Genomic DNA, 68,336 nt, shown 5'->3' with positions numbered 1-68,336 from the left:
TTGTCTTTGACATAACTGCAAAGCAACAGGGATTTTATGTTGCAGACTATAGCCAGAATAAATAAATACATTTGGAAAAACCTATAATATGTTATCCTTATATTATAATAACCCTTTGTCACAACCGGGGGCTGGATAGAGACAGACCCGTAGGCAGGATAGCTTCGAATGAAAGGGGGTTTAATAAATAATGAAGACAGGTACAAAAACATGACGAGAACTGAAATAAAACAGATGACGACACTTAACATAGACTAAACATGACACCGGGTATAACGCAACTAATGATTCCGCGCTGCCTTTAGCAACGCGGCTTACTTAAATACTATACAGATAATGACAACATTAGGAACAGGTGATGAAACGGAGGAGCAGACGAAGGCAGGGCAGACACGTGACAACAATAGCACATGGCCAAAAGTTCGGGCTGAGTCATGACACCTTATAGCTCAGACCAAACCTTTTGGCATAAAGATATTCAATCAGGTTAGTTTTCCACAAGCTTCTCCAAATATTTAGCAAAAAATTTTTGCCCGTTCTTCCTGAAAGAATCTATACAAGAAACCATAAAAGATTTGTGTACAGATGTTGAGTTGAAAGTGAATAGCTTTAGCCTAGGTTATGTTAGCCATATCAATGTGTATGGAAAATTTTGACTCACTTAAAGTCTGATATAGTAAATAAAAGCTGAATGAAATCTGTCTTCTTGCTTTTATTGTTAAATGAGCTCATAAGTAAAATAAAGTAAATGGACTAACTGAGTTAACACAGGAAACGGTAACATGAAATGTTTAGACTTTAGAGTAAAAACAAAAAGGATTTACAAAGCACATGCATGTTTAACATAGAAGCATATATATTTTTAAATATTAAGCTCCGCAGTTTACTCTGTACCTATTAGACTAATATACCTTTAGAACAACGTATTTGGGTTTCAAAACATTTTGAAAAAGACATTATTAAAAAAAAATATATTACAAAATATAAGGGAACATCTTTAAACTGATAAGTAGATGAAGGAAAAGTGTAAACATGCAAACAAAAACAAAAGACCACAAAATAAACAATAAAATCAATAAAAGGTATCAATGAAAGTTTTGATTTTCACTTTTTGTTCAATGTTTTTTTTTTCTTTAATTGATTGCGCCACATTTTTCTGGTACATCGCAGTTTTCTATTCTTTTAGTTTTACTGTGCCTTTTACTTTTTTACTTTTTACTTCAAATGCTGAGATGTGTTTCATCTACAGTGTAATGTTCTCACCTGGTTAGTGCTACTTCGTGATAATTAACCAAGGTTTATAGCATCATTTACATATGCAACTTACGTGTTTGATTTCCAACCTATACTGTACAGCTATACCGCAGGCCAGTCAGAATCACCTGGATAATGAAAGCCAGCAATTTTATAAAAATCAGACGCCACCTGTGTAAGTGAAGTGGTTTAGTCATCCACAGCTATAATTATTCTCAGTTGATCCAACCTCATGTTGTTGAATCATGTGGCCTGCTTTGGACCTCTGTCCTGAGTTCACTGTGAGGCAGAGAGCCATAATGTATGAGATGAAAATGCCCTTAACTGAATAGCTTTTTGAGGACACATACTGTAGGGGCCAGATGTCCAAATATGATCATTAGAGTCTGCATGCATACAGCACAGAAATACCTGGGGCAGATGAGTGGGCCTGAAGGGTAGATTGTAAAATGGAATTCCTGCCATTGTTGGCGAACCTTAAAAAGAGTCTGTGATCTGGGGTCCAGCAAAATGAACCAGTTCTCTGGTGGCTTGGACTCCAACCTCAGCATACAAAAAAGAATCGGCAAGCTGTAAGTAACCATGCCAGAGGGAGCCTTTGTGGTCTTTGATGAGTTCAATGTATTTGGGACAAAGCACATCTAAAATGTCAGCTTGCAACTTTGCAGCCTCCGGTGAGTGATGATGGTCTCCAAGTGGGATTTGATGCATTTCAACAACTCTTCTTTGTATGTTGGTAAATCTGCCTTGTCCATTTGTAGCATACCCACAACCTTTTAATCTACCTCAGTTTATAGGGAAGTCCCTATGGAAATAACATGAGACCTGGGATAGTGTGATGTGGATACCCTTTGTGGCATTTCACATCTCCTAATTGCCATCCAATCAACACCTGTTTGACAACCCTTTGCCTCAGCAGCAGGTGCTGTAGACTCTGTATCCCCATGGGCTATGGTGATGTCTTGTTCTGTGGAGGATAGTTTGGGCAATGATTATTTAGACAGTTATTTTATCCCTGAGCCTGCAAACACACATGTGGTCCTCTATCAGTTGGACCTATTGAACAAAATGATATTGGTTGATGACACCATGTCCAGATCACTTTGCTGTCCTGAAGTTCAGTGATGAATTGTTCCTGTGCTAACCCTTCTCTGGCTCATTGGGGTCAGGATACTGTTAAGGTGCCTCTGGTCAAATGCAAAGGTCCAATGCCCCTTTTTTCAGTTTCAGCTCACCCCACTGATTTCTGTCTAGTCTCAAGCCAAATTGTTCCACAACTTTTCTGTTAAATGCTGGGTAGTCCACACTTTGGGCTGCCAGTAGGGATTCCCCAGTCAGCAACATCCAAATGTGGAGAAGCTACAGTACTACTCTTTTAGCTATCCACACTCTATTGCTGCTCTTTCAAATAATCTAGTTTGTTCTGATCAGGTTGAGTGGGCTCATCAGTGAAGACAGAGAGAAAGAAGGAAGACGGGGAAGATATAGAAAAATAAGGACTGGGATTGTTCAACAAATCTAGATCCTAGTGTACATTTCTTGCTGCTGATGCTGCATTCCAAGGAGAGCCTGGTGTTGCTGTTCCTTTAGCTCTGTAAGCCTGGAGGTCTGCCATAGTACTTTGATATTTAAGTACTTTTGGGTTTTAACACCAGTCTCAATATTTGAGTGCAGACTTTTGCATGCTAAAGTCTGCTTAGACATGCTTCCATGCAGCTCTCTGTCAGACAGAGGGATAGAGGAAACTACAATACCCAAGTTATAGGTATGCTGTATTATTACCTGAACTTACACCCTTTTAATGTAGACCCTAACCAGCTGACCCCACCACCTGCTCTGCCACAGGAGGTAGACTTTTCAAATCTATAAAACATTAGCAATTTTCTTTCCTTAAAAACCTGTTGTATACAATCTGAGTCTTGTCTTTTGTCCCGTGTTGCATTTACCCATGCTCTGCAGTCAATAGCAGGCTTTAGGCTGTCTTTTTAAATATGGCTGCCTTTATGGACTGGGACTCACTTGCTAGTTTTTTGCAGGGACATCTTTGCCCATTTTGAAAAAGGTATGGTAAAAATAGCATATATGTTGATACTGATTTTTTAATAAGAATATATACTTTATTGAAGCAACTAGTAATAAATGTATATTTTATACAGAATGTTATAGTAAAACAGTGTTGAATATACACTCACCGGCCACTTTATTAGGTACACCTTACTAGTACACCTTACTTACTTTTGCCTTCAGAACTGCCTTAATCCTTCGTGGACTAAATCCTTCTTGTATTAATCCTTCATGGACTAAATCCTTCAAAGATTCAACAAGGTACTGGAAACATTCCTCAGAGATTTTGGTCCATATTGACAAGATAGCATCACGCAGTTGCTGCAGATTTGTCGGCTGCACATCCAGGATGCGAATCTCCCGTTCCACCACATCCCAAAGGTGCTCTATTGGACTGAGATCTGGTGACTGTGGAGGCCATTTGAGTACAGTGAACTCATTGATTCGCGCTTTATGACATGGTGCGTTATCCTGCTGGAAGTAGCCATCAGAAGATGGGTACACTGTGGTCATAAAGGAATGGACATGGTCAGCAACAATACTCAGGTAGGTTGTGGCGTTGACACGAAGCTCAATTGGTACTAATGGGCCCAAAGTGTGCCTAGAAAATATCCCCCACACCATTACACCACCACCACCAGCCTGAACCGTTGATACAAGGCAGGTTGGATCCATGCTTTCATGTTGTTGACGCCAAATTCTGACCCTACCATCCAAATGTCGGAGCAGAAATCGAGACTCATCAGACCAGGCAACATTTTTCCAATCTTCTATTGTCCAATTTTGGCGAGCATGTGCGAACTGTAGCCTCAATTTCCTGTTCTTAGCTGTCAGGAGTGGCACCCGGTGTGGTCTTCTGCTGCTGTAGCCCATCCGCCTCAAGGTTTGACGTGTTGTGCTTTCAGAGATGCTCTTCTGCATACCTCGGTTGTAACGAGTGATTATTTGAGTTACTGTTGCCTTTCTATCAGCTCGAACCAGTCTGGCCATTCTCCTCTGACCTCTGGCATCAACAAGGCATTTGTGCCCACAGAACTGCCGCTTACTGGATATTTTCTCTTTTTTACATTCTCTATAAGCCCTAGAGATGGTTGTGTGTTAAAATCCCAGTAGATCAGCAGTTTCTGAAATACTCAGACCAGCCCGTCTGGCACCAACAACCATGCCACGTTCAAAGTCACTTAAATCACCTTTCTACCCCATTCTGGTGCTCGGTTTGAACTGCAGCAGATCGTCTTGACCATGTCTATATTCCTAAATGCATTGAGTTGCTGCCATGTGATTGGCTGATTAGAAATTTATGTTAATGAGCAGTTGGACAGGTGTACCTAATAAAGTGGCCTGTGAGTGTATGTGTATCAAATATGATACAACAGGTATATAAGTTCATTTTCCTTATATCATACTTAGTCATTACTGTATTGCATTTCATAATGCAGTCTTTAATAAACGAATTAAAACTTTAAATGTCATCGTAATACAATTTTAAACTGACTTTAGTGTTGCTTGAAAGTTTGTGAACCCTTTAGAAATTTATATTTTTCTGAATAAATATGACCAAAAACATCATCAGATTTTCACACAAGCCCTAAAAAAATAAGCAAAGTAAACACAATTAAACAAATGAGGCAAGAATATTATACTTCTTCATTTAATTGTTGTAAAAAAAATGATAAAGCATTACATATCTGTGACTTGCAAAGTATGTGAACCTTTTCTTTCAATATCTGTTGAGAACAGCTTAGAAGAACTTTATTCTATTCCTCAGTACAGAAAAGCTGCCACTGGGATTTTACAGTAATTACAGAAAAGCTGCCACTGGGATTTTGAGAGGTTTCATATCACAGATATATTGTAATTACATATACATATAACATTTACCTGAATAAAATGAGCAAGTATAATATATTTGTCTGATTTGTGCATAATTTGTTAAACATCATTATGGTCAGTAAATTGCCATAAATGCCTGATGTATCAAAAGTGATATTAAAAAATGTTTAAACACTTGAGTTTCCAAAAAATAGAATTTTCTGTCAATTATTTCACATTTCAGGCTTTACAGGGTTAGAGTATCGCTAAATGCCATGGCAGCAGAATATCTATGATGCACAATCTAATCTGTAGAATCTTATTAACTCACTATCCTTATTAAATATTGATGTATACAATACATTTTATTCTCCCTCTTCGCCTTCCCAATGCTAAAAGAAACTCTTAAACCTATTAAAAGTCTTCCTCACTACTCCTAACACATTTTGACCTTATGAGCTCTTTTAAGGGTTAAGATGCTTTATGAATAACTTTTATCTTTACAAGGATCTTCTCTTTAGTTTGAAGGTGAAACACCCACATTTCTAAGAATTTAATTAGAATTTCGTCACTAGGAGCAACTCTTACACCCTACACGATATAGCCTCAAATATCTTAACAGAGACAAAGTAAAGACTTATAACAGTATTTTTTTTTATCATTATTATACAGCCAATCACAGTTTTCAAACGAATGTGTCATACCAAGCAACATCCTCATCTCTAAGATAAAAGTGTTTGTAGTTTCCTTGAATCACTGAATCACTGGTCCTGAATGACTCTAAAGATAAGATTCCTAGTTAGAAATTTGTAAGATAAATTAGGAGCTCTCTTAGATCATTCTTAGAATCTTTATGAAAACAGGCCCTGGGGACTAGTGAGGTCCAAAACAGACCCATTTTTAGATCACGAACATGTCTTTTCTGTTAACTATTCTGTCTTTGTCAGCTTGGAAGAATTTTCCTCAGTGTTGCTGTAGACATGTCTTTCTCTGAGGCAGACTGAAGAGGATAAAAAAGGGAATATATCAGATTTAAGAGAACATATTACATATAGATTATATACATTTTTTCATCAAACACCAAACGTGATTTAATTTCTTCTACTAAATGTAATTCAAACAAGTTTTTAGTGACTTGTAATGATGTAGAATGTATTATGTATAATTCATACAGTTATAATGTCTTGTGAGTACCTAATTTGTCCTGTGGTGATGCTGCTGTCCCCCAGTGTCTGGGGTTTGAGCCTCAGGTTGGATGAGAGCAAATTAAAAAGAAATTATTCAGGGCTTTGAAAATACATACATGATCCAGTCATATTGGATGTTGACACCAACTTCTGTTAATTTAAGGTTTGGAATGTAATGTGTTGTTTTGTTGCTTTTTCAGTGAAAAATGGGTCACAAGCTTGTACAGTTTACTGAAACAATGATTTAGTCCATGTTTGTTCGAAGATGTTAATTAATCTAGAATGCAGCTCATAATGTTATAGAATTTTTTACATAATTTTTTTCTTTTGCTTCTTATAAGCTTTTGAAATCGTATTGAGAATATTTTTACATTCATGACTAAGTCTCCTTGTTATGTCTTATAATTCCTCTTTGGACATTTCTCTCAACCTTTCATTCCTTTAAAGGAATACCTCAAGAACGACAGTGTATCATATCAGACCACGTTATATCCTTTTATTTTTTTGCTTTCCTACAGTCATACAGTCATATAAGGTCTAGCTGAGAGTAGTTTTTAACAGACTCATGATCTTCAGTGTTGTGAGCTGATGTGTCAAGCAGGCAGAAGAAATACATTTCTATAAATAAATAAATAAATAAATAAATAAATAAATAAATACTACTACTACTAATAATAATAATTAAATATAAAAATAAATCAAAAGAAAAATGATTTAACTCACAAAATTACACGTTTAAGTGTCTCTGAGTCATTATGTTATCATAAGTTGTTACACAGCTTCTGTTGGTTAATAATAATCCTAATAATAATTTTAAAGATGAAAAAAATGTTTATTAAAATACTTTCTGTGTGAATAGGCAATTTGTCAAATGAATTAATAATGCAGACATTAGAAACTTTTTTTAATATTCATGCAATTAAATATTCATAGGGTTTATATGAACACTTGAGTCTAACCATAACAATATATACATAAATAGATACTAAAATAATATACTGTTTATTCCTGTCTATGTGGTGAAGTTAGTTGATAAATGTGATATCCAGACCCATGGGGACATGCTAAAGACCATGCTAGTGACCTCCACAAACCATACCACAATACACTAAACTACATTTTGGCTTCTTTTTAGTGAAGTTTATTTCATTAAAACTCTAAGAGGTCTATTTAGGTGTCTAAGATAAGTTTGAAATCATCATTGTATCATCAGCTTTTTTTTTTAAAGAACAACCCATAGTAAAGCATATTATAAATGTTGTGACAACCAATTACCAAGAGTGGTAATAATAATAATAATAATAATAATAATAATAATAATAATAATAATAATAATTTATTTATTTATTCATTTAGTACATTTTCTGGTGTCCACATGTATAAATACTGATTAATGGTTAATCCCAAAGTCCACCACTGTGGGGCGCTATCAGATAAGATTTAGCAGAAAACGACGAGTTTCTTTTGTCTTTTTTTTTCTTCCCCATAAAATAAAAACTACGTACACTTTTAAACATACCGGATAAAAAAAACACAGGTTTCTTTCTAAATACTCTTAAAACAACTAACCGTTAAAATGATTGTATTGAAATAAAAGTGTCACGGAGGCGTGTTTATTAGCGCCTCCCAGACTGACAAGCCCCGCCCCTCTTCTTCACCCAGTCACGCAGTGCATTCTGGGGAACCGAGTTCTACGCCTTAAATACTAAAAACACCATCCATCGTCAGCAAGATGCCGTCCGTACACAAATTACTGCTAGAGGAAGCTCTGCAGGACAGTCCGCAGGTAGGAGAAACGTGTATCTGCGTTTAGATTCAGCGCAGTAAATGTGTGTAGTTGTGTGTAGACTTGTGTTAATGTGCAGTCATGGTGAACGTGCAGCAGCTCCTCGGTGACAGCGTCCTTTGGGCGACTAGTGTTTTATCCCCAACATTAAACACTAACTAGAAGTGTTTATGCAGCTCATATGTAGTGATACACGACGGATTAGTTACACAGCACTGGGGGATTGTTAGCTGTTTCCTGTCTACAGACAACAACAGGCACAATGTGGCCACATCTCAGGCTGTTTACGAATTGACAGCTCTTTCTTTTAGGCCATGTTAGTGTGTGTGTGTCTGTGTGTGTGTCTGTGTGTGTGTCTGTGTGTGTGTGTCTGTGTGTGTGTGTGTGTGTGTGTGTGTATGTATGTATGTGTGTGTGTGTGAGAGAGAGAGAGGTAGAGAGAGAGACAGATAGAGACATAGAGACAGAGAGACAGATAGATAGATAGAGACAGAGAGAGAGAGACAGATAGATAGATAGAGACAGATAGATAGATAGAGACAGACAGATAGAGAGAGACAGACAGATAGAGAGAGACAGACAGATAGAGAGAGAGACAGACAGATAGAGAGAGAGACAGACAGATAGAGAGAGAGACAGACAGACAGATAGAGAGAGAGAGACAGATAGAGAGAGAGACAGACAGATAGAGAGAGAGACAGACAGATAGAGAGAGAGACAGACAGATAGACAGAGAGAGAGAGAGACAGACAGATAGAGAGAGAGACAGACAGACAGATAGAGAGAGAGACAGACAGATAGAGAGAGACAGACAGATAGAGAGAGAGACAGACCGACAGATAGAGAGAGAGACAGACAGACAGACAGATAGAGAGACAGATAGAGAGAGAGACAGACAGAGAGACAGACAGACAGATAGAGAGAGAGACAGACAGATAGAGAGAGAGACAGACAGAGAGACAGACAGATAGAGAGAGAGAGACAGATAGAGAGAGAGAGAGACAGACAGACAGATAGAGAGACAGACAGACAGACAGATAGAGAGAGAGACAGACAGATAGAGAGAGAGACAGACAGATAGAGAGAGACAGACAGAGAGACAGACAGATAGACAGACAGATAGAGAGAGAGACAGACAGATAGAGAGAGACAGACAGATAGAGAGAGAGACAGACCGACAGATAGAGAGAGAGACAGACAGAGAGAGAGACAGACAGACAGATAGAGAGAGAGACAGACAGATAGAGAGAGAGACAGACAGATAGAGAGAGAGAGAGAGAGAGAGAGACAGACAGATAGAGAGAGAGAGAGAGAGAGACAGATAGAGAGAGAGAGAGACAGATAGAGAGAGAGAGACAGACAGACAGATAGAGAGAGAGACAGACCGACAGACAGACAGATAGAGAGAGAGACAGACAGACAGATAGAGAGAGAGACAGACAGATAGAGAGAGAGACAGACAGATAGACAGAGAGAGAGAGAGACAGACAGAGAGAGAGAGAGACAGACAGACAGAGAGAGAGAGAGACAGACAGAGAGAGAGAGAGACAGACAGATAGATAGAGACAGATAGATAGATAGAGAGAGAGACAGACAGATAGAGAGAGAGACAGATAGATAAAGAGAGAGACAGACAGATAGATAGAGAGAGACAGACAGATAGATAGAGAGAGACAGACAGATAGGTAGAGAGAGAGACAGATAGATAAAGAGAGAGACAGACAGACAGACAGACAGATAGAGAGACAGACAGATAGAGAGAGAGACAGACAGATAGACAGAGAGAGAGAGAGACAGATAGAGAGAGAGAGAGAGAGACAGAGACAGACAGATAGAGAGAGAGACAGACAGATAGATAGAGACAGATAGATAGATAGAGAGACAGACAGACAGATAGAGAGAGAGAGACAGATAGATAAAGAGAGTGATAGAGAAAGAAAGAGAGAGAATCTTGTACATAAATAACACTAGGATGAACCTGAGAGAGGGTCACACCCTGTGATTCACCAACATACAAATTCTCTCTATCTATCAGCATGCACTCTTATCATCAGCCAATCATGTGGCAGCAGCACAACAGCAGCATAACATCATACAGTACATATCAAGAGCTTCAGTTAATGTTCACATCAAACATCAGAGGGAGGAAAACTTCTGATCTCTGTTACTTTAACCGTGGCTTGCTGGTTGGTACAGGATGTGCTGATTCATCGAGTAGTTCAGAAACCGCTGGAGTAAAAAAACAAAAAAGTGTGTGTGAGAGAGAGCGAATTAAATCGAGTTGTGTGTGTGGAATCGCTTTGTTGATGATGTAAATGGTCAGACTGGGATGAAGGATACAGTGATGTAACGTGTATATAATCACTCTTTAGCATCTAGTAGCATCTCAGCATGTAGAAAACATCAACGCTTGAGGTGGATGAGCTGGTTACTGAGTCTCACATGTTCTCCCACATCCCAAGTCATGCTGGTAGGCAGAGAGACTAGAATCATTCAGCCCAATGTGTCAGCTAGTGTGTGTCCGATCTCGGGTGTGTTCCAGCTTTCCGCACATCATTCCTGGGACTGGATTCATGTCCACTTTGATTGTAACCAGGATTCAATAACCAGTAGAAAACGAGTAAGGAATGAGAAATATTACACATGAAATCACATCTAAAGTGTTGGCTTTAGTTATAAAGGTTCAACGCTCACTGTTTTAGTAAAATATCTCATGTCTACGTGGGTTCTCATGTTTACGTGGGTTCTCTGCCAGCCGTGTTTTGTCATGAGAACTAGTTCAAGGTTTTTGTGTCACACGTGTCATAAAAAATCGAGAGCATCATAACACTGTGGTGTTAACCGCAAGAGTCGTCCCTAAATCACTCCAGAATCAGACCTTTGACCTTCTGTTTACATGGTGAACGTTTGCATGAGGCAGGTGTGATGTAATAGTGAACATGTACTTCTAATCTCAATACAATTGCGTTTAAATGAATCACCTCAGAGTTTTCTTTAGAAGAGAAAAGAAGGTGATTCTTAGAGCTGACCTGAAGCTACTGATTCTCTTCCCATACTGAGAAATATTGTTTACTTTAAAAACGACTATTCTTTACGATTTTTTTAAATTATTATTAAATTATTAATATTATATAAATTAGAATTGCTTTAAAAAAAAAAAAACAGTCGAGTCTGTTTATATGTAAATCATTCCAGTTATTTTCCAAATCCAATATTTATTATCGCCATTTATTTATTTTTTTGCTAATATCTACCCAAAACTGAGCCGGTTATCAGATTGGTGCAATCTCTAGTGACTATTAGAGGGATTTTTTTATATTTTGGAAAATTATTTAAACTATCAAAAAGTATCAAAATCCTCAACAATTTAATCCGATCCACATCGTCTTCCTCAGTTATGTCTACATGCTAAAAATGATGATGAATGTTTCATTAATTAATTCATTCATTCGTTCATTCGGCTGGAGCTCAGGGTGTGAGTTTAGTGGGTTTTAAACTGCAGTTTATTTTAAATAGTCTGATTCGAGTGAAAAATCAGTTATGTGAAGGCTGTTATGTGGATCGGGATGAACACTGCGGTACCGAACCCGACATCCTGTAGGAGGTACTGAGAAGAACTGTCACGATTCGTGCGATCGTAGCTCGTAACCTGTGTGTGTCTTTTTATGACATCATTATTTTCCACAACACATATGTACCAGCACCATAATAATAATAATTTATGGTGTGTTGATATGGTTGTGTTCTCCATGCTTGTTTGAGATGAACACAAACACACTGAGGTTTAATAGAATATAGAACAATCTCACTGGGATTCACAACTCCGTGTGCAGTGTGTATGTTATGTTTGTGGGAGGAAACACACACACAAAGAGCATGTGAAGGTGAACAAATGTTAAATATATGTACAGTCTAAATAGCTACAGCACTTCACCATAGTGTAGATCATGAAGCTAAAATCATGGTGTAAAATCATGAAGCTGCTTCCTTTTTATACTTCCTGTGAATGGAGAGTTAATTAGAGTTCATTAAATAGGACAGATTTTACTGTGCCATGTTTCTCCTGTCTGATACTCACACATACACACACACACTCACACATACACACACACATACACACACACTCACACATACACACACACTCACACTCACTCACTCACTCACTCACTCACTCACTCACTCACACTCACACATACACACTCGCACATACACACACACTCACACACACTCACTCACTCACTCACACTCACACATACACGCACACACACTCTCACTCACTCACTCACACTCACTCACACTCACACATACACGCACACACTCACACTCACTCACACTCACTCACACTCACACATACACGCACTCACACACTCACACATACACACAGACTCACTCACACGCACATACACACACTCACACTCACTCACTCACTCACTCACTCACTCACTCACTCACACTCACACATACACACTCGCACATACACACACACTCACACACACTCACTCACTCACTCACACTCACTCACACTCACACATACACGCACACACACTCTCACTCACTCACTCACACTCACTCACACTCACATACACGCACACACTCACACTCACTCACACTCACTCACACTCACACATACACGCACTCACACACTCACACATACACACACACACACACACACACACACACACTCACTCACTCACACTCACACATACACGCACTCACACACTCACACATACACACTCACTCACTCACACTCTCTCACACACACACTCACTCACACTCACTCACTCACACTCACTCACTCACACTCACACACTCACTCACACTCACACATACACGCACACTCACACATACACACACTCACTCACACTCACTCACACATACGCACACACACACTCACACATACACACTCACTCACTCACACTCTCTCACACACCCATACACACACTCACACACATATATACACACATTCACACATACACACACTCAATCTCACTCACACATGTACATACACATACTAATTCTTACACACACTCACACACATATACACATTCACACATACACACACTCACTCTCACACATACACACTCACTCTCTCTTACACACAAACACACACTTTCCATCTCCACAGTGACTCAGGTGTGAAACTCTCAGGCCATCATGCCTGCATGGGTGGACAAGTCATAAATTTAATAACTAGTCCACTGGGACAGTGAAAGCTCTCATGTTCTTCCTGATGTTGCCTTTGTCCTGAAGTCTAATTTACATGACTGGAACGTGACACCCGACTAATAAATGTAATAAACCAGTGAAAGCATGTACAGTATATAGATTATGGAAAAAGTGTGTACTTCTCAAATCTCTGTGAGAGGAACATTTATGTGGCTGTTGCTTGTGTCTCAATCAGATCTCTAGCTCCCTAGCTGGTGAGTCAGTAGTTATCTGGTGTACTGGAGTTTAGTCACTGGTCAGGACTCTGACTCAGTCCACATTGGGACAACGATAACTCAGTTTACTCATCAGTCTCTGTAAAGAAAACCCAACAACAATATATCAAATATGTGCGTTTAAAACATTGTGTAAATTTGTTAGTTTAACCACACGGTTCTGTTATGACACATCAAACAAGATCATACTTTAGATCGTAGATCAGTAAAACATGCATCAGATATCATTTGAGAGCCACAATTACAAGCTACTGATGTTTGTACATGAAGCTGAGAATTTGGTTTGTTTGCCAACATTTTTCCAGCTGAGAGGCTTCAGAACATATGATGTCATTTCCAGTTAGACCTAATGGTGAGTGTCCATGCTGCCTGATGCATTTTTGGTGCATTGTGGGATTTATTTTAGGGAGTGAATGTTCCAGTGCACTGTTTTCTTTTATAATTGAGACACAGAGACAGACCGACAGAGAGAGCGCGAGCGACAGGCCGACAGAGAGAGCGCGAGCGACAGGCCGACAGAGAGAGCGCGGGCGACAGGCCGACAGAGAGAGCGCGGGCGACAGGCCGACAGAGAGAGCGCGGGCGACAGGCCGACAGAGAGAGCGCGGGCGACAGGCCGACAGAGAGAGCGCGGGCGACAGGCCGACAGAGAGAGCGCGGGCGACAGGCCGACAGAGAGAGCGCGGGCGACAGGCCGACAGAGAGAGCGCGGGCGACAGGCCGACAGAGAGAGCGCGGGCGACAGGCCGACAGAGAGAGCGCGGGCGACAGGCCGACAGAGAGAGCGCGGGCGACAGGCCGACAGAGAGAGCGCGAGCGACAGGCCGACAGAGAGAGCGCGAGCGACAGGCCGACAGAGAGAGCGCGAGCGACAGGCCGACAGAGAGAGCGCGAGCGACAGGCCGACAGAGAGAGCGCGAGCGACAGGCCGACAGAGAGAGCGCGGGCGACAGACACTGTCAGACATGGACAGACACTGACAGACATGGACAGACACTGACAGACATGGACAGACACTGACAGACATGGACAGACACTGACAGACATGGACAGACAGAGAGAGAGAGACAGACCGACAGACACTGACAAACAGACAGACACAGAGACAGACACAGAGAGGGAGAGAGACAGACAGAGACGGGAGAGAGAGAGAGATTATAATGCTGACTCCTTGATCAGCCCCCTGACTACTGATATAGAGAGCTGATTGAGACACAGACACAGTCTTCATTCTCTCATGATAATATCTCTGGTGAATGTTTGTGCGATGCGCTCTGGTTTTCTCTCCACACAGGAGGATGTGGGTCTCCTTCCTGATTCTGGAATTATTTCCTGCGTCCATTCAAGCTGATTAATTTCACAAATTGAAGTAGTTTCTTCCAGGATCAAGGCCATGTGACTAGTGCTTCAGGGGGTGGGATTTATACAGAGTATACGCTTAAACAATCATACTGTACGTCACGAAAAGTTTTCTTTAGCAGAAGTCAGCAGGAGGTTTAGCTCTTCCATCTCGGCTCAGCTCGGGATTTTCGTGTCAGAAGAAATGTTCAGGTAACAGGAACGTGGGACTGTTTTAGTCAGGATGATTAACTCCTTTGACTTTTTACGGTTTTGTTAGTTCTCTTTGTGACGTGTGAAGTAGTGGTGGCCTTCACACAGCTTCCACACGCCGATCTGCGGCTCTTTCGCTACAGAAGGCTTTTCACTCAGGAGAATTGTTTGTGTTTTTCCTTTAACCAGAGAACACCCCTCCTTCATGTCCCCAACAGAGCCTGATGTCTGTAAACAAAGACAATGATTTAATGACACTTAGTGTTTGTGTCTTGTCTCATGTGGTGTTTTATTTCCTCTGGATGCTGTTTATGGGACATTCCTGTAGCGCTGAGAGCTTATGAGCGCTTATGAGGATCAGCTAAACGACGGAGTTCACGATACAGATGCCTTCATTTACACAACTTTCTTTAATAAACGATCGATTGTCGCACTCTGATCTGTTTTTTGTAGGACTCATGTTCACGCTCGTATACATGACAATAAACAAAATGAACCGTGATTGGTTGATGTCAGTCAGACACACCCTCTTGCTGCATGAGACTAGATTAAACCCTGAACATTCAAAAACTGAACTTGTGTGAATCAACTTCAGGTTGAGAGAGAGGGAGAGTGAGAGAGAGAGAGAATGTGAGCGAGAGAACAGGGGAGAGAGCGAGAGAAAGTGAGAATGGGAGAGAGAGAAAGAAGGAGAGAGAGAAGGTGTGCGAGAAAGAGAGCGAGAGAAAGGGGGAGAGAGCCAGAGAAAGTGAGAAGGGGAGAGAGAGAGCGAGAGAAAGGGGGAGAGAGTGAGAGAAAGTGAGAAGGGGAGAGAAGGAGAGCGAGAAAGAGAGCGAGAGAAAGGGGAGAGAGCGAGAGAAAGTGAGAAGGGGAGAGAGAGAGAGAGAAAGAAGGAGAGAGAGATCAAGAGAGAGAGAAGGGGAGAAAGAGTGAGAGAGAAAGAAGGGGGGAGAGAGAGAAAGAAGAAGGAGAGAGAGTTTTATTTATTTTTGTATTCACTCTTAAAGTGTCTCCTCTGATAAAAGCACAGCTGGTCTGTAAAAAGCTTTAGTCCTGGTGGACGTCGCGGCCTGGCAGTGAACTGACAAACGGAGCTGTTAGGATGCTTTAACGTGCTCATGTAGATATAAAGCTCTAAAGCTCTGTCAGAACTGCTGTTGTTTCTGCCACAGCTTTTAAACATTTATGTGACTTGTCCGTAGTGAACACAACTGAACAGACACAGAACACAGAATGGTGTCTAGGACCAAAAGTCATGTATAGATGATCTACTGTGATGGTTAATTATTATTATTATTATTATTATTATTATTATTAATCTAATACACTACAGCAGCTGTGTTCCACTCACTAGGAAGCTCTGTAGATAAGAGACTGTGTGTGATGTGACAATATAACATCCATATTGTGTTCAATTAAAATATTGGGTTTTTATTATTTTTTTAATTAAATGAATGTTTTTTTTGTGTTGATTGACAGCAGAACAGTACAAAGAGCAACTAATGGAAATTTATTTGTGGCTTGCCTCCAAGTAGGGAATTCCAATTAAAGTGTACCATGAGGTTGTAATAATAATAATAATAATAATAATAATAATAATAAATTGTCATTGTAATTAGAGTTAAAGTGTGCAAATAAGTTCATGTTAATGGGGTGAAAGTTTATTTATGTAAAATATCCAATTAAGAAAGGACGGAAGACGAATAACTGGATAATTAAACAAATGTTTCCAAAGAGGCTTGCAGCTTAGTGGTGCTTCTTCATCTTCATCTTCTTCTTCATCATCTTCATCTTCTTCTGTTAACAACACATTGTTAAGATCAATTTCTCCCTTTCACCCACGTTAGTCTTCACAGGTCTTCTCGTCTTCCCCATTCAAAGTAGGCTATGCAAATGTTTTTTTTTTCCCCCGTTGACAGAAGTGTCGAGACGAAGCCTTTCAGAACGCATGTCCGTCCTCGTGCGTGTTTGTATTGGCAATCATTGTCATCATGTCAGGTGGCTGTAAGGATTCAGGTCGGACAGGTCTGCTGCTCCCTGCTCCAGGCTACACCTTCAATTACATAAGAGTCAAACAGACACGACTGCCATGTGGTAATCAGGTCACATGCTGCGGACTCTGCAATACATTTTCTCATCGGTTTGAGCCGCACCCACGGGCCACGTCCACCACATGGCTGAGATGAGACTCGTTTTGCATTAAGAGGTCGGGGAAGGGAAGGGTCACGTAATTTATCACTGGGGTTTTTCTCTGGGGCTCCAACTGAAATGCATGAACATGAACAGTAGAAATAACAACAGGGAAAATAGATTGAACTTGCATACATAATGTGAGTTTTTACTCTGACAAACCAGGAAGTTTCTGTTGTCTCTCAGCCAAAGCAAAATGAACCCAAGATTTAAAGAAAAAAAAAAAAAAAATTCTTTTTCCAGAGGCCAAAAATGTTGTTTCCTCCTGTTTGGTTGTGTTCATGTTGATTATTAAATGTCTTTGTCACGACTCACTCCACAGTGGTGTTAAAGGTGGTGTGCACGATGTTTGAAATCCAATGTTGACATTTGAAATCACCTAAACAAACACGCCTTTAACCCAAATGGGTGTCACCCCTGTTTTGATAGCTCCGCCCCACACATACATACGCAACCCAGGCAAGTATTATGGTGGAACCTGCTAGGGCAGCTGGCCGAGGGGATATTTTTAATGAATGAACTCAATGAGTAATGCTATGGTAATACAGGTCAAATGTGTTTTTGTAGTACTGTGTGTTGTACCGTGAAAGGTTTATCTCCGTTTCATGCGGAAGACGACGTTCAACACCTAGAACCCGAGGCAGAGGTAACGGCAGGTATCCGCCGTGTCAGTGCTACAATCGCTTTCTGCTAATGTCACACATGCGCACTGAACACTCTCTTCGCCGCATATAGACAAGACACGCCCCTTTCTGCTTAATGGCTACACATTTGTTTTCTTAGTCGGCCTGACTCAGTTTTCTGAAGCCTTTTTCAAACATCGCACACCTCACCTTTAATATGAAGCTCATATGAAAGTAGACATTCAGGACTTAAGTAATGTGTAGAGTTTTTTTTATCAGTATTTCTCTTTTTCTCAAAAATACTAGGAGTGAAATTTGCATGCCTACAAGTGCTTATTAAAACAAATCGGTTTGTAGTAAAATCGAACGCATACAGTCAGCGTACAGTCAAAGGGTGTAAAAATGATTAGTGGAAAGAAAAGTCTAGAAAGAAAGATAGTTGTGGCTTGTTCTGCTGGTGTAACCTTTACTCTTCACTCCCAGATCCAAACGGTACTGATTATAACAGTAGAGATTTAGTGTAAATGTTATTTTAAAATCGAAATAATCTTCTGATATAAAAACTCTGACTTCATGTTTAACTGGATGTTTCAGACCCGCACGTTGCTCAGTGTGTTTGAAGAAGATGCGAGCACTCTGACGGACTACAGCAACCAGCTCTTGCAGTGTATGCAGAGAGTGTTTGGGGCCCAGGTACACACACACACACACACACACAAGATGTATACAGGTACACAGTATGCCATTCTACTGAAGTATGCTGAATTCTACTTGAAATCTCTCTCTCTTTCTTTCTTTTGTTGTTTCTTTTATCGTTCTTCTTTCGTTCTTCCTTTAGAATGAGATGGCTCTGGCCACCGAACAGCTCTCGAAACAGTTGCTTCAGTATGAGAAACAGGTAATACTGTTGTTTCCCTATAGTTCATAACAGCAGCATGAACTGCAGTGCTATTTCCAGATCATAAACCTAACTCAGTGCCACAGTGAGCACGTCAGAAGCTCCCAGGATGAGCTGACTTCATCTCACTCTCTCTAACAGTCACACTCTCATTCACACTCGCACACTCTTGCTCACACTCTCGCTCACACTCACACTTACACTCTTATTCACACTCTCACACTCACACTTACACTCTTATTCACACTCTCACACTCACACTTACACTCTTATTCACACTCTCACACTCACACTTACACTCTTATTCACACTCTCACACTCACACTTACACTCTTATTCACACTCTCACACTCTTATTCACACTCTCGCTCACACTCTCTCGCACACACATACACACTCACTGCCTCACTGCAGACAATTAGGCGATATCGCTGGATGTCCTTAGACTGGAGGAAACCAGAGAACATTTGATGCACAAGGAAAAATGCAAACGCCACACACACACACACACAGAGCAGAGGCTGAAATCAATCCCCCAACCTCCTCCAGTTGTATGATACACTTCATATATACTTTGACATGTAACAGCTCACAATATAATGCTTTTTTTAAAAGCTCTTTAGTGACACGAAGGTGTCCTGAATGCGTGTGGCTCGACAGCTGAACACTAAATTATTCAGTGTTTTGGAGTTTGAGTCATTTTCTTTGATGTTGCAGAACTTTGCTCTGGGGAAAGAAGATGAAGAGGTAATCAGCACGCTGCACCATTTCGCCAAAACCATGGAAGAGGTGAGCAAGTCTCTACACGCTGCTACGTCTCCGCTCTTGGGGTTTGAGTGTATACCTAGACGAATGTGTAGGGCTTCGTAGAGTCCGTGCGTGTGTGTGTGTGTATCAGTGGGTAGGCTCTGGTGGGTGTGGACATCCAGTACAAGCACAGGTGGAGACGGTGTGGGGTAACAGCAGGGAGTGAGCTAACAGATGCGAGCTGTTCTCGCTGCCAGCAAGGTCAATGTTTCAGATGGTGTGGGCTGGAAACCTGGACTCCATTTTTTTTTTTTTTTTGCTGCTACCATAATGTGCTTTTTTATTATCATTTTTATTTATTTATTTATTTTAGAAAGTGTGTGAAGAGGTTTTTTTTTCTTCCCCTAAATCATCGTCATTGTAACCTTTCCATCTGTCTCTCAATCTTTCAGCTGAACGCTCTGCATGTTGATTTGGCCACTCAGATGGCTGATAGGATGGTGTATCCCATGGTGCAGTTCAGAGAGAAGGACCTGACTGGTATGTTAGCGTTATACTCATTAAACCCTCATTAAACCCTCATTAAAATAAATTAATCGTGTCCCTCTGACATGTAACATGGCTACATTTCTGTCTACTGTGCACCATCTGTACTGAAGCTTTCAATGGGAAATAATCACACTCAGGACGTTAAACCTTACAGTCTGAAGTTTTTTTTTTCCACATGTTTATATCTTACATAGTTCTTACATTATTGTTACTATTTTATTTATTTATTTATTTTTTACAGAAATAAGCACACTGAAAGAGATATTCGGGATCGCCAGTGACGGTAAGTCCAGAACACGTCTCTGAATCTACACTAGATCATAAAAGGGGGATTTTTCAGTGATTAATTCCTTTCGTCTCCTCTCTCTCTTTCTCTTTAGAGCACGAAGCCGCCATGATCAAATACAGCCGACTGCCCAAGAGGAGAGAGAATGAGAAGGTAGGAGATTAAATCTAGGGCCTTGTATTACATTCACGTGACACATTTTAAGACTTGGGCAGGAAGGAATTAGTGTCTGTAATGATAAGTCTGTAATGACATCAGAAATGACACTGACATATTAGTTCAAATCAATTCCATTCAATTTATTATGTATAATACTTTACACTCTTCACATTGTCTTAAAGCAGCTTTACAGAAGTCTGGATACAGAAAAAAAAAATCAAAGTTACTATTTATCTCTAATGATCAAGCCTGAGGTGACGGTGGTGAGGAAAAAAACTCCCTGAGATGATATGAGGAATAAAAACCTTGAGAGGAACCTCATCCTCATTTGGGTGACACTCAAGGTTTCTTCCTCATATCATCTCAGGGAGTTTTCCTCACCACCGTCATCTCAGGCTTTATCAATAGACATAAATGTTAGTGATTAAATAGTAACTTCATTTTAAACTTAAATACACGTTGCACCATGAATGTACAATCTGACCGGGACTGAATAAAATTGTTTCATGTTTCCTGAGCATTATGTAAGTAAGAAGTTTATAAGACTGTAAACAACTCTGGCATCTTCACAGCTTTTACAGTATTAAAAATTACTACTGTCCTGTATGGATAAAGGAACGGAGTGATGCCTGCTGGGAAAAATCATTTACACAGAGGATGTGACTGTATAGAAAATACAGCTGCGTGATATTGAAAAGAAAATCGCCACACAGTCACCGGTATATGATGTGAATATAATATATGACATGTTTAGGCACCATATACAACTACACATGCCACTGATTGTGTCCAGTATCGATTTTGGATCAATATCAGCAAACTACGATGCCTCAGAGATAAAAACAAAAAAAAACACCACACAATCTATAACCTGTAATAAATAGCAAGGGTTGTAATACGCTTCAGTGAAGAAATTTATTAAGATAAGAGACTTTTTTCTTCTTCTTCTTCTTTTGTTAAGATTTATTTTATTCATACTTTGTACAGTGCCTTGCAAAAGTATTCATACTTTTCCACATGTTTCTGTACCGAGATTAAATGACACACAAGTGGACTCTATTTACTAATCAGGTGAATTCTGTAGGCAGTTAATTCAACTGGATTTTATTTAGGGGTATCAGAGAAAAAGGGGCTGATTTTCAGATATTCATTTGTAAAACATTTGGACACCATTTATCATTTTCCTTCCACATTGTGGTTGTCTATCACCTAAAATCCCAATAAAATACATTTTCTGGTTTGACAAAATATGGAAAAGTTCAACAGGGATAAATACTTTTGCAAGGTACAGTATTCTGTCATATTTATATTGTTCATATTGTTTAATAACAATATTTAATTTATAATGTACTGATTGTTTAATTAATTTTAGTATTTGTTAAAATAAACAATATAAGATGAGGAGTTCTGAAATATTCTGCCATCTGTAAAAAAAAAAAAAGAGCTAATGATTTAATATTTTGTGCGTGTGTGTGCGTGTGTGTGCGTGTGTGCGTGCGTGCGCGTGCGTGCGTGTGCGTGCGTGTGCGTGCGTGCGTGTGCGTGCGTGCGTGTGCGTGCGTGCGTGTGCGCGCGTGCGTGTGCGTGCGTGTGCGTGCGTGCGTGCGTGTGTGTGTGCGTGTGTGTGTGTGTGTTCCACAGCTGAAAGCAGAGCTGGTTAATGAGGTGGCCTTCTGTCGGAGGAAGCAGCACCAGGCCTCCATGCAGTATTACTGCGCTCTTAATGCCTTACAGTACAGGAAGAGAGTAGCCATGCTGGAGCCCATGCTGGGATACACACAAGCCCAGGTCTGAGAAAACTCTCCTTAAATCTACATACAGCTCAAGAAATTAAGTTTCTCTATTTACTCTAGAAATTACTCTATTTATTTTTCTCTACATGTACAACAGGCATTGTATAAACACATAACTGTGTGCTAAGGTACATAAAAATAGACTGCTGTGATCATCACTGGATGGCAAAAACAATGAAAAATAACTACTGACCAGGCCAAAAGAGTTGAAAGGTTTGAGTGAGGAAATAAAGGGTTCAGTCTTGCCGGGAGGATTCTATGAGCATCAGGTTGCTTTTATACTTAAAATTTGATTGACCGTGGTTCATAAAAATAAGGTCAAGCAGCAGACATTAAGCACAAAAAGGCTACAGACTAGCAGAGGGAGAAAATGACTCTCTGCTGACGGGACGACTCCTCACTGGCAGAGATGACTGCAAATCACTCGAGTATCACTCTAAAACTGTATGCTGACAAAAAATGGTTGGGGTGAAGTGTACAGTGGAAACAGGGCAGTGCTGAAAAAGCCCTTTATCAATGAGAAGCACAGATAAGCCATGCTGAGGTTTGCAAATTACCAGAAGAATTTGTGGTCGAAAGGAACACATGGTGGTTAGACAGAGACTTGGAGAAGTCTGGATCTCTGACGATCTTCACACGGTTTGCAAAGTTGGGGTACATCTTTTTGAAGGCCGCAAAGTCAAGTCATGTAAAAGGTCATCCTTCGGCTCTGACGATGTTCCTCAAATATGAGGATTGGTCTGTCCAGCAGGACAATGCTCCATGCCACAGCCACATCAATCAAGCTGTGGATGGAGGACCAGCAGATCTGAAGATCTAAACCCTACTGAAACCTTTGCAATGTGATCAAATCAAAGGCAGATGGAGTGTCTTAAAATGATAGAGATCATGCTAACATGAGTGAAAGCTTTTATTCAGCGTTATTCCAGCAACTATCGATTTCTGAACATGACTATAAGATGTTGCTTTGTTTAAAAACTAATATAAACTTTTCTTTATTTGAGGTCTGCAAACGCTAAAATCTTTTTATTGTCCTTTTTCCGTTATGAAATTCACTAAATAATAAATTTGTTTTTTTGGTAGAAATGGTGTTAGTAGCGTTTAGAATATAACGTTCGAGCTTTTTTTTTTGTTTAAAAGATTAAATCCTGAGGAACTGATTAGTGCAGTGATCTCTCTTTTTCCAGATCTGTATGTGTGCAAAACGGCAGCTGATTCTTCATAGCTTTCTGTGGGTGAAAGAACAAAGCTGGGTTTAATCGCTTCAAAAACATTATAAAGGCATCGAGAGGCGCCACACGCTGTTTAATCCACGCTGTAATTACTCTTATCTCTCTCACAGATCAGCTTCTTTAAGAAAGGGATCGAACTGGTCTCTACCAAAATGGACAATTTCCTGTCGTCTGTGACCAGTATGTCTGAGAGGTACGTAATCCTATGTAGGCTTTTATAAAAGATATTTATTGACGTTTGATTAAAGTTATACTACATAATTGTATATAATGTATTGTAATGAATTTTTTTCCAGATTTCACTGTAGAACCCTAATGACTTGTTTTTGTTGCCCAATAACGCTAAAATACTTCCTTTTAAAAAAAGCATGTAATCCAGAACGCATTCACGTACACACGAGGAAGAGCGTGTATTTTCTCTCGTTCTATTAGCATAACAAAAAGAAATCTGTCAGAGTGTGACAAATAGCAAGCATTAGTTCAGCATGCACTGAGATTACATTTGCATCACCGGTGTCTTAACAAGTCCTCAATTATGTTCGTCTCAGAAAAACATTCCTCGAACGTCTGAAGGATCGCTCGTGTCCTGCGATACTCTGAGTTTAATCTGATGAACTGTGTATCCTGCACCCACACGTGCAGAACGATGCAGATTCGCTCATCAGCCACTTTATTAGGAACATTCGATCATTCGAACATTCGCCTGGAGCAAGTATTTCAGAAACTGATGATATCCTATGATTTCCACAAGCAACGTGTCACTGTTTCGAGTATGGAAACATCTAGTTGATGATGGAGATCGAAAGGAAAACCGTCAGGTTACATCAAGCGGAAATACTGTGCAAATAACCTCAAACTGGATGGTTGAGGATTGGAACATTTGTCACCTGCTCTGATCTAATCTAGGGTCAGAAATTGGCCCCAGCAGCACAAATCCATCCTCATCCTGCCTTGAGTCTACAGTCCAGGCTGGTGGAGGTGGGGTGATTGTGTTTTCTTGGCACACTTGGACTACAATACAATCAAAAATCATAAAGTTCATACAATCAGCCATCACTTAAATGCCACGGACTATTCAAGTATTGTTGCTTATAATCTGCATCCCTTCATGGCCACAATATACCATCGTCTAACAGCTCCTTCCAGCTATCATGTTTGATAATCATAAATAAATAAATGATCATATTCATTGTGTCACAGAGCAAAAGTCTTCTCACACTGGTTACATAAAGATGAGGTTAGTGTTCTTCTGAGGTCTTCCCAGTCACCAGATCTGAATCCAGTGGAACATCAGATTCACAGGATGAATGTGCAGCTGAAACACTTGCAGGAATTGCATGATGACATGTTATCATGTCACCATGGATCAGAATAGTAAAGGAATTTTTCCAGCTTCTTGTGGGATCCATGCTGTGAAGAATTGTGTCTGGATCGAGAGCAGGGTGGATAGGAGTTACACTTAGATTGACTTCAGTTGACTCTATTTCAGTTTAACACCATCATAAACATGACTTATTAGTCTTATTAATGTTCCTTGGCTGCATGTAAACGTTTTTATGGCCAGTTCTATTGCTTATTTTATTCTCTCTCTCTCTCTCTCTCTCTCTCTCCCTATCTCTCTCTCTCTCCCTATCTCTCTCTCTCTCTCTCTCTCTCTCTCTCTCTCTCTCTCTCTCTCCCTATCTCTCTCTCTCTCTCTCTCTCTCTCTCTCTCTCTCTCTCTCTCTCCCCCTATCCCCCCCCCCCTCTCTCTCTCTCTCAAGTGTTCAGGCAGAGTTGGATGTCGAGGCAGAGAGCATGCGTATGTGTCAGAAGGACCTGCTGTCAGTGGATGATATAGTCTACATGCCTGACCAAGATCGGACTCCGGTCAACCGCACGCTCATACAGAAAGCAGGCTACCTTAACATTAGGAAGTACGCTGTACTTATTGTTCTTTGTGTTAATACTGAATATTTCATACTGATCTTACAAATGTTTGAAAAGAAATAATCTTGTGAAAATGAATGAGTTGAAAAGGAACCCTCTAACACGATCTCTCCTGACTGCTGCAGTAAGACGGGCCTGGTGAGCACAGCCTGGGACCGGCTCTACTTCTTCACCCAGGGGGGGAACCTGATGTGTCAGCCGCGTGGCGCTGTGGCAGGAGGCATGGTACTGGATCTGGACAACAGCTCCGTCATGGCCGTCGAGTGTGAGGACAGACGCTACTGCTTTCAGATCACCTCACCTAATGGGAAAATGTATGACAACTAGCTGTATGTTTGTGTCGGTCTGTCCGTGTGTCTGTTTCTGTCTGTCTTTGTATCTGTCTGTCTGTCTGTGTCTGTGTGTGTGTCTGTCTGTGTGTGTGTCTGTCTGTGTGTGTGTCTGTCTGTGTGTGTGTCTGTCTGTGTGTGTGTGTCTGTCTGTGTGTGTGTGTCTGTCTGTGTGTGTGTGTCTGTCTGTGTGTGTGTGTCTGTCTGTGTGTGTGTGTCTGTCTGTGTGTGTGTGTCTGTCTGTGTGTGTGTGTCTGTCTGTGTGTGTGTGTGTCTGTCTGTGTGTGTGTGTGTCTGTCTGTGTGTGTGTCTGTCTGTGTGTGTGTCTGTCTGTGTGCGTGTCTGTCTGTGTGTGTGTGCGTGTGTGTCTGTCTGTGTGTGTGTGTGTGTGTCTGTCTGTGTGTGTGTCTGTCTGTGTGTGTCTGTGTGTGTGTGTGTGTCTGTCTGTGTGTGTGTGTCTGTCTGTGTGTGTGTGTCTCTGTCTGTGTGTGTGTGTCTCTGTCTGTGTGTGTGTGTCTCTGTGTGTGTGTGTCTCTGTCTGTGTGTGTGTGTCTCTGTCTGTGTGTGTGTGTCTCTGTCTGTGTGTGTGTGTCTCTGTCTGTGTGTGTGTCTGTCTGTCTGTCTGTGTGTGTGTCTGTCTGTGTGTGTGTCTGTCTGTCTGTGTGTGTGTGTGTGTGTCTGTCTGTCTGTCTGTCTGTGTGTGTGTCTGTCTGTCTGTGTGTGTCTGTCTGTCTGTCTGTCTGTGTGTGTGTCTGTCTGTCTGTCTGTGTGTGTGTCTGTGTGTCTGTCTGTGTGTGTATATGCATAACACTGGGTAATCCACTAAGGTCAGTTGAACACTATTAGCAGCACAGCAGAGGTGTTTACTGGAGATGGATTTATAGGTTTAAATTCCCACTGAGCCATTTGTCGTTTAAGTGACTGCAGGGACAGAAAAACGACAAGATCACATACTGTGTAGCAGCCAGTGTTAAGACACAGCCTTCGTTCACAAGAGAGAACACATTTACAGCAGACCTGCTGGTTTTTATTCTGTTAGACCTCCGTTACACACCTCCATTCTTCTTCATTTGTGTTTAAACTGGATTGCAGACTTTTCCCTGAATTACACAAATATCCTTTCTAGATTTTTGTGAACCAAATGACATCTGAGTAATTGAACATAGTGAGATGAATCTCGTGTTTCCTATTAGATTTGCTTTACTGTATTTTTTATAAAATTGTTAGGCTGATTTAAGCCTTTATTTTGTAAAAAAAAAAAACAAAAAAACAACAAATAAATAAATAACAAAACAAAAAAAAATGTAAATATGACATGAGGAACAATGTCTAGACATCAGTATATCAGTTTTTTCCCCCCTAACTTTATAATAGGAAATATTTAAGGAATTTGTCTAAATGTTCTAAATATTTCTGCTTCCCAAGATGAAAATTTCTTTCTGCCTCTTATCCATTCGTCTCACAGTTCCCTGGACTGCAGTCCCTTTGTTCTTCTTTCCTTTTATTTCTTGCTGCACATGACTCCTGCTCTTCTCTTCTTTCCTTTCTCTACTCAAGCACACTTTTCCCTTTCCTTCCTGTCCTTTCCTATCTATAATTCATCCACTTACTGCATACTTAAGTGTGGACTGTGCTGCTGCTGGAGCTCCATAATGCACAGTGTACTTTTAACTGAAACGTGTGTTTGTGTGTGTGTGTAAGTGTGGTGTTTGTTGTGTTACGTTAAGACGACGAATAACAATAACAATAAATGAAGAAATGAAAAGACGTATTAGCAGGTTGTCACCGTTAGTGTGCTTTCCACGCCGCTCACCAGCTCATTTTCCAAATCTATCCTCTGAGGATCGCACCTCTGAAATCAATTTCCTGCCACGATATTAATATCTGCCTCCCTGTGAAGATGTGAAACACACACACACACACACACACACACAGAGGGCTTTAGCATACTGGCATTGGGCCACACACTGCTGAAAAAAAAACAGAATGAGAGGAGAACGAGTCCTGTCACATCCACAATGCTTTGATCTAGGGGGAAATAATTATACAGACATTTCCTCTGATATCCGAGCTGTAAAAGCTTTTTAAAAAAAAAACATGTAATAAACCCAAACAGACAAGTGTTGAATCCATTTGGCAACATAACAAAGCTAAAAGACATTACACACACTTACAGTAACTATTTATACTACACAATCAGCATGTTGCTGTATTGATCGTAACCATGGCGACCTGTGTAATTACCTCTGTCGTGTTTTCTATTTGAAGGTCCATGATTCTTCAAGCCGAGAGCAAAAAGGAGTACGAGGAGGTAATTATGGTTTTTCCTGCACAGGTTTTTTTTTTGTTGTTGTTTACTTATTTGCATAAAATATGTTAATGAGCATTTCTTCCCACAGTGGATCTGCACCATTAACAACATTTCGAGACAGATCTACCTGACAGACAACCCTGAGGTACCTTTTCTGTCTTGGCGCTTTATACATTTTATAAATAATTCATAGACTTGGTAAGAGCTGCTGTGATTATAATGTTACACAGAGTTGCCAGATTATTAGGTTCCATGTTAGTCGGCTTTGGCCTGGGAAATAATAACACAAAGGGCGGCGTCCAGGGTGTGGTGTTTAGGTGTGTTGTAGCAGGTGTGGAGATATCTGATGGACTCCAGGTTCTATATTTGTCGCAAACATATTAAATACATGTGTGATGTAGTGAAATGGTTTCCTTAGTTACTTGTCCCCAATGAATACAATAGAATAGAATATTATATTATAAATAATTAGATTAAAAAAAAAAAAAACAATCTAAAAGGATATATAACACATGTACACATATAAATAGAACTCCAGTGTAAGCACATACAAACCAGTTTTTGTTTCTACTAATTTTCTTTTTTCTAATTATCTTTTTTTTTTTTTTTTTTTTTTTTTTTTGATTTTACATTTTTTGCTGCTTTCTTGATTTTCATTTCTATTACTCCTATCAAATTTTAACTGCAAAGTATTAATAACAGTACATCACAGCTCAATATGTTGTGTGTGTGTGTGTGTGTGTGTGTGTGTGTGTGTGTGTGTGTGTGTGTGTGTGTGTGTGTATTAGATTATTTACGCTCTATATAACCGATTAGATGTCCATGTATTAACACACATTTGGGGACAATCTCAGCAGCGCTTGGCCATGCTCACTCTACCTCAGTATCTCTCCTATTATAAGATTACACTAAACCACATGAAGACTTATTCAACATTCTTCTGGACTTTCGTACACTAATCTTAAACTATTAAATAGTCTTATTTTATTGACAGATATTTATTTATAAAGAGACATAATCATTAGAAATTATCAGTAGAATAAGGAAACTTGAAATGAGGAAAAGCATCTAAAAAAAGCCTATATAAAGCCTTTATATACAATATACAATATATATATATATATATATATATATATATATATATATATATATATATATATATATATATATATATATATATTAGGTTACTAATTAGGTTACTAGTCATTTTTAAATTTTTTAAATATATTCATTATTTACGTGTGTATCCAGAATTGGATCCAGATTCACTGTGACCTTGAGCAGGATACACATACATTATTCTGCTCAGAAGTTCTTCCGTGAGTCTCCGAGATCCCAGTGTGTATGTGAGAGGGACATATTCCCCACAGCATCACATTATGACCACAGGCTTGTTAACTTGTTCCCTCTGAACATGATGGCACCACAGACTCATGTTACTCTCACAGGTTTGAAAGCCTGTGCTTCTTCTATGCGAAATTCTTTTCATGTTTATGATGATAAACTCATAGAGGATAGATGATAAACTCATAAGAGTTTGACCTCTACATTGCTCACATGAGAAGTAGAAGTTCTGAAGTGCATGAGATGGGAGATCTGGTTAAAAGCGTCTACACCGTGACGTGATTTGTACCTGATAAACTGGCAGCTCAGAGGGAACAATCATCATATAAATGGACTTTGATCAGTGTTTCCATGTTGTTGTTGTTATCTTAAATGTGTAGTTATGCAGCAGATAACTCATATATAAATCATATATCATGCTCACTACAAGCCTAAAAAAAGCAATGAGGGTGCTGTAGATTATTAACATCTCTGTTTGTCCTCCTCAGGCTGTAGCCATCAGGTTAAATCAGACAGCCATCCAGGCGGTCACGCCAATCACCAGCTTCGAAAAGAGAGCAGAGGGCTCGCCGAACCCTGAAAGGTCAGAGTCACATCACACAAACATCTGTTAAAGGTAGAGTACAGGCTTCACGTGCAGTATTGTCCACTGTGCAGTACTGAATATGCGAGCCAAAGCACTGAATGTTATTAGTGTCAGTGTTTTAAAAGTATTGTATTAAAAATAAGCCTTATATTGTGTATTTAATGTGGCATCAGTAATGTTTGTACATCATACATTGTGTGTGTGTGTGTGTGTGTGTGTGTGTGTGTGTTAGAGCTAAGCCAGGTGCAGTGACCACTGACAGTATTAAGAAAGCCCCTTCTGTCCCTGAGCCTGAAGACCTGATTGCCCCTGGGACACCAATCCAGTTCGATATTGTGCTTCCCGCATCCGAGTTCCTGGATCAGAACAGGGCAGGAGGAAGGTCCGAAAATTCATCACATTTTAACACATTAAACAAATTAGACCTAATTATAAAATGATGTTGAATTCTTCACATTCCCAGAATTTTAGTCCGTCTATATTTTGGGTCTCATTTTTGGGCATTAGATTTTATTTAGTGAATAAATAAGAACAAATATAATAATAATAATAATAATAATAATATTAAACACGTATATAGATGAATGCATGAATGCCAGGCTATCTTAACTATGTGTGCTTAATAAAGTTTAAATATGTCTAAATGAAATGTCAGTCATGGCCATTATGTACATTTTGATTATCGTTCAGCGTTTGGTCACGTTTTGTTTAAAAAGATTTCTGATGCTTAGGTTTTTATTAGTAATTTTTTTTGACCCTTACAGACGCACAAACCCCTTTGGTGAGACGGAAGTGGACAGCGTTTCAGGTGAAGACGGTGAGACGGTATTACTGACTCCTTTCAGTTGAGATGCTCATCATTTGCACAGGATAGCTGAGGTCAAAAAACACATCAGAGAGTTCTAATGGAACTCAGTCATCAATTCAGTTTGTGCTTACAGCAGCTTGTCAGTGCAGATGTCTGGGAAGAGTTTTGTGAACTGCCTTTCATTCACAGATGTGACCGTCCCTCAGTAACCTCACTTTCACTCGGCTTGTGTGTGTGTGTAGATTCCTTGCTGCAGCAGGTATTTGCTGTGCGTTTCCTGGGCTCTATGGCCGTGCGCTCTGGACACACACAGCAAGTTATCTACGAGGCCATGAGGCAGGTGCTGGCTGCTCGGGCGATACACAACATCTTTAAAACCAGCGAGTCACACCTGATGATAACAAGCAGCTGCCTCCTGTGAGTCTGACATGCAGGAAAAGTGTGAGCGGAGTCACTGACATTAGTTTTGCATCCACATGAATGCCATGTCATTTTCTTCCTTGCCCAACAGGTTGATTGACCCTCAGACGCAGGTCACTAAAATAAGTGTGAGTAAAAGTGCCACTGAGTGACTGAATAATGACAAAATCTAATCTACTTAGAATTTCTATCCATCTCTCCTGTCTGAGCGGTTCTCCCTCTCTGCCTCTATGTTGTTAGTTCCAGCTCAGGGACGTCACCCAGTTCGCAGCGCATAAGGAGAACAGCCGGCTCATGGGCTTTTTGGTGGAGGGGAGAGACTGGAGTGAGGGGGAGGAGGAGGAGGGAAAGGTGTCCTTCAGGGCCTTCGTGTTTGAGAGCAACACTGAGGGAGAGAAGGTAACGGTTTAAGTTTGGTTGCTTGAGACGGAGATGAAGACACTACACACGTGATGTGCGTTATGACGTCCCCCGGAAAGCAGTCCAGTGCTGTTTATTTAAACAGAGGAGGTCGAATTCTGTTCTGTTTTCTATAACAGCACAGATATGACAGTAGTTACAGTTACACTTTAAATTGAAGTTTAACTTTAATTTTTTATTTAAAAATGATCTATAGCATATCGATATTTCTCTCCATTCTATAGATCTGCTATACAATAAACATTGGAAAGGAGATTACAGAAGCTAAGAAGGTAAAATCTTTTTGAAAACACACACACACACACAGTATATATATGTGTATATATTACACACACACTATATATACATATAAAATCATCACACCAGCTCTCTTCCATCTGCATAATTCATTCTCCCTCTCTGTATGTTGTGTTTTGTGAAAGGACCCGGATGCACTGGCCAAGCTGATGAAGTCGGTGCCTCTGAGCCGTGACGGGAAGTTCCTGCTGCTGGAGAGTGAGACAGCAGATGCAGTGAACGGAGGAGGAGATGATGACTTGGAGTCAGAAGCCTGAAAGTGGTTCGGTCTTCTCCTCCTCAAAGGATAAGAACTGATCCAGGGTTGTTTTTGTTTATTTCGTCTCTCTTCTACCCTAAAGAAGATCTAGGCATCTGATCCTAGATACTTACAGTACTTTACACTAGACGGACTAGACTCTTATGTTACGGCACCTTACAGCTTTACTCTAATACTCCATATGTCTCCATGCATAATACCACACACCATAATAAGTTTTGTTCTTATACAAATCATCCACAAACAGGGCTAAAGATAGAGGTTTACAATCAAGTTTAGAGAAGTTTGGTGAATCATGTCTGTTTTTCTTTGCATTGTGTCCACATCGTCCAGCAGCAACCTCCAGGATTAAAGCTGATTACTTTAGGAAGCGGACAATAAAAGACGATGCTGTTGAAGAGTATTAGTGTGAGAGCTTTCTCACCTAATCAAAGAACAGTTCAAAGTTCAGTTTCCTACACGCACTTCGTCTGACCCCTTATCTTAATATATTTGTCTGTGCATACGTCAGGATTAAGGATTATAAATGCAGGGGGCCATTTTATTACTATGGTGTACGGAAAAGTAAAAGCAGCTACTTTAATTTGTATAGATTAACGAAAGAATATTTTTGCTAAGCACGTGGCAGTAATAGAAAGCCTGCGTTTGAGTTTAGACGTACTGCTTGGCTCGACTCGCAACTTTCCCTGCTTCAGGCCCAGAATTGAGCTGCACTCCCAAGAGCTACGGCTGCTGCATGTCCAGTTGTGGATTATTGCACTAATCATAGCACATTTTTAATTGTAATGTAATAATAACTGTAGTACTGTATGATATGATCAATTCAGTGCGCCGAGTCACTTGCTAATGAAGAACGAGGCTATTTCATCATCTCACATCATTAAACTCCTTCCTCAGGTCTTTTGACTTACAGAAAAACTTTCTAATCCTTCATTAGGTTTTAATGTCTAATTAAAAAGACTCACCCAGGGTTTAGTGCTCTGTTTACAGTAAATGACATGCACTTTGAGGTTAAACATCGTTTACAAAAAAAAAGAACAATGAAAGGTGGTTTTAAAAGAATTCATTGCTAACAATGAATAGGATTAGTATAATACTTGAGCTGGTTATGTAAAAGCGGGATACATTTTTAGCTGAAAAGAGATGGAGACAATACTTTTTTTCCTTTTACATGTAAAATATAACTACTAACAGCAATTCTATCAGCTGAATTCAAAACCACTTTACTTCCCTGATTCCCTGACTACATTTCTATTTGTTCCAAAAGGGCTTTTTTATGTTCCTTATCTGCTTGCTTAGCTGTTATTGAAAGATAGGTGTGTGTGTGTGTGTGTGTGTGTGTCTATATCTCTCTCTGCAGATATCATTTGATATGATCTGCTGCAATCTGAGTTATGAAGTTGTTGTACTTCAGTATTGTATATAAAGGCAAAATATACATATGGAAGTTTTTCCCCCCTTTTCTCCCCCACACAGTAATTGTTAGCTTGTGTATGAACGCCATCACATCTAAACTTTAATTGATAAGCATAGGATCAGTTGGATTTCAGGCTTTGGCTTTATTTCGATGAGACTATAACAGACGCGAGTGCATATAAATGTCTCTTAACGACAGCATCCTCTGGCTATCTGCTGTAAGCAGCAAAAGCTTAAAAAGACAAATTCTGGCGTTTGAAGGCGGTGTGGTGTGGGAGCAGACGACTCCTAACGGTAACTCATGTTATTGATGGAGCTGCTGACTAAAAGGTTTTGCACATGGCTTTTCATAAACAAAAACATAACACCTTTTAATAAAGCTCTATTACAGTTTCAAATACCTTTTTTTGTATTTTTTTCTGTGTAATAAGACTATAAACAATCCCAGTAGAGGTCACATGATCTGTGGTAACGCGCGCATGCTGCTTCTCCTTCAGCTCGTGCGATATTATGCAGATAAACACTGCTGGATTTTATACACAAACACCAAACCTCCCTCCAGAACATTTCAGTGTAGCTGCAAGAATACTGATTCGGGATGCGGGTTGCTCCGCCCACTGAGAAACACTGTTTCCGTGGCAACCAGTAGTAGGAACAGTCACTTATGGGTCACTTCATAGTGCAGCGATAAAATCAATGTGTGTGAACGCAGCATCAATTAATTTTTCTAAACATTCCCCAAGTTTGTTCTGATTGGATAAATTTGGTCAATTAAATGATTTAACCTTTTTAGTCATTTTCTGTCAAGGAAACACAATTCTATTAAGCTTGTAGATTTATTTAAATTCAAAATCAATTGCAACAGCAGTAATTGGACAAGCTGGACTGTACAGACAGGCACTAATTTTCTATGACGAATCCTCAGGTCAATGTCCAGTAGGCAAACATGAAGAGGTGCTTGAGTCCTTAACTGTGGAGTTAATTAAGTAGTCTGGGCAAACTGCTGAATTCCTGAATGGCAGGTGAGCACTGAATCCATTGTATAAAAGGTGAAAACACACACAGCTATAATACATATAGCACTGCTCAGTACAGGACAGCTAGAACAGCTAGAAGCAGATCTTTTGCATACTGAAAGCCTCCCTGACTTCAGTGTGAGGCTGAACATGATCATTTCTCACTGAGAGGCATAAATACATCATGAGTCCTTGTAGTAGTTGTTGAAGTTAAGCCGCAGCAGGAAGTCTTCTAAATGAGGCTGGTAGCCTTTATCCACCAGTTTGGAAACCACTACAGACACAAACACAGGAAAGTTTACAGCTTACTGCTTTTCAGAGATCTGCAGACCTAGAATTTACCGTCACTTACAGCACCCTACATTTACAGCATTTGGCAGATGCCCTTATCCAGAGAAACTTGCATTATTATAAACACCTGCGCAAATAAGGGTTAAGGGCCTTGCTCAGGGGCCCAGCTGTGGCAGCTTGGTGGTTCTAGGATTCGAACTCACAACCTTCTGATTATAAGACCAACACCTTAAACACTAGGATCCCATATCACCTAATTTCATTTCCCTTTACTTCAATAGCACTTTTAACAATTCATTGTCTCAAAGCAGCTTTACAGAAGTATAAAAAAAGAAGAGGAATATATATATAATATATATATAATATATATAAAAAAAAAAGAAGAAAACTAAGAATAATTTTTTTTTATTGCACCATTCTAAGTAAACTCTGGAGCCTGTTGTGTGTTAAAATCTCAGGAGATCAGCAGTTACAGAAATCCTCTAACCAGCCCGTCTGGTACCAGCAGCCATATCACAGTTTACATGACATTCTGATGGCTAATGTGAACATGACCCAAATATCTGCACGACGTTACACACTGCACTGCTGTCACACTGATGTTCAGCTGAATAGATCATTGTGTATCTGTTCCTAATAAAGTGGTCAGTGCATGCATACTGAAAGGTGCTGCTCCAGACAATAAAACATATCGTGTTTACCTTCAGGTTTATGAGCAATAACAATTTACCAGATAAATGTTTGCTCTGGGTGTGTTAACGTGCAGACTCACCTTTGAACAGGAAGCGAGAGTAATACTTGAAGGTGTTGTATGACTGCTGCATGGCGATGAAGCTCGGGTGCACCGCTTCACCCTGCTGAGTCTGCCAGGACTGAGCGATCAGCTGGCCACGGAACTTCAGGATGAGACTGAAGATGCTGTGGATGATGTTCATCACGGGAGCGGCTTTCTCCGTCAGCAGAGCCCTGCACAGTAAGATAAAGGCTGATGATTGATGTTCCGGGCGAAGAGTGTGAGAGTGTGTGGAGTGTGTAGCAGTGCAGTGCAGTAACCTGAAGATGGCCCTGTTGAGGTACTCTGCGTGTGTGTGGTGGATGGTGTCCAGGTCATTGGCACTGCTCAGTTTTTGTGTGAACTCGCTCCAGGAGACCTGCAGGATCTGATTAGCGATGTAACCCTGGATCACCTTCACAAAGTGCTGCATCTCATGTCTGTAAAGCTGCAGCTGACGGAACTGCACCGAGCGTCCTGCTCCCTTTACCAGAGCTAAATTCAGATATACAGAGCGTGAAAAAAGGTGCATGGATGTAGCTGATACTTACATAGATTCTCTCACTAATATTTTCAATAAAATTCTATATATATTAAAAAAAAAACAACACACACTCAGTTCTCTAAACAGCCAATCACGTGGCAGCAGCTCAATGCATAAAATCGTACAGACTCAGATCAAGAGCTTTAGTTAATCTTCACATCCATCAGATAGAAGAAAAAGTCTGATCTCTGTAACTGACGGTGTCATGCTTGCTAAGAAGCTAGGAACAGGAATCTGTGTCCATCACGGGCACAAACCCAACCAATACTGGGCGATGTTTTTCTAGTCTTTGGATTCAGATTCCTGTTCCTAGCTCTACCCAAACCATCTGGTACCAACCTCCACCTGACTGTAGATAAATGCATGAAGCCTTTTCCCCAGATAACCTGCAGATGAGACTGAATAATGCTCCTTTAACCCTGATAAGCAGTTGGACCCTTCAGCAGTAAGAAGAGCAGCTGACCTGTGCGTTTGAGATGAAACCACACGTCACTGAGAGACCACACCATGTGTTTGAGCTGCAGCAGGAAGGAGAAGAGCCGGTTGTACTTATTCATACAGCTGTCTGTTATTATGATATTCAGAGGCCAGTCCACCTGAGAGAGAGAGAGAGAGAGAAAGAGAGATGTACACTCAGAACATCAGCAGTGGACAAATTAGTAGCACATGCCTCTGGACAAGGAAGTCCAATTATTTCTTTTTATTTTATTCCTAAAAGGATATTTCAACAACCAGAAAAAGATCCTGCTGCCCTGCATACATCAGCTGAGGAACTGTGTGCGTGTGTGTGTGTACATTAATATTAGATATACATATGTACACACTAGATCTTTTATTTAAATAATGAACTAAAAAAAATGACCAGAGTACTACCTAATAAAAAGTATTCTCTACCCCAACATCCATCACATCATATTTATCTTATTTCACTAACTGGTGGTTAAAAAGAAAGAGCAAGAGTGACAATTGTATACGGTACAGTAGATGGGATTAACAAAGCAGTGAGACGACTGAAGATACTGGGGTGTGTGTGTGTGTGTGTGAGGGACCTTGTAGCGCAGCTCGAGGCAGTTAAGTGAGTCAGGAGCGTGGGGATGGAAGACCTCGGGGAGGTAACGCAATGCAAAGGTGAACTTAGGAGCCAGCTCACTGTCACCATGCACACTGTACTGCATGGCCTTGTTCAGGATGGAGTTCAGCACGAGGGGTGTCAGGAGCTCTCCAGGGGTTTGCCCACTGCCCAACTACACACACACACACACGCACACAGATTACACTCATTTCAAAGAACAGATTACATCTAATTCACAGTCATGTATAATTTTTAGTGAAATGATTGAAATCCTTCTCCTGAAGCTCTGGCAGATGGAAACCTCTTCCTTTTTTCCCCCTCAAGGCTCAGGCTATAAATATGGTCTTTTCAGGCTGCTGGGCCAATTGATGATCTGCTCTCACCTTCTCAAAGAGCCGGTCAGTAAGTGACAGCGCAAATTCGCCATCTTCCATCAGTAAGAAGTGCCGCAAAGCTTCAAAGTGCTTCTCCACTCTCAGCTCCACAAAGAAATAATCCACCACTGACTTATTCACCAATGACAAACTGAGGAGAGAGAGAGGTGTTCATTACTCATCATTAAACCTCTCATGCATTTATTCTGGCTCGCATGCATGCTTGCTCCCACACACACACACTCACAAACACACACATTAAGTCTAGACACTACCAAAAACACTATACGTTTTGCTGTACAAACACTGGATAAGGAAGCTTTTGGACCTTGCACACAGATACAGTATAAATAAATAAACAAAACAAACCTGTCAAAAATAATGTAAAAAGCTGCATTCAACCAATCAGGAAAAGACGGTGAAGTCGATTAATAAAGCTGATTAATAAAGCTCTCTCTTGAAGGGTCTTACAGGAAAACTCCTTTAAGAGGTAATGCATTAGTTAGTGTTTGAAGTTTGAAAACTGCTAGCATCATCTGAACGTGACAAAATCACTCAGTAGAACTGAAGTGATAATGGAACGAAGCAACCTCTAAGCCTACTGCAGAATTGTTAAACAAACGAAAACAAAAACAAAAAAGCAATTAGCATTTTCACAACACTGTTAATGCACTGACTGTGTGATGAGCGGGGTCGTGACGGAGTGTTTCATGAGCACGGGGAGGGGCATCATCTCACTGAGCTGCACAGCAGTCGAGTCTGTGGCACAGTGCACAGACGACTCCGCCGGGAGAACGTTCGGCCCACGGGTCACCTGCTGCAGGAGCTGAGCATCGGGGGCTGACACTGACACACACACACACACAGTCAATATCATATTGTGTTAATTCAGGCTTGCTAACAACTCAAGCCTTGCAGCATACATAAAAGTAATATTATTCATGATCAGTCTCAATCTCGTTTCCTACAGAACCGTTTAAGAATGAAAGACACGCACTCATTTGCCTGTAGGAATCCTCGTACTGCTCAGCATGGTACTGAGAGGCCAGCCTGAGGAGGTAGTCATCCTCTGGTCTCTCCGAGGGAGACAGTCCAAGCCCCTGGGCCCAGGCACTGAGACCCTCACTCAGAGTCAGCAGCTGTGTTTGGGGAGCAGCTGTGGCGTCTACTCCATCAAAAAAGAAGAAAAAAAAAAAAAAAAGAAGACAGCTCATACACATACGCTGAAAAATGGCTTCAACAGATCGACACTGCTGTAATGAAAAACTGAACAGCAGCTTGCTGCATCATCACAAAAACCTTCATCACATTTCTGATATGGATGCAGAGTGGAACTACAAATTTCCAAACATGCTCAGAGATGATTATGTTATTCAGCTCAGAACAGGTGATCTTATATATCAGTAATGTATATGATCTCATCATACACCTTCCTGAATGTGGATTCAGAACATAAGATTAATGTTATAGCTGATCTGTGTGTATGTTTACTGCAGTTTGTCCCTCTACTTACACAAGTTTAACTGGTACGTTTGTAGGAAGTATAAATATTGTGATATTGTGTATTGTATAGTGGCATAATATGATATTTTTCTCATATCACACACTCCAATATAACACTATATTTACGGACAGGGATCACAGGAAAATATCTTCGCAATATAATGGAACACGGATACAGATGTAAACGACTGCTGTCTTGCAGTTAACTCTTACAATTTGTCTTCTAGCTACAAAAAGACTGGTACTATATAGAAGTAGTCAGCTCAGTGACAATACTAAAGCTAAACCAGCTTATTAAAAGCAAAAGAAGAGGTGGAGATATGAAACCAGAGAAAACCATTTTTTTTTCAATGTATACAATCTATGATAGTATGCCACTTAGGTTTGCTGACCCCCAGAAGCATGGTAGTTTCATTTAATGACACTTTTATTCAAGATATTTTAATGTTCCTACCAGTTACTTGTTACTTTCAGTAATTGAAGTGAAAACATCACAGAATTTATCCCAGTATCCGTACATTGCCATATCGCTCAACCATACAGTCCATTTTCTCTCATTCTGCTTAATGAGACATTTACAGGAAAATGTGTATTCATCTTGCTCTTGTACAATAGTGCTACAATATTGTGAAAATGCTAGATCAGTGCACGTCTTGTTCTTACCCTGTGCCTCTGGCTTGTTCTTGTTCTCTGTGGGCAGCTTGAATCCGATCTGATGGGCTTCACTATAAAAGCTTCCAGGCTTGATCCCCTGCACCACACACCCTACACCAAGGCTGGAGTCAGAGGAGTGTCCATAGGCACTACCTGGGAGAGGGACCTGCTGAGGGACCTGTGTCCCCATTACCACACAACCCACACCCAGTGTGGAGTCTGAGGAGTGCCCATAAACACTACCAGGGAGTGGCGAAGGCAGTGGGTCTGAGCCAGATACGACACAGCCGACCTTCAGTGTAGAATCTGAGGAGTGACCGTAAACACTGCCAGGCAATGGGGAATGTGTTGCTTCAGCTTCCGGTATAAGACAGCCCACTTTAAGAGTGCTGTCTGAGGAATGGCCAAATTTGCTCCAACGAGGGAGAGACGAAACGACATCCGAGACAAACTCACCCACCTTTATATGAGCATCAGAGGCGTGGCCGTGGATATTAGAAGAGGAGGTTACGGTTGGTACTTCAGATACATGCTCACCAATCTTTATATGAGCATCAGAGACGTGACCATGGATATTGCGAGAGGCAGTGGGGGAGGTCACCTCAGAAACAAGCTGTCCAACTTTAAAATGAGATTCAGAAGCATGGCCATGGATATTTTGTAAATGTACTGGTGTAAGAACCTCAGAAACCAGTTCTCCTATTTTAATGTGGGCATCAGAGACATGGCCATAGATATTTTGTGATGGTAGTGGAGTAAGAACCTCAGATACCAATTCTCCTAATTTAATATGGGCATCAGAGACATGGCCGTGGATATTTGGTAAAGAAACAGGTACAGTAACCTCAGAAACAAGCTCTCCAACTTTAATATGGGCATCAGAAACATGGCCATGGATATTTTGTGAAGATAGTGGAGTAAGAACCTCAGAAACCAGTCCTCCTAATTTAATATGGGCATCAGATACATGGCCATAGATATTTGGAGAGGCAACTGGTACAGTAACTGCAGAAACAAACCCATCAGTCCTTATGTTGGCATTAAAAGAATGGCCCTGGTCAGTATTGGATGAGGAAACACCATCTCCCACTGAGACATTGTTTTTAGGTTTGTTTTGGACATTAGAGTCTGGGATACTAACAGGGATCAGAGGGAAAATTACTGGCATTTTTTCAGTGGGGGAAGTCACCTCAGAAACAAGCTGTCCAACTTTAATATGGGCATCGGAGACATGGCCATGGATATTTTGTGAAGGTATTGGAGTAAGAACCTCAGATACTTGTTCTCCTAGTTTAATATGGGCATCGGAGACATGGCCATGGATATTTAGAGAGGGAACCGGTACAGTAACCTCAGAGACAAGCTGTCCAACTTTAATATGGGCATCGGAGACATGGCCATGGATATTTAGAGAGGGAACCGGTACAGTAACCTCAGAAACAAGCTGTCCAACTTTAATATGGGCATCAGAGACATGGCCATGGATATTTTGTGAAGATAGTGGAGTAAGAACCTCAGAAACCAGTTCTCCTAATTTAATATGGGCATCAGAAGCATGGCCATGGATATTTTGTGAAGGTATTGGAGTAAGAACCTCAGATACTTGTTCTCCTAGTTTAATATTTGCATCAGAGACATGGCCATGGATATTTGGAGAGGAAACAGGTACAGTAACCTCAGAAACAAGCTGTCCAACTTTAATATGGGCATCGGAGACATGGCCATGGATATTTGGAGAGGAAACAGGTACAGTAACCTCAGAAACAAGCTGTCCAACTTTAATATGGGCATCGGAGACATGGCCATGGATATTTTGTGAAGATAGTGGAGTAAGAACCTCAGAAACCAGTTCTCCTAATTTAATATGGGCATCAGAGACATGGCCATGGATATTTGGAGAGGAAACAGGTACAGTAACCTCAGAAACAAGCTGTCCAACTTTAATATGGGCATCAGAGACATGGCCATGGATATTTTGTGAAGATAGTGGAGTAAGAACCTCAGAAACCAGTTCTCCTAATTTAATATGGGCATCAGAGACATGGCCATGGATATTTGGAGAGGAAACAGGTACAGTAACCTCAGAAACAAGCTGTCCAACTTTAATATGGGCATCAGAAACATGGCCATGGATATTTTGTGAAGATAGTGGAGTAAGAACCTCAGAAACCAGTCCTCCTAATTTAATATGGGCATCAGATACATGACCATGTATGTTTAGAGAGGGAGCTGGTACAGTAACTGCAGAAACAAACCCATCAGTCCTTATGTTAGCATTAAAAGAATGGCCCTGGTCAGTATTGGATGAGGAAACACCATCTCCCACTGAGACCTTGTTCTTAGGTTTGTTTTGGACATTAGAGTCTGGGCTACTAACAGGGATCAGAGGGAGATCTATTGGCATTTGTTCATCTAATGTCAAAAGGGGCTGAGCATGTTGCTCAATAGCTTTGCACTTCTCTGCCATGCTAACTTTTGGTAGTTTTGGCTCCAACACCACACCACATGGTGAAGGTTCCTTTTCTTCTCCATATAAAATCTTCTCTTTCAGCAGTTTGTTTGTCTCCTGACATTTATTCGGGGCCATGTTTTGCTCTCGTGTCTGCGACTTATGCCCTGAGGCAGCACCATCTTCCAGCTGAAGTGAATTATGTGAAGGATGGCCATGTTGATTTGCCCCAGGCTCTGGGACTTGGTAGGAGAGGGATGGAAGAGCAGAGCATGACTGGGGCCTAAGGCATTCCAAAGGGCTATAGGGGGAGGAGAAGTCATAGTCTGAATCAGGGATTCTGGAGAATTCAGAGAGGTCACAGCCGATGTCCTGTAGAGCCTGCGCCACTGTTGCACTGTCCGCAGGACGTGGAGGGAGGAGGTCTGTAATGTTAATTTGATCTGAGATCAGAACATCAATGTTCCTGGTGGAAGGGGGAAGAACTGCAGGAGGGCCAGGAGGAGGCAGATTCATATCAGAAGGAGCAGTGGGCTCCTGCTCCATGGTCATATTTTTCATTTGTATCTCAGAAGCTTGGGATTCCTGCAACACAAAGGGAAAGAACACATTATAGCAAGTTGACCCACAAACACAATTCCCTTGAGAGAGATACCCGGCCACAGACCTGCTGATTCTCAGGTGGTTTCTTTGTAAGGGCTGGATCCTGAATGGGGCATTCCTGTCCTAAAGGATATCTCACAAGCAGAGTCTGGAAAATAAGCACAAGCACAAACACATTACCCTCTGTACAGGTCAGAACAAGGCCAAAATCACAAGAGAACTGGGTTAATATTGCTTTTCCAGTGTACTGAGGCACAGCCACAGCTAGTGGCAAATATAAATCCGAAAATTATACTTTGATGCTCAAAAATCAAACAAAGCAGACAGAAAAACCATTTGAGACTCGTCATTGTCTTGACTTAACAAGAAGAAAATAACTAAATTGTGGGGATGCCTTTTAAGTCTGAAACAATACAAAAAAAAACCCCAAAACAACAAAAACGTACAAAAACTAAAATAGAGACTGGCAACCCTGACACTGTTGAAGACTCAGACTGGCAGGATTTTTATTTATCAGAATAATGATCAGAAAACACTGATGGTAATATAATAATCTAGATGAATTTAATCTGAATAAATTCTCCTTCTATGACTGCGGCAGAAGATCCTGTAGACCTGTATGGCGTGTTGATCCTGCTGTAGGAAGTTCACTCTGGCTTCATGTAGTCTAATCCTCTGTACTTTCCACATGGCTCTCCGCTCTTTCTTAGCTGCCTCCTCAGACAGACGGCTGTACTGCGCTATCAGGTCCATGCTGAAAACACACACACACACAGCTTCAAAAACCAGTTCAAAGTGTATACTGGATCTTCATTGTGAATGGAAATGCAGACCGCATTGTTCTTACCGTGCCCTGTGCTCCAGCTGCTCCTCGAGGGCCTGCAGCCTCTGTTCTCTGTCTCTAAGCTCTCGGGCAAAGCTATAGTCATCCTCCTGCTCCTTCTTTCTAACAGCGCTCCGCCACTGCAAACAAATCCATGTTATTTGCTCTTTCTGCACTTGCTCCTATCACAGGTAGGGAATGTGGTAATGACTCAATTTAGGATTGGAACACTGCATATATAAAGGCCTCTAGTTAAATAGTGTAAAACAGCACAGAACCGGCTGGGACTGTTTAATCTGCAGCTTTAAAAAGGCAGAACTCAGGGCAACACATGAGACTGAGCACCTAAGTACAGCTCTGCTCGATAAATAATGCAGGAACTATATTATGTCCAGCAGTGAGCTATGATTTGTTTTTTAATCAGTGATAGTTTTTCTATTTTCTATTATAACTGTGTGTGTGCAGTAGCTATTGAGTAGATAATGTGAATTGTAATTCCACACACACATGCACTTATTTATTTATAGTATATTCCTAATATATATATATATTTTTTTTTGCTTTTTAGAGTTTATAGATTTATTCCTGGGGCACAAGACATTACTGATATACTTAATAGTTACTGAGCTAGTTAACTTACACAACAACCTGCTGTTCCACTTAATTACTTTCCAACTTACTAACCTACCTACCTGCGTGCTTACCCATGTGCCCTCTATCTTACAGTAACAATGAGTGTTTTAAGTTAGAATGATATTATTGGAATCAACAAAATAAAAAAAAACACACACAACTCTACACAACATTTCCGAGGTCTGCAAATCAACTCTTCACTCTCGGTAACGGTCCCTGGATGTCCAGGATAAAGGAAGGCTGCAGCGTTCTGTCAGCTGTGTTCTACAGCCGTTCCCTGGTCCTGTCAGTGTTAGTGATTTGTGCAGTAAGTGCAGTTTGCTTTCACAGGGTGGAGCTCTGACAACTGTATGGATGCTATAAATATTCCAGCAGCACTGGTGCTGTGTGAGAACGCAATAGACTCATTACTGAAGAAAAGCATTTTTACGTGGAAACGTTGGGCAAAAAGTGTGTTTTTAAATAAAAATGATATTTAACAGCACTTCTAAAAATGATATCGATGATGGCAGAAGATCCAATAGTAAAGACAAATAACTTCAATATTAATTTCATTTTATGCATATTTTTTTCTATTTACATATTGTATTTAATTTATAAAACAGATTTCATTATTAAAAAGCTACCTTTTGCAGAGTAATATAAACACAAACGTGGATTAACTTCGGTTTTGTTCCTTGTAGCTACACATGTATCCCGAGGTCAGTTTCTTTTTTATAAACTGTAGATAGACTCTCTTTTCTTTCGTATCAAACCCTACTTGTTTTAAAGCAAGTGTTTCTTCGTCTGTTATACCAGGATACACTCAAACCTAAATGAGATAATACGGTAATAAAAAGGTGAAGATTTGTTTGTATGAATTTTAAGGATTAAGGTAACGTAAAGCTCTTATCGCAAACATTTCTGTCTTCTGCTCATTAATCGTAATGCTATCCATGGAAGAGCTGAAAGTGGGTTACAGATTAATTGGATTTGAGATAGTAAAATCAATAGACTGATGTGCTTATTCCGTCCCCCGGCACCTTATCTTTCATTATTAGAATCTTTTATATTATTACAAGGAAAGGCTGCTGTTCTGGACTCGCTAATGGAATTTTTTAAAACGCAAAATGAAACAAATCATAAATCATACTCTTTCCTCAGCTTGCAATGAACATCAAAGTGGCAGCGTAGTAGAGGTCGTAAATAACTAAGCGAGCGAAACAACACCCTCAAAAGATAATACCAGGGGAAAAAAAAAAATCAGGCTGATGCTTAAAAGGGGGGGGAAGCAGCCATTTGCTTCAGATGCATTTGTGAAGCAGAGACATAACACAACATCGAATACCTCAGCAGCTGCTCTAATGGGCAATAGAGCACAAAGGACCACATTAGCATAAAGCACAGAAAACTATTCTACAGTAAGAAACACTTCGTAGCTCTGTGATGGTCTCTTTCATCTCGTCCGACACTTTGCACTTCACTTTTGTATTCATAACCTGGAACAGTCTCAGAGTCGGAAGTGTGTGAAGTGAGTCAGACAAGGAGGGTCCTGAGAGTTCCGTGAGAAATGAACAAACACTCCTCGTGCATTTTAAACACGCTTGTGCCTTGTTTCCTGAACCTCTTACCTCTTGGTCGAGCTCTAGCTGCTGCCTCATCTCTTCGTAGCGATCTCTTTTCTTCGCCTCCTCAGCCAGACGCTGTGACACCTGGCGGCCTGCAGGAGGTGCAAGAGCACAGCAAGAACTCAGCACTTTCCATGGAGTTGTTCATTTACTTTATCCCTTTTTTTTTATTACTTCCTTCCTTCCTTTGGGCTTGCACAGTTAGTGGCACATGTGTTTATCTAAAGCCTGATTTCTCCCTGCAGGAAGGAAGTGTGCACCCGCTCTGATCCGATCAGTGGTCTAACGCTGCACTTTTGCATTTCCCCTCAGAAATGAGCGTTTCAGGTTCACTTAACTGTTCTGCTTGGCCAACTGGAATAAAACTCTAACACACTTTTAACAAATTAACTGTTATATCAATGTGCTTTATTTTATGAACGGTCTAAAAGCTCCTTCAGAAGGCCATGTCCCCCGCCTTGCAATTTCAGCTCAGTATCATATTTTCCTGTCTCACTCGTCTTCAGGCTCAATGCGCTGATGACATATTTCATTAAGAGAGCAGCGATTGTTATATAACCGGCTGTATCTCATTTCACTAGCACGAAGAAGAGATAGAGAAAAGCAGATGTGATGGATACGGTGCATGGGGACGCTCGCTGACCTCGGATGCTCTCCAGCGTCTTGGCTGCTGACTCTCTGACCTGATTGATGAGCTCTTGTCGTGCCAGCTCGGTACGTAACGCCTAAAGTATGAGAGACAGAGATAGAGAGAGGGAGACAAATAGATAGGGAGGAAAAGAATGGGGATGAGAGTCATAAAAGAAAACGAGCACGTTTCTGCCTTCTAGCATTAAATGTCCTGCATTCCGTTTAAAAATGTGTTAATGGATTGTATACTTCATTTCTCCCGGGATCATCATGATGCCTTAACTTAGAAGTGGTGCATTTATTCACATCCGGAATCAACTACGATGGGACTTTCTGTATATACAGTAGGAATATCTAAACCTCCGTCTCATTTCACGTCATTTTTTTAAAAAGCTGTAAACCTGTGGGTCAGAATTTGATTAAATCCCAACAAAAAAAAGCATCCATCTCTCACCAGTTTGAGAAACAAGACACAGGGACGGTATAGTATTGCAGTTGCAGTGCAGTACCTGCTCCTCTCTGCTGACGGCGCTCTGCTTGGCGATGGTCTCCATGCGGCCACGGTACACGGCGCAGTCTCTCTCGATTTCCTCCACCTCCCTCAGAGAGAACGTCACGGCGATACGAGGCACAGGCACCTCCGACCAGATATAATGCTACCAGAGACACAGGATATGAATGCGCTTGGCTTAGCTTTCAGTTCCACCTCCAGAACTGTTTAAACTGGCACTCGCTGTGCTTAATCCTGATTGCTCCTATTCAGATCACTGTTATTTTAATTACGTCCTTTTACAGTTTTCTCCCCTGTGTAATTGGTCAAACCTTTTCATGTCCTTGCTAAGCCGGAGTTAATTCAGGAGAATGAACAGGATGAAATGTATTATTTGTGTGGTGCTCAGGAAAAACCCATTAGATGCGATTTTTAAAAAAAAAGGATATTCTTTGACATTATGTAATGGGCCACATGTACTGTAAGAGACTTCAGGAAAAAGAAAATCCAATGAAAATATGCTGCTCTTGATGCTGCTGCAACACGAAGCTTATACTAAAAAACGTTACAACTATCAAAGAATGCCGTGTGAGCAAAAATATCCGTTCCTCCCTCTACTGTCAATCACAGTGACACCAGTCAATCTGAGCTGTCTGTGAGCTCAGGTATGAGGAAAGAGCAGCTGATGCGGTCAGTCTACCTACACTGACAAACAGCAGTTTGAGAGAGAGAGAGAGAGAGAGAGAGAGAGAGAGAGAGAGAGAGAGAGAGAGAGAGAGAGAGAGAGAGAGAGAGAGAGAGAGAGAGAGAGAGAGAGAGAGAGAGAGAGAGAGAGAGAGAGAGAGAGAGAGAGAGAGAGAGAGAGAGAGACAGATAGAGACAGATAGAGAGAGAGGGAGAGACAGATAGATAGAGATGGAGAGAGAGATAGAGAGAGAGGGATAGAGAGATAAAAAGATATAGAGAGAGAGAGAGAGAGAGAGAGAGAGAGAGAGATAGACAGGCAAACAGACAGGCAGACAGGCAGGCAGGCATCAGGCAGACAGACAGACAGGCAGGAAGGCAGGCAGACAGACAGGCAGACAGGCAGGCAGGCAGACAGGCAGACAGGCAGGAAGGCAGGCAGACAGACAGGCAGACAGACAGGCAGACAGGCAGGCAGACAGGCAGGCAGACAGGCAGGCAGGCAGACAGACAGACAGGCAGACAGGCAGGCAGGCAGACAGGCAGACAGGCAGGAAGGCAGGCAGACAGACAGGCAGACAGGCAGGCAGACAGGCAGGCAGACAGGCAGGCAGACAGGCAGGCAGACAGGCAGACAGACACAGGCAGGCAGACAGGCAGGCAGACAGGCAGACAGACAGGCAGGCAGGCAGACAGACAGGCAGGCAGGCAGACAGGCAGGCAGGAAGGCAGGCAGACAGACAGGCAGACAGACAGGCAGACAGACAGGCAGACAGACAGGCAGACAGACAGGCAGACAGACAGACAGACAGACAGGCAGGCAGGCAGGCAGACAGGCAGACAGGCAGACAGGCAGGCAGACAGGCAGGCAGACAGGCAGGCAGACAGGCAGGCAGACAGGCAGACAGGCAGACAGGCAGGCAGACAGGCAGGCAGGCAGACAGGCAGGCAGGCAGGCAGGCAGGCAGATAGGCAGACAGGCAGGCAGACAGGCAGACAGACAGGCAGAAGTAAAATATGTCATTTTCTAAGCTAGATTATTAAGCTTATATTGTAGAAAATGTGATGGGTTCTTCCCGAGCTGCAAGGGACGCAAAGTAATGATTGTCTAACAACAAGCGAGATGAAGTGTGAAAGGTGATGAAGGTGATAAAGGTGATGAGCAACTGGCAGAACCTTGTTTCTGTAACAACAGGGTTACAAGTGTGTGTTATCTCTAAAGATCAGACCTGTGGGCAGCAGATTTTCAGCAGGTTGATGGTTTTTCCACAGACGTAAACATCGTTGGCGATATGACGAAGGAACACGGGCACGCAGTCCTCTGCGTCCTGAGAGATCAGAGTGTAGCCCTGCACCCAGAAATGCTTATCTACGAAGAAACAGAGGAAGACACGTCCTCAGAATGGAGAATGACTCGATTCGATCTGTGTATGTGCTTTAGATAAACTTTGTATGTTTGTTAGAATTAAAAAAGTCCCTTAACAACCATGCATGCTCACCTCTGTAGCTCAGGTAGTCCTCGTTCACCTGGATCAGGAACTCTTTATAGACGTCTCTGAAGACGCCACTGTACACCCAATCTGATACAAACCTGCACATAGAGTGATCACTGTTCGCTCAAAGAAATTCTGCGCTTCAAGTTTCACTAAAGGGCAAGCACTCGCTGACAACAGCGTTATAACAGCAAGAGCAAACGAGGCTTCATAAATAATTCCAATCAACATATTGTGCAAACAAATGAAGGTTTTTTTGGGGGTTTTGTGCATTGTCGATTGTGGAGAAACACGACCCCAGTCCAGGAGTGTGATGTAAATATGCGTATGTGTAAAACTTTAGGCATGCGAGATCTTTCCTTTGAGATGTTCATCTGCTAGGGTGTGCGTCTGCTACCGAAGCTTGCGGCAATGTCATCATTTAAGTTGCGACGCGCTGTGTTCGACGAGAGCGCCGTTAGATTACCCTCAACCCCATCAGACTCAGAGTTTCCCATTAACTTGATGTACCATATGTCCTGGAAATAATTTCTGGGAAAATCAATTTTCTGACTAAATCGATAACTCTTTCAGAGTAGGTTTCAGCAGTCTAGAGGAAAGTAATTCAAAAGTTCAACTACGTGCGAGGGACCCATAATTTAGAATTTGTTTAATTAGCCTGTAACTGGCTTCGCTTAAGACTGTGTCTGCACAAATGTGCCTAAAAGCTGTCACTGACAGAGTGAATGTGTGTGTTTGTGAGATTGGGTGTGTTTGTGAGATTGAGTGTGTGTGTGTGTTTGTGAGATTGAGTGTGTGTGTGTGTTTGTGAGATTGAGTGTGTGTGTGTGTTTGTGAGATTGAGTGTGTGTGTGTGTTTGTGAGATTGAGTGTGTGTGTGTTTGTGAGATTGAGAATGTGTGTGTTTGTGAGATTGAGAATGTGTGTGTTTGTGAGTGAGTGTGTGTGTGTGTTTGTGAGAATGTGTGTGTGTGTTTGTGAGATTGAGAGTGTGTGTGTGTGTTTGTGAGATTGAGAGTGTGTGTGTTTGAGATTAAACGTGTGTGTGTGAGAATGATAGTGAGTGAGTGAATGAGTGAGTGAGAGTGTGTTTGTGAGAATGAGAATGTGTGTGTGTGTGTTTGTGAGATTGAGAGTGTGTTTGTGTGTGTTTATGAGATTAAGCGTGTGTGTGTGTGTGTGTGTGTGTGAGAATGATAGTGAGTGAGTGAATGAGTGAGTGAGAGTGTGTTTGTGAGAATGAGAGTTAGTGAGTGTGTGTATGCATGTGTGTTTGTGAGAATGAGTTAGTGAGTGTGTGTATGCATGTGTGTTTGTGAGAATGAGAGTTAGTGAGTGTGTGTATGCATGTGTGTTTGTGAGAATGAGAGTTAGTGAGTGTGTGTATGCATGTGTGTTTGTGAGAATGAGAGTGAGTGTGCATGTATGTGTGAGAAAATAAGAGTGAGGTGTGTAAGAGTGAGTGAGTGTATGAATGAGTGAGTGAATGTCTCTCTCTCACCCACTCACACATTCAGAGAGACACAGAGGCCGAGACACAGAGGCCGAGACACAGAGGCCGAGACACAGAGGCCGAGACACAGAGGCACAGAGACCGAGTCAGGGTCAGCACTGACCGTGTGTAAGGCTCACAGCTGCTCTTGAGCAGAGACAGCAGTACAGGGTAGTTCTCATTGCTGCAGTTGCTCTGTGCTTCGTTGTACAGGTAGGAGAGAAGCTTCACACCCTGCAATAACACAAGAGTTACATCCAGCATCTCATTCACCAAACTCTAAACCACATCATTACTTTACTCACCACAGGAAACCCTGCCTGACATGACCCACCAGTGCCATCCACACAGCACAGCTCTGAGAGGTACCTGATACACACGCACACACACACACACACACACACACACACACACACAACAAGCAGAGTGGAGTTAGCAGCATCACACCAGCATCCCCTAAATAAGACTACAGGACTAAACCATGCGTCTCCTACCTGAGCTGTCGGCCCAGCTTGCGGAAATGGAAGCCGATGGTGAGGAGGCTGAGAGTGGCGGGTGTGCTTAGTACACACGCTCTGTAGTAGTGCAGATAGCGCCGCAGGCCGGCTGTAAACGCCTGAGACACACACACAAACAATAAGCCCATTATTAGATTTGTCTTAAACATGTTTGTGCTTGGACACTAATGAGGACGAGAAGGAAACGTGACACTGGAGCACGGCTAAACAGCGACTCGTCCTTGACAGAAGCCAAGGTTAGAGCCGCTGAACGGAGGGCCATTACCTGAAACACCAGGCCTTTCTTATCAGCAGAGCCCAGAGAGAAGCGGCTCAGGCGAAGGTAATGCGTGCCGTACTGCGCCAGCTCCTCTAACAGGCGAGACACGCTCTCCGGGGACGTTCCAGACACACACACATCCGCACGCACATCAAACTGTACACTCGACTAGAACAGAGGAAGAAAATCTGATGATGTAGATGTACAGATGTTGAGAAGGCTATCATCACAGGCTTCTTTAACACATGTGGAAACACAATATAGTCCTTATTTAGTTCTTATTTTCATGCCAAAGATTGTGAAAGTGTTTTCGTTGCATCAGCTGGGCCACAGTCGAGCCGTAGTGACGTGCTCCTCGAATTGGAGGAAGCAAGAAGGACTCATCAATCAAAGTTTCCTTCAGACTTGTATTTTAATGGATGGCTAGACAGTTATTTAATTAAAACACGTAGCACTTTTTGAGTAGGAAAAAAAAAACAACACTTTTTGCATCGATAAGAAAAAAAAAGCGGCTCAGACGATGTGCATACTGTAACCATGACAACGGATACTTCGACTACGTTACTTGTTCCAATGAAATAGATATCTACATTGTTACAGATAAACGCTGAGGGAAATTGGTCGCCATGGTTACATTATGTCTGTCACATGAGCCAGTACTTTTATCAGTGCACACGCTCACTCTGGCACTGCATGCTAATAACAATGCTGTGTGATTAATGGCATCGTCACAAATTCATCCACCCGGTTGTGTGAGAGTAAGATTACCTCATTGAGGGGGAAAGTGACAGAAGCCACGCCTATCAGCACGTTGAGGAGGTCTTTAACTAGCTGAGTCTGGCAGTCCAGAGGCAGGGGCAGGAGAGGAGAGGGAGTGTGAGAGGAGAGCATGTTCCTCATCTCGCCTTCCCAAAGCCGATACAACTGGTCAAACGCTTGTCTGCCTGCTTCCGTCAGATACGGAGGCTCTTTCTGACCCGGAGGACTGGAGAGAAAATGACAAATGAATGCAAACCGAGTAACAAAATGCTAGCGAGCAAGAAAATAGGCCCGAGCTACTGAACGTCCTTAGTCATCAGGCCTCATTTATCATTCTACTTTAGTAAACCTGTGGAAATGTTAATGTGAGTCGAACCGGACTCAAATCTAAATCAGATTAACTGACATGATTCTCATTACTACACCGGCGCAGTTAAAGACAGCAGCAGCTTTGGTGTTCCTGTGGGTTTGAACAGTCAACCTTCTGATCGGTAACCACAGAGAACCCCATGGCTCATCTGCATATAGCGACGCCTACAAAACTCCATAAATGGACAAGAGCCCAAACAACCGCGAGCACGAAATGAACAATCGGGGTAACTCCTCTCTCACTTACAAACATGGACTCAAACATCTCTGTTTGTGAGAATTCTACAATTTCTGAGTCATAAACAATTTGGTTTATATTTGAAACTTATAATTGTACATCCTAAGTTGCGATATTCCTGTAAAGCTGCTTCATAGAAACGTCCAATTGTTAAAAGAGCTAAACAAGTCAAATGGAATAGTACTGAACTGAATTATACAGCAAGTCATTTTTTTTCCCAGACTGAAGAAGCAGTTTGTCTTTAGTTGTATGTTCATGAAGATTGAGGCTTACAGATGCTATTTTAGGTCAGAGAGAACAGAAGAGAATGCTTTAGGGAGGGAGATTTGATAGACTTTGTACGCCCTGCTCTGGTTATTCTCACTCTTACCAGCCCACGTTTTCCCAGCAGCGACGTCTAGCAGGTACAAAAGTGCGCAAGGCCTCCCATACGTCAGGCTCAGGGCTGGGGCTCTGCTCAGACTGTGAGTCAGGAGTCAGATTAGAGGCAGACTGGAATCCTTCATCCTCAGACTGATCCAAACACTGAGGAACCTGGAGCCAAAAAACAGTATGAAGAATCACAAGAGAGAACCACGTCGGATTTTAAGCCTTAGAAGTCTTGACGCTTCCTTTTCAAAGCCATCATAGGATTAGCTAGTAAAAAGTTGAGCTAGCAAAAACGGTTTGATTTATGAGCTTGTGTGGATCATCTTGACATGACATCCAAGAGTTTACTTTGAAATGTGGGTGCGCATTTTAGATCGCTAAGGAGCCGATTGCTCAGAATGAACAATGTTTGGCTGTCTCTACTATTCCTGCATCGGATTCCTCATATTTTAATATAATCACTGAATGAATGAATGAATGAATGAATGAATCGTTGGAAGATGGGACAGAGAAAAAGCTCTTATTGTTTATGTTCTTAGGTCCTAACAAAAAAAAAAAAAAAAAAAACTTTTCACTTATGTTTGCTCTTTTCCTCTTATACACCACTGTGACTATGCAAGCAACATCCCCCTGTGACATCAACTGCAACAAATACAGCAACAAATCAGTCTAAACAAACGTATTTCAAAGTTGGCCCAAAACTAAAAAGAACTGGACTGATCAAGCTTCAGCGTCTCACCCGTATATTGAGTCCTGTGACCTCTGCGTTACTGGGCACTGGTGGCAGGTCCAGCCGGACATCTAAATCCGCTGTCCTTGAGTGCTGCAGCGCTCCAAACAGAGACAGCCTAGTGTCTCTCTCGAACCTCTCCTCTCCTTCCAACCTTCTCTCCAATCCAAACAGTCCGGTCCCTGGTGGAGCATCCAATATGCTAAGAGTCCTGCAAACCCCCCTGAGCTCTCCCCACTCCTCCTCACACACCAGAGCCCAGGTCCTACTCTCCAGCCTCTGCAGCTCCTCGCTGAGGTAACCAGACAGTGGAGGTCTGCGCAGCACAGGCCGCTCACGCCGCATGCAGTCCCTGCTGAACGAGGACACGGGGGGAGGACCTGAACCTGCCAGCTGTGCCAAGAGCTCCAGCACTGAGTCCAGTTCAGTCAGACCTGAGGAGCGGCCTGCTTTACGCAGCTGCCCCAGCAGACCCTCAAGCCTCTCTGCGTCCTCGGCACGACCCGAGACGCGCAGGTCAAAGGAGATCATAAGCATTTTGTTGTAAGATGGTGTGCAGGCTAAAGCGCTCGTCATTGACGATGTGGGTTTGGATGAACTGTCCTGGAAAAGTTTGGAAAGCAGCATTGCGTAGGCACGTCTACGGAGGGTGCGGTGGAGCGATGCACGAGGGACACCACTGAAAGTGCGGCGCTTCCATGACACTCCGGACAAGCTGCGATCACACAGTGCAGACAGGAGACCTGTAATGCTGCTGCTGCTCATGGGAACAGAGGACATCTCTGATATACCACGTTTACTATACATGATGACGTCCTCAGTGTACGATGTAACCTGCGAGACGAAATACTTTATTAATAACTTCAGTGGAATACAGTATACAGCTAAACTTATGTGGACCCCTGACCATCACAGCCATAAGCTCCACACTTCTAGAAGACTTCCACTAAATTTTGAGTGGATTAGTGAGTTTAGACACTGATGTTGTAAATGCGGAAGTCTGGGGTTCAGTCGGTGTTCCAGGGTCATTTGGGGTTCATTTGGGTCACTCAAGATTTTCACTCCAACCTTAACCCCCCATGTCTTCTTTGTCATGCTGGAACAGGGTTTGAGTCTCAAATTTCCAGTAAAGAGAAAGTGTAATGTTACAACACAGTCATTCTGCACAATTGTGTGCTTCCAACAGTTTGAGAAGAAGCACCTATGGGTGTCCATATACTTTTGACCACAGAAGTGTAGCTAGTATAGGCAGGCGATACTGAAGTTGCACCACATGAACCTCTGAATATTGCTTAGTTTCATTAATTTTGCGCCAAATAAAAAGAATAACCGCAATGACTGTTACTGAATTACTGCATTAGCAGGTTGATTTACCAGCTGGTTAACTAGTCACTTTGAAGTCTTCTTACCATATTGGTAACCATAGTGTCTTTATTCAGAAAGATTTCTGTTACATAAATTGTTTAAGATGTGTGTATAAATACTGAGAGAGTTAGGGCTGTGATTTTTAACATTTTAACATGCTTTATATGGCCAAAAGTTTGTGGACACCAAAACTGTATAGAATGACTGTGTATGTTGTAACATTACAGTTTGTCTTCACTGGAACTAAGAGACTTAAACACACTTCCAGTATGACAATGTCCCTGTGCACAAAGCTCCATGAAGACATGGTGTGTTAAAGTTACAGTGAAGAACTGGAACGTCCTGACTCTGAATTAACCCCACTGAACACCTTTGGGATGAACAGGAACACTGGCGCCTTGCACATCAGTGCCTGGTAAAAGGTCCAAACGATTTAGTGGAAATACTTCCTAGAAGATTACAGCAAAATATTGGACCAAGTCCATATTAATGCCCAAGGTTTTGTAACAGAATGTTTAATGGTCAGGCTTGTAGACACATACACACACCAAAATACACACAAACACAAAACGCACACACAAAAACCACACACCAAAATACACACAAACACAAAACACACACACAAAAACAAAACACACAAACACACACACACACAAACAAACAAAACACACACAAACAAAACACACAAAAACACAGACACACAAAAACACAGACACACAAAAACAAAGAAACAAACACACACAAACAAACATGTTAGCACTTAGCATGTCATGTGTGTTTACCTGATGGTAAACACACATGACATGCTAAGTGCTAACATGCTGGCTATGTGTTACTTCGCTCTGAGCGACATTAATAATCTGGATGAAATGATTTCTGCAGTAATAAAGGATAATTAGCTGTGAGGTGCTGTGATGTGCAGTGATGTGTGTTTGTAGTAGACGAACCGCAGCACTCCCGGATTATACCGCTGTAGCAGTGCAGCGTTGTTAGGACTGCATCCGTTAGTCTCCTGGTACTCATTGTTAAAACCGGAAAACGCCAATCCTGTAAACCAGTTAACTACAACTCCATGGGATTTATATGTAGTTACGTACAACTTATAAAAAATACATTAATCTTATTGTTCATGAATAGAAAAAATACACAAACAGTCTCCTGTCATTTGCCTTGGTGACCGCGCTGGATTCAAAAAACCTGCCCACAAACTGATCTGATTGGGTAAAATTCAGTGTCCTGAGCTGCCATTGGCTGCGTGTCGTGTCTTAGAAAGTATTACTTCCGGTAAGAGAGCCCGCCTCCTTTGAACGCTATCATGTGGTTTTATTTATTTGGTTTTTATTTTTTTCATACAGATTACAATATTGAGATACAACACAATTAACATGACTAAATTAACATTTGTTGGTGAAAATTAAGTAAAACGAATTAAAAACGATTTAAATAAACACACACACAAACACACTCACGCACACAAACTCACACACACACACAAACACAGACACACAAACTCACACACACAAACACACACAAACACACGCACACAAACTCACACACACACAAACACACATTTTACTCCGCAAACGTAAACTCCTTCAATTCAGATTATATAATTATATAGATATGTATAAATTGTAAAGGTATAAATATACCTTTCAAGTTGTGTAAGTATATTAAGTGTAAAGCGATAAAAAGTACTACTATTTTAACCATTAACCAATAAAAATGAATAAAAAACATTCATAAACAGCACCACAAAATACTTTAATCAATGCAAAAGTTTCTCTAAACCCGAAGCGAATTAAAAAGTCTTAATAAAGGTCTTTAATAAAACATTGCTGCAAACAGTTAGATTCATGACATATCAGATTATTATTTTGTTAGATTGTTTTGAGTTTTATCACTCTCACTCACTCATCTTCTACCGCTTATCCGAACTACCTCGGGTCACGGGGAGCCTGTGCCTATCTCAGGCGTCATCGGGCATCAAGGCAGGATACACCCTGGACGGAGTGCCAACCCATCACAGGGCACACACACACACAAACACACACACTCTCATTCACTCACACAATCACACACTAGGGACAATTTTCCAGAGATGCCAATCAACCTACCATGCATGTCTTTGGACCGGGGGAGGAAACCGGAGTACCCAGAGGAAACCCCAGAGGCACGGGGAGAACATGCAAACTCCACACACACAAGGTGGAGGCGGGAATCGAACCCCCAACCCTGGAGGTGTGAGGCGAACCACTAAGCCACCGTGCCCACTGTTTTGAGTTTTATGATGTATTTATTTGAGTTAATGACATTGCAAAATCTTCATTTGTTCTTAAAAAGCACTTTTAAGCTTTTTTCCTTTTTATATACTGTATTTAGTTGGAACGATTGACATGTGCTACTTAAAAATAGTCCTACTTAACAATCCTATATAATAACTGAACTGAAAGATGTTTTTGAAAATTACAAATTAATTTGAATATGCAGAAGAATGGGATGGCAAGCATAAAATGTCATATTTAATTGCTTTCAGCTAATACTACAAAAATCCTGAAGACTGCTTTTATCTGTGACTCCAATTTCAGTCCTTTGTCCTGCACTTTGTACTCTGGAGTGATGGGATGGTAAACTCCCTGAAAGTCAGAATGAAGGATCGATATGTATTACTGTTAGTTATTAAAAAAATAATAATAATAATAATAAATAAATAAATAAATAATAATAATAAAGTATATATATATATATATATATATATATATATATATATATATATATATATATATATATATATATATATATATAAAATCCAATGTGTTTCTGTAAGTTTCTCAGATACTCAGCATCTCAGGGTTTTTTCTTCCTAAAAAGTGCAGTGGTGGCTCAGTGGTGCAGGTGCTTGTTTATTTCTCAGAAGGTCAGGGTTCAAGCCCCAAGACATCTGTTGGGCCCTTGAGCAAGCCTGTAAACCTCATCTGCCCCAGGTGTGCCCTATCATGTCTGACCCCAGCTTCCAACAAGATAAGCAAAAAAAAATAAAAAATTCACTGTGCTATATGTGACAAATAAAGGCTTCTTCCTCTCCCACTCATGACCAGTGGTTGTTTTCTCTACAGCTTTAACTTGACAGGAGCAATTCTAGCAGCACACTGAGTGAAATCACCAAAAAGATATATCATATGTCATACATGAGAAAACCAGGCTCAGGGTGGTCTGCTAGCCAAAAGTATTCTGTACTCATCACCTCTTTTCCAGTGCAGAATCACACTAAACCACACCCCAACCTGCTGCAATTACCTTCAGCAAGAGGAGCCCAAGTTCTAACTTGCTGGAGGCATAACACATTTCTAACGAGAGAAGTCTGCTTGGGGACTGTACCCCATCAAAGGGGCTACACCAATGTCTGCCTTACAGGCTGGAGAACAGTGTAGTACCACAGAGCATAGGAGGCCACCCAGTGTAAGATCAGAACACATCAAGCAGCTAGATTTGAGGGTGGTCAGTCCTGCCTTCAAGTTATTTTTTATCGGTTCTCAGGTCAGCATGTGTTGGTCCACTAAGGCTGCGCTTTGTTAGTTCCATCAACAGACAGGCTGTGCAGCTCTCTCCTCAGGTAGGCTTCACCAACTGGCCTCACCATCCACTCTACTGCAAAATCTTACCATACTGTGCAGAATTCAGCTACTAGCTCACACAGTACTACCCTTGGTTGACCTTGTTAGTCAGATGATTCTCAATGCCTCCAGCATGATGACACCCACAGCCTCCAGCATGATGCTGCCACCACAATGCTTCACTGTAGTCTCCCTACCCCATACCTCACACATTTGGAGAATATGAGTGATTGTGCTCTTATGCCGGGAGTGATCTGTATTTTGCTCCTCTAACATCGCTGTAGATCTCGGCAACCTCCCCGATTCGTTTTTTTTCTCGTTCTTTCATCAGTTTTGGAGGTACACCGTGCTTTTTTAGTAATGCCACCTTGCTGTTCCATTTTCCCCACTTATTGATGATGGCCTTCACACTGTTCCATGGTACATTTGATGTTTTGAAAATTCATTCATACCTCTCTAATGATCGATACCTTTCCACAGTGAAATTCTGTACATGCTCTGAAAACTATAAATGGCTTCAGCATTTGAAAAAATAAAGTGTCGAGACAATTCTACAGTAATGAACAATCTTTATTTGATGCTAATCAGAATCCCTTGGGGATGTTGTGGCCTAATGGTTAGAGAGTTTGACTCCTAACCCTAAGGTTGTGGGCTCGAGTCTCGGGCCAGCAATACCATGACTGAGGTGCCCTTGAGCAAAGCACCGAAACCCCCCAACTGCTCCGGGTGTGTGTTTACTGCTGTGTGTGCACTTTGGGTGGGTTAAATCCAGAGAACAAATAATGTGTATGGGTCAAAATACTTAGCTGTACTGCATGTCATATCACTTAATTGGTAACAGCTGTGTGATAATTCATTTTAAACAAAAGTGCTAATGTGATCACAATGATCAGTCGATAAAAGGGTGTGCACACTTATGCAATTAGGTTTTTGTGCATTTTTTGTGAGTTTAGTGACCGTTTGCTTTGCTGTACTCAACCTGTAAACATGGTGGACCAGTGTTCTTCAGCGATCCGTGCTACTGTAGCTCTCATGTGGGATCAGAGCAGACGGTATAGACTTCACTTCCTACACACAGCGATGATCCCTGGTCACCTACAACCCTCTAAATTCCCATTTTCTTGATTTAGTTTGATAGCCAAATTTCAGTGAAACTAGCGCCTCCTTTTTCATGCAAGGAGTTGTGGTCACTAGTAGTTGCAAAAGTGCTCATTGTTTTATGCTATAAATATTTACAGGAAACTGTGAAACTTTTAATAGTATCTTTTAGAAACACATTTTAACATGCTACAATTTGGGGCACACTAATTCTAATCTCAGATTATTCCGATCAGATTATAAGAGGCGAACTGATACGTCGGAGCTGTCTTTGAATTTTGAAAGGAAATTGAAAGCTTTGAAGTTATTTTGAAGTTCAAACTTTGAAGTATAGGTCTAAATAAAAATTTTCAGTCCTTGAAAAAAAACAAAACCTCCAACAGCCCAAAGTCACAATTACGGAGTGACTTACAGTTTTCACCTTATACAACAGGTGAATTGAGGGTTAAGTACTTTGCTTAAAACCCTAGCAGTTTTGTAAGATTTGTACTCACAACCTTCTACTCATTAGCCCAACACCTTTAACACTGAGCTACAGTACCACTTCATCTTACGAGTTCACAGTCACAAAATAAACGTGGAAATGAGTAAAGTGCAGCAGTGTGGTGGAGACACATAGAGTAGCATCACTGAGCTGGAAATTTCTCAGCTTAGTGTCTTGAGCTCAGTCTTACAGACCATTCTACACTTTTTTTTTTTGCTTTTATGAAACACTGTACACTCTATGCATTACTTTTTTCTTTTTTTTCCTTCAACAACTTTATACTTAGGGGGCACGGTGGCTTAGTGGTTAGCACGTTCGCCTCACACCTCCAGGGTCGGGGTTCGATTCCCGCCTCCACCTCGTGTGTGTGGAGTTTGCATGTTCTCCCCGTGCCTCGGGGGTTTCCTCCGGGTACTCCGGTTTCCTCCCCTGGTCCAAAGACATGCATGGTAGGTTGATTGGAATCTCTGGAAAATTGTCCCTAGTGTGTGAGTGCGTGAGTGAATGAGAGTGTGTGTGTGTGCCCTGTGATGGGTTGGCACTCCGTCCAGGGTGTATCCTGCCTTGATGCCCGATGACGCCTGAGATAGGCACAGGCTCCCCGTGACCCGAGGTAGTTCGGATAAGCGGTAGAAGATGAATGAATGAATGAACTTTATACTTTAAACTAAACACTCCAGGACTAAAATATCTACATATACTGTACTACAGACATTAAGTCCAAACTGATCTTCTACAAAACACTGTGTGTATTTTACCAGGTCCAACTATGGAAAAAGTCCAACAAATTATACAGTATTTTGCCCAAAGAAACATCATCATCTCTGAGCATCTCCGTGTAAAACTCATATTATTCTGGCTTTAAATGCTTTCCTGTACCTTCGGGATGACTGACACATCCATCACACTCACCTGCAGCATCTGCTTATGTGGCCAAGCGATGCAGTACTGATCATAACAACACATGAAACACAACTTGATCTGCTTGTTTAATTACAGTCTCAAATTCTTGTTGTTTTTTTTTGTATGTAAACGGAAAGAGAAAATAATACATTTAAGAACGAGTGAAGCGTGAGAGGAAGGGATTAACCATGGCTGCAGGTTTGAACATAACACACACACACACACACACACTCATTGAGTGATGAACCATAAGTGATGCCTCTAGCTGAGATGGAAGGAAGCATGTGAGCCTTTAAATCATTATGTTCTCAGTGAGAAACACAACTATTTTTTATTAATTTGATTTGATTGATTGAGCAGCCATGTGAAGCACGGCCTTCTGGACTGAAAAGCCCACAAATACTGAGAGTTTGTTTTTATTCTAAAAATATAATCAAGGAAAAGAAGTCTGGCTTGCTGCAGTGTAATAACACTTTTGCTGGCCTTTAACTCCTCTTACAATTACAGGTCACAGTGACTTTCCTCTTTTCTGGCTCACTGACCCGTGAGGAATTCTCAGTAATGGAAAGTATTTATTCGAATTCGTGTCTGTCTGAGATGGTTTCCCATTATATATTTTTCCATTCTGTTTTTGTTTGTGGCGATGAGGTGTGTGTGTGTGTGTGTTACTGTATGAGAGGCCATATAAGCATATCTTACATTGCTGTTGCTCAATTTGTTTTGGTTCCATGGGACTTTGTCTTCACTTTGATTTTTCTCTCTTCGGAACAAAGCAGTGTCAGCTTTCATCTTTTTTTTTTAGATTCACTTATTTATTCAGTGATTTAATTAATTTTCCTTTGCTTGTGCTTTTTTGGGACTTTGTTGGGATCCCTGGATTAATACTCTTTGGGTATTGTTTTTTTGTTTGGACACAGCTTGTTGCTTTAGATGCAGATTCTTTTGAATTACTTCAATTATTCTCGAGTTAAAGTAAAAAAAAAAAAAAAAAAAATTGATTAACTCTTTTTTTCCCCAGAGGCCAGAAATGTTGTTTCATCCTGTTTGGTTGTGTTCATATTGATGATTGAATGTCGTCTCACTCCACAGTGGTGTTAATATAAGCTCGTATGAAAGTAGACACTCAGGATTTTGTAAAGTTTTTTCAATATTTCTGAAACAAAACTGTTTCTTATTTTTTCTACACAAATGTTTGTATCTTCAGAGTAAATGTTGATATCAAACATCTCAGTGTTTGTTCATCTAAAAAGCAGCTCAAATTTATCTTCAACACAAAAATTCATTGTAAAAGACAATCACACGTCTCACACTGGAAGCCAACACAGTCCTGACTCGTTTTAGATCTGACTCACAGACACAGCATCATTCATTTCTTTATACTGATTTTAGACGTCCCATAAGTCCATTTCCAGCGGACCGGTCAATATTGAAGTTGAGGTATTTTGGCCAATATTCATATCAATGAAATGAGTCCAATGTAAAACGCTACTAACAGTAAACAGTGACAACACACATCTGACCACTTTTTCCATCCACATTAATAAGGACGCGATCTCATTACAGGTTACACGGCGGTTCGCTCGCAGTCGAGTCATAGCACGTGTTCGTTCAGTGAGAAAACAAAACACACAGAGAGAGGCGATGAAATGGAAGTGTCTCTTTATTGATGTAAGGGCACAAGGTGTTTTGTCAGGCCTTGACCCTTGCTGAGCGGCGAGCACTTCAGTACAAACAGATTAGGCATGTAAGAACTCTTCTGAGGTGCCGGGCCTGAAAGAGCCACGGCTAATCTTTATTCTTCTGCCTTACTGTACCGTACAGTCCCAGGAATCTTGGTTCACTATACAACCACAAGGAAGGGGGGGAGAAAGAAACATTTCGATAACAGCACGACATATCGCCATTTTCCAGGACTTCAAATGCATAGGATATTACACAAGAATACATTGCTGACAGATTTTGCTTTTCTGTTGATACAAAGGCAATATAATAATATCATAGGACATGAAAGAATAAAAATAACTGCACAGCAGTAAGAAGGTCATCGAGTATAGATTTTTTTTCATACACACTATGGAATAGCATAAAAACAAATTATAGCTCTAAGGGATAACACGCCAGTGAAACACCCTGTGCTACTCAACACTTCTATTGAAGATTCTCCGTTTGGATGAGAAATAAAAAGCAAAGTCGCAGACGCTTTGGGGGAATTATTTTACATTCACCACAGCTCAGTTTAGTTCAGACTAATCTAAGCTTGTTCCCAATACAACTACAAAAGCACACACAACCCACACACACTCACACACACTCATACACACACAAACACAAGCCAAAGACGTCCCAAAGATGCACACTAATATAAAAACTGCCTTTTTCTCTCTTATTTGATTAGCCTATTGGCACATTGTGACTACGGCACAAAAAATTGATCCTACTTACACTCGAACATCACGGCTGCAAATACACTGCAAGCACCCTAGGACTAAAACTTGCCATTATCACCAAATATCATCGATAATCAACAAAAAAAGGTGTAACACTTATCATTTTAAGGCACATTCTGGTGAAAGAAAGGCTGAAAGAAGCTTTACATTGAGCTCGAGGAATGGGGAGAAGGGTTTGGTCTCCGGTCGTGAACGGAAATGAAAAACGAGGAATGTATCAGCGCGGCGTTTTAAAAAAGCACAGTGTCAGCAGCCCACATGCAATTAAGATCAAACACGGTTCCCGCTGCTTTCATTACAGCGCGAGGGGAATTGAGTGGGCAGTGCCAAGCGCCACAAGGCTTCTTCACAACGCCCCACACTGTTACGCGACAAAACAGACCAGCGTTACTTCAAAGAGGAACTCCCACTATTCACAGACGGAAAAGTATCAGACTGGCAGTTAAATCAGGGGCAAGACAAGCCCTGAGAGGTACAGCTTAAAACAACAACAACAACAACAACAACAACAACACAAAGGGATTTGTGGTGATGAAGATGCAGTTCTGACTGAACAAAAGAACCTGATCTCAGTCACATTTGAGTTTTGTGTGATCCCAAATCTGATCTTAGATCAATATGGAAAGCAACAGCTCAATAATAATAATAATAATAATAAAAAAGTAAAAGACTACCATAAAAACATATAATACTCAGAGAAGGAATCGTGTGTATTGCAGTATTCGGTGCTTACATTTCTGACATCTAGAGGTATGAGGAGTACAAATGTACAAATAAAAAGAACAGCAGGCGAATTCAAATGTTTGTTTACGATTAAAGGCTGTTTACGATGCAATCCAGATCAGATTAAAAAACAACAACATCTGTTTAGTTTAGAACCAGGCCGTAAGTAGCCACTTGTTCTCTTAAGTGCTCTGTCGTTCGTTTTCGCTCTTCACTGAAACAGACGACCGAATCGATTGGATTCAGAGATTTTCGAATTCAAAAGCAACGTGTTTTGTGTGTCTACTGTTCAATTCAATTCAATTCAATTCAAGTTTATTTGTATAGCACTTTTTTCAATTGACATTGTCTCAAAGCAGCTTCACAGAACATAAACATAGAGCAGAAGGTTATTATAAAGAATAATATAAAGATTAATATAATACAAAATTCAAGATTAATATTAGACTTATATTTAATTGTGTTTGTATTTATCCCCAATGAGCAAGTCTGAGGTGACTCAGGTGACTGTGAGGAGGAAAAACTCCCTTAGATGGTAAAGGAAGGAACCTTGAGAGGAACCAGACTCACAAGGGGAACCCATCCTCATATGGGTAACACCGGAGGGTATGATTATAAATATACAATAATCTACTGGCGAGGAATGAAAATGTACATAGTGTGAAATGTTTGGATTCTTCAACAGAGCATCAAAAGAGAACAAAAAAAAGTGAAACTTCAACTCATATCCTGGACAAAACAAGACCAGAGAGCTCTTTGTTGATATTAGTACAGAGCTGCTATTAAAAAAAAGTCAAGAGCGTTTGATTCAGTCACGTCAGGGAGATTCTTAGAGGAAATACAGGCATGCTGTAATCATCTCAGGGAAATGAACTGCCATCAACTTTTAGTACGTTGCACCATAAACACACCACTGCAACATGTTACTGTAACAATTCCTGATCTGAACAAAAGGCTGAACACAAATAAGGAACTTTTTTTTTTTACTCTTCATAGAAAAATGACACACCTTGTGTTGAGAGACTTTCCACTTTGAATATTATTGTCTAAACCGAAACTCGTCTGTGCGCTATTGTGAATTAATGGTACGGACAGCGATGGATCATAACGCTGGCTTCTTTTTAGGTTGCTAAGGCGACGCCAAAAGCTCAGCAGGTCTGGAACAGTAGTAAACACCACAAGCCCTGCTGTGACACGCGTCTATGTGCTTACAGACAACGAGCGTGTTCTGTGTTTGATGAAGAATGCACACAAGTCATGACTCCAAGATGAACACACACAAGTGAGCACACACAAGCACACACACACAAAACAATGCTCAGTATCAATGACCAAGCAACTCCCATTTGGTCAGATTTTAGGCATCCTGTGTGTGAACAATTAGCATTCAACTTACTAACACACACACACACACACACACAAAACAAACAAAATCAACACAAGGCTGTCAATTTAAAAAGTTATTTCTTCCTTATAAAGCTTTCCGCATAAAGACTGCACGTTAAAAAAAATAGATAATACAATTCTTAAAACCTTTTCTTTCTCTACACAGGAAGAAATTCAACATCTGATTATATTTATATGCTAATTACACACAAGGGACTTTTATTCTTTAAGCGTTCCTTCTTCTGCCCCACAGACTTGAGTGTGACGTGACCAGTGGCGATTTCAATTCCACATCGGTTTCTTTCTCTCCGTCTGTCTCACTGTGAGGGGGTTACAGATCCGTCACTTTGTTCTCGAGAGCGGCGGCTATCTGCTGGAGTCGCATGGCGAGCTGCTTACACTGAGCCGCAGGGTCTTCATCCAGAGCCATAATGATCTGTGTGTGTGTGTGTGTGAGAGAGAGAGAGTGAGGGGAAAGGAGGGGCGGAGAGAGAGAGAGAGAGGAGAGAGATGAGAGAGAGAGAAGGGGGGGAGAGAGGGGAGGGTGAGGGAGAGAAGGGGGAGAGAGAGAGAAGGAGAGATGAAGTGAGAAAGTAAACAAGAGTGAAAGTCAAAGTAAAACCCGCTCTAAGGATGTAAATATATTAAAGCCACCACAGGAACATTAGACTTCCAGAACTCTATTTGCACCATGTCCTCTATCATCAAACGTGGAATAGTGTGTGTGTAAGCACTTTTACCTCCTTATAGTATTTGCTGGCGTACTGGTACAGCTGATGGAGGGCAACTTGTGTATTCAGTTTGTCGGTATGAGCCTAAGGACGGATTGAACATCATTAAACAGGCGCACAGGAGGCAGTGAGGGAAACAGAGGAAAGCAGGAAGGAGCCCTTCTCACCCGTGACACTTCAGCTAAGTGTGTGTTCATGTCCTGGTCACTGACTGGCACCATGACTCGGATTCCTTTGTAGTAACTGTAGGATTGAGATAATCAGGTTTATTAATAGTGACATTATAAAAAAAAAACAAAAAAACAAGCAGAACGATAGCTTAAAACTAAACAAAGGTGTTTAAGCCATGAATTTCTTCGGTATTTAGACTGAGTAAGAAACAACCGTAGCTTTTTAACATGAGTAATATTTCCTTCACACATGATTTCAGGATACATTTAGAATTATGAGTGTGCACTGAGCTCCCTTTTTCTACAACCTTCCAACTGACTGGTGGAATGAACCAGCAACCTCAATCTGGACACCAGAATCCATCATCATCATCTTAAAAAGAATGAACAATAAATAAATAAATAAATAAATAAATAAATAAAAACACCTAAATCTCCACCTCTTCTGTGAACACTCCTGTAAACTAATCCCTAACTCATCCCCGCTGCTGCACTTTGTTCCTTTAGCTCACTATTAAAATGCTTGGAGCAACTTATTTAAGTGTGAGCATCAGCTTTATATCTGAATTTGTTCTTGTTTTAACGCAAATTCCTTCCTGCTGAAGCCATCAAATGTTCAATAACCGAGACAGAAATGTCTAGCTCTAGTGAGCTCCTGTGAGCTCGTCTGAACTCTCGCTGGTCCCGTTTCAATCACCCGCTGTGTATCTGAGCGACAATATTCTGTATTCACTCCTATATTCCTATAATCCATTATCGATGAGAGACAATTAAAGTCTTCGCCGTCTTATGTGGAGCTCATTGCACATCACACCACAGAAACATCTGTGTACGAGACGTGTAGCGGACACTAGCGATGCTCGGTACAAAAAGATTTCTATCCTAACACCTCTGTTTGTTGTGAAAAGCTCTGAAAATGCATTATTATTAGTGTGGACATGGCATATAAAAAAGGAGGAAAGTTGCAAACGAGACCTTGAGACTTTTAGTCATGATTTGTTGTATATCAGGAAGGCGAGACATCTGTTACATAGACACACAAGGGACTGTACACAAAAAGCCTTCTAAAAAAGTGACGTGTTAAGAATAATAAGACTTACTCATCCACCATCTTTTTGTATGTGGAGATCTCCTTTGCATAGAGAAGTTTGTTGCTTGGGGAGTCCTAGAGGAGACAGGAAAATGTTATTAGACCATATGTATTGTTTATAGTCATATATACATATAGTTAGAGTTTATAGGTGCTCGTGTCTGTTCTCAGGAAACTGCAGCGCTTGTCACTCACCCTGCTGAGTTTGTGCTCCGATTTAGTGCAGGCATCCATGAAGGTCTGAGCAATGACCGATAACGAC

General features: G+C 41.2%; 3 protein-coding genes across 6 annotated transcripts in view; 1 reads left to right on the top strand and 2 right to left on the bottom strand.

The window, feature by feature from the left end:
- The first annotated feature begins 7,964 nt into the window (after window positions 1–7,964).
- Window positions 7,965–34,089, top strand: appl2 (adaptor protein, phosphotyrosine interaction, PH domain and leucine zipper containing 2). 2 transcript variants are annotated; one of them, XM_060887178.1, is made up of 21 exons: window positions 7,965–8,103; window positions 18,503–18,601; window positions 18,747–18,806; window positions 19,524–19,595; window positions 20,006–20,093; window positions 20,344–20,385; window positions 20,483–20,541; window positions 22,189–22,335; window positions 23,683–23,765; window positions 25,336–25,488; window positions 25,627–25,815; window positions 28,099–28,141; window positions 28,230–28,286; window positions 29,974–30,068; window positions 30,304–30,453; window positions 30,836–30,879; window positions 31,122–31,296; window positions 31,391–31,427; window positions 31,540–31,698; window positions 31,944–31,991; window positions 32,142–34,089. In XM_060887178.1, exons 1-21 carry the CDS (start codon window positions 8,050–8,052, stop codon window positions 32,271–32,273), a joined length of 1,986 nt encoding a protein of 661 aa, XP_060743161.1. In that variant the 5' UTR covers window positions 7,965–8,049; the 3' UTR covers window positions 32,274–34,089. The 2 variants fall into 2 exon arrangements, with proteins under 2 accessions (XP_060743161.1, XP_060743160.1); XM_060887177.1 differs by having other exon boundaries at window positions 30,836–30,888.
- Window positions 34,090–34,198: 109 nt separating this feature from the next.
- Window positions 34,199–56,602, bottom strand: tubgcp6 (tubulin gamma complex component 6). Its single transcript, XM_060887176.1, has 25 exons — window positions 56,376–56,602; window positions 54,073–54,897; window positions 53,335–53,498; window positions 52,367–52,583; window positions 51,605–51,766; window positions 51,316–51,437; window positions 51,127–51,190; window positions 50,946–51,055; window positions 49,336–49,427; window positions 49,066–49,205; window positions 47,172–47,318; window positions 46,676–46,757; window positions 46,036–46,124; window positions 43,817–43,932; window positions 43,585–43,723; window positions 43,034–43,117; window positions 39,927–42,951; window positions 38,758–38,925; window positions 38,438–38,606; window positions 37,770–37,911; window positions 37,364–37,558; window positions 36,778–36,910; window positions 36,052–36,265; window positions 35,771–35,964; window positions 34,199–34,981 (listed from the first exon to the last, which is right to left on the bottom strand). Exons 2-25 carry the CDS (start codon window positions 54,868–54,870, stop codon window positions 34,890–34,892), a joined length of 6,858 nt encoding a protein of 2,285 aa, XP_060743159.1. The 5' UTR covers window positions 54,871–54,897; window positions 56,376–56,602; the 3' UTR covers window positions 34,199–34,889.
- Window positions 56,603–63,169: 6,567 nt separating this feature from the next.
- Window positions 63,170–68,336, bottom strand: part of plxnb2b (plexin b2b) — a 136,241-nt gene continuing 131,074 nt past the window's right edge. For all 3 annotated transcript variants that reach the window (XM_060886286.1, XM_060886285.1, XM_060886287.1), the window contains 5 exons: window positions 68,270–68,336; window positions 68,085–68,149; window positions 66,982–67,057; window positions 66,824–66,898; window positions 63,170–66,519 (listed from right to left, as the gene is read on the bottom strand). The exon at window positions 68,270–68,336 is cut by the window's right edge and continues 81 nt beyond it. In XM_060886286.1, coding sequence (XP_060742269.1) covers window positions 66,415–66,519; window positions 66,824–66,898; window positions 66,982–67,057; window positions 68,085–68,149; window positions 68,270–68,336 — 388 coding nt within the window. In that variant the 3' untranslated portion in view covers window positions 63,170–66,414. The remainder of the gene's footprint in view (window positions 66,520–66,823; window positions 66,899–66,981; window positions 67,058–68,084; window positions 68,150–68,269) is intronic.

The sequence above is a fragment of the Tachysurus vachellii genome, chromosome 14 (genome assembly GCF_030014155.1).
Source record: "Tachysurus vachellii isolate PV-2020 chromosome 14, HZAU_Pvac_v1, whole genome shotgun sequence".
Classification (NCBI taxonomy): Eukaryota; Metazoa; Chordata; class Actinopteri; order Siluriformes; family Bagridae; genus Tachysurus; species Tachysurus vachellii.
The sequence above is the reverse complement of the archived record's forward strand: the minus strand, read 5'-3'. Positions and strand labels throughout refer to the sequence as shown.

What these genes read in the sequence shown, in the direction of transcription:
- appl2 (XM_060887177.1), top strand. Translation starts at nt 8,050, where the DNA reads ATGCCGTCCGTACACAAATTACTGCTAGAGGAAGCTCTGCAGGACAGT. An exon ending in CTCTGCAGGACAGTCCGCAG is followed by an intron (nt 8,104 to 18,502) that starts GTAGGAGAAACG and finishes TGGATGTTTCAG; the next exon opens with ACCCGCACGTTGCTCAGTGT. An exon ending in TGCTTCAGTATGAGAAACAG is followed by an intron (nt 18,807 to 19,523) that starts GTAATACTGTTG and finishes TTGATGTTGCAG; the next exon opens with AACTTTGCTCTGGGGAAAGA.
- tubgcp6 (XM_060887176.1), bottom strand. Translation starts at nt 54,870, where the DNA reads ATGTATAGTAAACGTGGTATATCAGAGATGTCCTCTGTTCCCATGAGC. An exon ending in AAGCTGGGCCGACAGCTCAG is followed by an intron (nt 51,191 to 51,315) that starts GTAGGAGACGCA and finishes CGTGTGTATCAG; the next exon opens with GTACCTCTCAGAGCTGTGCT. An exon ending in CAGCTGGAGCACAGGGCACG is followed by an intron (nt 43,724 to 43,816) that starts GTAAGAACAATG and finishes GTGTGTTTTCAG; the next exon opens with CATGGACCTGATAGCGCAGT.